General features: G+C 34.1%; 4 protein-coding genes across 4 annotated transcripts; 1 reads left to right on the forward strand and 3 right to left on the reverse strand.

Annotated features, from left to right (window-relative positions):
• The first annotated feature begins 3557 nt into the window (after window positions 1-3557).
• On the forward strand, window positions 3558-13657 carry LOC132609064 (cullin-1-like). Its single transcript, XM_060322894.1, has 20 exons — window positions 3558-3789; window positions 5319-5465; window positions 5697-5796; window positions 6956-7141; window positions 7265-7312; window positions 7428-7631; window positions 7731-7808; window positions 9533-9622; window positions 9744-9824; window positions 9915-9974; window positions 10238-10264; window positions 10345-10431; window positions 10526-10675; window positions 10764-10819; window positions 10917-11037; window positions 11124-11285; window positions 11377-11520; window positions 11603-11821; window positions 11920-12087; window positions 13268-13657. Exons 2-20 carry the CDS (start codon window positions 5335-5337, stop codon window positions 13367-13369), a joined length of 2214 nt encoding a protein of 737 aa, XP_060178877.1. The 5' UTR covers window positions 3558-3789; window positions 5319-5334; the 3' UTR covers window positions 13370-13657.
• Window positions 13658-16897: 3240 nt separating this feature from the next.
• Window positions 16898-29422, reverse strand: LOC132609065 (cysteine-tryptophan domain-containing zinc finger protein 3). Its single transcript, XM_060322895.1, has 14 exons — window positions 28918-29422; window positions 26396-26468; window positions 26182-26312; window positions 25673-26056; window positions 24249-25570; window positions 23558-24024; window positions 21766-23468; window positions 21491-21645; window positions 20389-20549; window positions 19286-19446; window positions 17867-18472; window positions 17583-17754; window positions 17407-17496; window positions 16898-17320 (listed from the first exon to the last, which is right to left on the reverse strand). The coding sequence occupies exons 1-11, from the start codon at window positions 29071-29073 to the stop codon at window positions 18278-18280; spliced, it is 4908 nt and encodes a 1635-aa protein (XP_060178878.1). The 5' UTR covers window positions 29074-29422; the 3' UTR covers window positions 16898-17320; window positions 17407-17496; window positions 17583-17754; window positions 17867-18277.
• Window positions 29423-49036: 19614 nt separating this feature from the next.
• LOC132609070 (uncharacterized) lies at window positions 49037-57125 on the reverse strand. Its single transcript, XM_060322902.1, has 15 exons — window positions 56772-57125; window positions 55978-56050; window positions 55779-55800; window positions 55612-55690; window positions 55471-55503; window positions 53878-54026; window positions 53568-53724; window positions 52986-53226; window positions 52652-52893; window positions 51515-51778; window positions 51323-51433; window positions 50727-50951; window positions 50217-50420; window positions 49649-49825; window positions 49037-49563 (listed from the first exon to the last, which is right to left on the reverse strand). The coding sequence occupies exons 1-15, from the start codon at window positions 57117-57119 to the stop codon at window positions 49378-49380; spliced, it is 2511 nt and encodes an 836-aa protein (XP_060178885.1). The 5' UTR covers window positions 57120-57125; the 3' UTR covers window positions 49037-49377.
• A 1863-nt stretch (window positions 57126-58988) lies between these two features.
• On the reverse strand, window positions 58989-66960 carry LOC132610457 (peptide chain release factor APG3, chloroplastic). The gene is made up of 15 exons (XM_060324749.1): window positions 66759-66960; window positions 66360-66416; window positions 65142-65222; window positions 64992-65049; window positions 64733-64836; window positions 64555-64606; window positions 63522-63571; window positions 62944-63009; window positions 62682-62846; window positions 62298-62370; window positions 62074-62206; window positions 60488-60545; window positions 59859-59906; window positions 59455-59538; window positions 58989-59356 (listed from the first exon to the last, which is right to left on the reverse strand). The coding sequence occupies exons 1-15, from the start codon at window positions 66906-66908 to the stop codon at window positions 59288-59290; spliced, it is 1248 nt and encodes a 415-aa protein (XP_060180732.1). The 5' UTR covers window positions 66909-66960; the 3' UTR covers window positions 58989-59287.
• Window positions 66961-72089: the final 5129 nt, after the last annotated feature.

Genomic DNA, 72089 nt, shown 5'->3' on the forward strand with positions numbered 1-72089 from the left:
GAGTATACGATGTTTTTATAAGTAAGAAAGGTTGTTTAACGATTATAATTAAGATTCCAAAGACGTTGGAAGTAAGAGGAGAAAGTTCCTTAAGGAAGGCAAAGCGTATGTTGTGTTTTGGAAGAGTTCCGTAAAGTACCGAGCTAATGTTTACTTAATGATGTCTTAAGGAAGAGTTATAACGCTCCTTAGATTGGTAATGAAGTGTTAAACGAGTGTCAAGAAGGTTCCATAAGGATTGGAGATCAAACGAACGACGGAAACAATTTCAGGGAAATGGGGTTATACTACCGCTTATACGGTCCGTATAACACCCAACAGGAGGATGTTTTCCCTGATGGTGAACCACGGACACTTATACGGACCGTACAATGTTATACAGACCGTATAAGTAGTCTGTATAATACCCGACGGGTTGAATAAGTTGCAAGTATAAATACATGTTCCTACTCTTATTTTCTCATTCTTTCCACTTTTCCATCTCTCTCAAGACTTCTAGAGGGTTCTACACATCTCATCTTCAAGAATACAAAGGAAATCAAAGATCAATATCATAAATTCAAGTGAATCAAGTGTAAGAAGCTCACTAGGGTTCATCCAAGACAAGGAATCTCTTTAGAAGTGGAGCTAGGGTTTTGCTCAAGTGAAGTGTTTCCACTCAAAGCTCATTCCTACTCAATCAAAGGTAAGTTTTATGATCATTCCATATTGTTTAAAGTATTGAGAGGTTGAAAGACTTGGATTATGGAAGGAAATAGAAAATGGGTTACAAACATGAGAATCGTGACATTGTTGAGTAGTAGATTAATATGAATCACGATTCTTGATATGTTGTGATTATAATTATGTTATGAATGATGTTAAGAACATGGGAGAAACATTAGATGAGGATGAATGTAATGTTGTACTATGACCATGATTATGGATGATTTGAAGTGGAATTGGGAGATTCGGATAATGTAGGTGAATGAAGATTGTTGCTTATGATATTATGAATGTTATTATTGGCTTTTGGGAGTTGATATATGATATGGAGAAAGTTGAATAAACAAAGGAAGTGCTGCCCAATTTTCTCTAGCTTTAGTCAAGTATGCTTAAGCTACCGATTATCTAATGTTAGTACAACTCTCTTGAAGGTAGAAATGTGAATATTGGAGGAGAACCTTCAAGCGATAGAGTAGCTAAACGAAAAGGTATGTAAGGCTAGTCCCTTCCTTCTAAGGCATGATTCTTATGATATGACTATCCTTATTCTCCATGACTTCCTTACGTTCCATGAACTACGAGTCAATGTTGATAAAAAGCTTTTTACGATCTAAATATGAGATATACGTCAAGAATATGATAATGATGATGATGGGTTTAAAGCCTAGAGATCCTAAAGCTTATGATACGATACTCTTATGAACTAATGATCCTTATACTATACTTTAATGTTATTCATTTATTGCTAGACACACCTTATGATACTAGTTCCTTCAAGGTGAAGTATGATGATTATGATTTTCCCATAATAGAATCGAGGGTTCTCGACCTTACGTCACCCCGATATGGTTATAGATTATCTTGAGACTCCAATGTATGCTTTATGATGAGTTCATGATAAATATGTGATGATACGATTCGAACGTGCCTAAATGGTCGGACATGTCACCGCGAAGGCGGGCTGCATACGATTCCACTGTGCCTAGGAGGCCGGACATGTCACCGCAACGACGGGCTGCTTATAATTACACCGTGCCCAGAGGGACGAACATGACACCACTAGTGGGCGGCGTATGATGGTTACCCGGACGCGGGTTAACGACGATGGTACATGTGATATGTTGATATATGTGATAAGTATAAAATGCATTTACTCTTAAAGGTTAAGCAGGTTATATCTTCACCTCATGTTCATGATTTCTTTATTATGCCAGCTTCTTTTTCATGCCTTACATACTCAGTACAATGTTCGTACTGACGTCCTTTTCCTTTGGACGCTGTGTTCATGCCCACAGGTAGGCAGGGAGGTGATCCAGATTCATAGGAGCTATCAACGGATTTACGAGAGCACTCCATTATTCCGGAGGTGCTATTTGATTTATTATTTTGTGTACATATTTGGGCACGGCGGGGTCCTGTCCCTTCCTCATGTCTAGTACTCTAGTAGAGGCTCGTAGATGTGTATGTGTGGGTATGATGGTCTCATGATGTTCTCCTCATTATGTGTAAGTATTATTTTGATAGCCGAAGGGCTTGTGTATATAAATGCAGCTATGCTTGAGATTAAAGATGGCTTTCCTTATGACTAGCAGTATGAGTGGTGCTCGGTAGTCAGCTCGGGGTACCCGTCATGGCCCCCTAGTCGGGTTGTGACACGTTCATCCTAAAACGTGCATAAAATTTGAATACAAGTTGAAATTCGATAAGACCAGTTCCTACAAGTCAAAAAATATAATAAACACTTATGTGAAGCTTCAAATCATATCGTGGCTCACAAATACACAAACAAGGGGGTCGAGTTCCTCAATTTAGCTTTTAAGCCTTCTAAAATAAGATTGCGTGAAAGAGCCTTTCCGAACCCTTCGGGTCTCAACCCGGACTATCCTACTAAGTCAAAGAAAATATGATACGGAGCTATCCGAAACATCAATTTACAAAAACGAGTACAAATGCTCAAAATAGGTGTTTGGGTTGTTACAAGTAAAGATCAAGAAAAGGGATTAAGCTCGACAACACAATAGGGTTGGACCGCAAGACAAGATGGGTTGATTTGCTTCCTCCCCTGCGCGCGATATAGACGCTTGGCTTGATCCAAGACACATTTTTTTTTTTTTGAAGAAATTGTTAATACAGAACTTAATATTTTTCTAAACTACGGGTTTAAACATTAGCCTATTTATTAGATGGTAATTTGGAAGAATAAGACACAAAATTTATGATTTCTTTTATTTCTTTTGTTGAGTTGTTCTCTCAATTTTTTGTTTTAGTTCATAGTGCTTGTTGAAAAGGGGGACACTTTGTATTTCACTTAGTTTTTGACATAATTGAGCAAAAGACTCACCTATTTATTGGAGAAAAACTTCTGGCACCAAGTAACTAAACTAGTTGGTTTAGTTTTAACAAAAAAATTCTTATCTTAACTAGTCTTGCAACCAGTTCTTGCCCTAAAAATAGAAACTCATATATTTAATATATTTTATTAGACTCCCCTATGTTCATTAATAGATAATGTGGCTCGTTAAAATCTTACTAAGAAAAAATCCTCTAAAAAAATCCCAGTAACAAAAAAAGTACGCATATCTAGTAATACACTTTTCTAGCTGCCTTTTATTGATTAGATTATCTGATTAATATATTTAAAAATTGATAACTTATAAGTCGAACCGTTAAACGCAAATCACTCCTAATCTCAAGTTAAAAATGATAGCAAATGCCCGCAAGCTGATCCGGATATCATTATTACTATAAAAATATTCTACTTATCACTTGTGAGTTTTTTTTTAGTTTTCCTCCCTACGCAATTAATATACGTCTAATATGATTGACCTTATATTCTAAACTCAAATCAAATAAAAAGAAAAATAGAAAAGCCACATGGTCTCCAATAGAATTGTGGACTACTCTTTAAGAGTGGAATTTTGTTAAAATTCAACCGCCTCAATCTTTACCAATTTTTTTCTCTATAAAAATACTGATTCCTTAAGGATTTAAAGGCCTTATCTCTTATTTTTCATCGCATTATTTTTTTTTAAAAAAAAATCTCTTGAAAACAAAATCGTTTCATCAATCGATCCTTTTTCTCTGGTAAGCGCTTTAGAGATTATAACGATTTAGCTTTAATTTTACTGATTAGTAAGCTTGTTAATTTTTCTAGGGTTTGATTAAGATCGTGCTAACACCTTGTTTGGATAGCCGATACACATCATAATTTATTGTGTTTGACTGTGTTTTAGTATATAAAATAGTAACTATTAAGTTTTATATCATGATTTCATAATTTTGTTAACCTTTCTAGGGTTTAAGATCGTGCTAACAGCTAATGTATCGTATATTCTTATTGTTGTGTTTTTGACTGTGTGTTAGTATATGTAATACTAGTTACTAAGTTTATATTTTTGTAATTTCATAATTTTGTTAACTTTTCTAGGGTTTAAGATCGTGATAACAGCTGATGTATCGTATATTCGAATTGATTGTATCGTTCGTTGTGGTTTAGTGACATTTAGTACTATATAATAACTAGTACTAAGTTATATTTTCATAATTTATTACCAATTATGCCTCCGGTAGGAGATTATGATTTAGATGTTTTGCTGATTCTTAAGCTTGTTATCTTTTCTAGGGTCTAAGATTGTGCTAACAGCTAATGTATCGTATGTTCGAATATATTGTATGTTTATTTTGGTTTAGAAACATTTTTATTATTTGGTTTGACTGAATTTTATATATAAGTAACTACTAGGTTTATATTTTCTTAATTTGTTACCAATTATGTCTTGTAAATTTTAAGCTAGTAAATTCATGTTAACTTCTAATGAAATTAACCAAAAACAAAATGGTCAACCAAAATTGGCAGAATTTTTTTAGCATTAATAAATACTTAGATGGAGAATGATAAAAGGGATAGGAAGAAAAAGGCAGTGGGAAATGATCGAGAAATCTAAGGTTGGGATGTTCAATAGGGTACAGGATGGAGTTTAATAGAAAAATAGGGTAAATTAAAAAATAAAATTATGAAATAATAAGGACATAATGAGAAAGAGAATGATTCCACCACATCAAATCGGATGGGTCTTTCCCGTTGTTACATAATGGCTTTAACTATACAGTAGATGTTGGAGAATTATTGAACTTTGAATTGAGTTTGAATTATGCTAAATGTGTCTGATTTAATTATCTACTGGTAGTTGTATTATGCATACACGCATTAGGTTATCACTTACTACATGCGAGCTTATGATTTTGGTGTTCTGAAAATGACCTATCAAAAAAAAAAAAAAAAAAATTTCTATCTGAAAATGCTAGAGTGCTGAATTGTTTTTTGTGAACCTAAAGCTAACTGTAAAAGTTGATGGCTTTTGCTGACATCTATATACATTGATGATGAACAACTCTTATCATTGAAACTTAAAAGTGGACTTGGCATTGTATTTTTAATTGATTATTAATTGAGAAGTTGCTTCTTGTTGCTGTCACCTGAGAATACTTTTTTCTCTTAATCGACATTGTTTTGCTAATGATTATTTGTTCGGTTGCGATTGGCTTTTTCGTTATGATGCTTTATATGGTGTAGTATTGTGATTACATGTGGGTTTTCAATTGTTCATATTCAGGTGGCCCTAAAATACAATGAGCCAGCTCAAGATTATTGAGTTGGAGGATGGATGGGAGTTTATGCAGACGGGAATCGCAAAATTGAAGACAATTTTAGAAGGACAAGAACATTCTTTCAGCTCCGAAGAGTACATGATGCTCTACACGTATCCTTAGCATTCTTTGGCACCTGAAGTTTGTGTTTATATGTCATATATATATATATATATATATATATATATATATATATATATATATACATACATATATATATATATATATATATTATTTTACTTTTTTAATCTTCAAAATATGGTAAACCCTACCCTGCAACCACTTTGCTATCATGGTGTCTTAAACTCCTAACATCTGAAGTTTTTCCTTAATTTGAAATATAGAACTATATATAACATGTGTACACAGAAGCCTCCAAATGACTACTCACAGCAGTTGTATGAGAAGTACAAGGAAGCATTTGAAGAATACATCAATTCTACTGTAAGAAGCATTGGCTTTATTTCTCACGATAATTAGGTGTTGAAAAGTTATTAGCTGATGGTTTACCGTGTGATGGGCAAACATATATACTCTTCATTCAATTACCAGGCTTGTTGGCCAAGTTGTACTTTTAATTAGGCAATTAATGAATGGAACTTGTGTTTGGTCAGGAAAATTTGGTGTTATTGTACTGGTATAGCTAATACATGCTTGATTTAAGCCTTAATGGTGGGTGTTTGTTCATCTGTGTTGGTTTTTTATTTTTTTTGGTAAGTAAACTTTTTTTTAATTCAGAAACCAAGTAAGAGTTTATGTACATGTATCAAAACCAAGGTAGGGACAGCAGCCCCATGACCCTGGTACTACTCCCTACTCAAACTACCAATTAGCTATAAAAAGTTATGCTAACAAAACTGTTGGTGATCCCAAAGTTCTAGTATGAACATCTGTCTGATGCTGCATCTGGCCCATTAGCTTCCTTTGCATAGCTCCCCTACAATATACCTCTTGCAGAATTGTAGCAGTCAGTGTAGAGATGCTGTTGCTTTTATGCTGAAAGTGCCTTAGGTTCCTCCCCTTCCATATTACATGAACACCAGCTGCCAGGCTAATCCTATAAATGTGTCCGCCAACTGAGTTCCCATTTGCATTGATTATAACCCAGTTTACTTCATCACACCAAGCTGGTTGGACTCCTCATAATCCCTTGCCAATGTAGTACTCTTCTCCAAATGTCACCTGACACTGGACAGAGAAAAAACAAATGCTCCAGTGTGTCAGATTGGCTAGCACATAATGGACAGGATAGACCTTGGATTTCATTCCATCTGGCCACTTTATGTTTGGTTTGTAATCTACCATGGATTGCCAAGTACAATATAAAAATTCATGTAGGAGCACCATGGTTATTGCAAACAAGTTTCCTCCAGGCTGATTTTGGAAAGTCACCTTTGAGCTGGTTGTACATCCGCTTTATGGAGAACTGTTCGATTTGCATAAGATCATGTGCCTGCATTCCTAACTGATCCCAGTTAACATTACTTCAATCTAATTTGAAAATAGTATGCATGGATAAATTGGAGTTCCACTATCTTGTGAAATTTGTTCTGCTTGCTTGCTATTGTTGTTCAATTTTGCAATTTTTATTTTTCTTTGTTAGGTTCTGCCTGCTTTAAGAGAGAAACACGACGAGTTTATGTTGAGGGAGTTTGTGAAAAGATGGGCAAATCATAAACTTATGGTCAGGTGGCTCTCACGGTTCTTCCATTATCTCGACCGATATTTTATTGCCCGAAGGTCGCTACCTGCACTTAACGAAGTTGGTCTGACATGCTTCCGTGATCTGGTTTGTTTCTTGCATCTCCTATGTAATTATTGGCAACATACTTCTGTTCTTTTTTTTTTTCCTTTCTGGATATATGAAATCTTTGTTGTGTGGGAGACTTATTTCTGTTTTCGTTGACAATAGGTTTATCAGGAGTTGAACGGTAAAGCCAGAGATGCAGTTATTGTGTTGGCAAGTATCATAGCCTCTTATTTTTGTTTTTTGTTTCTTCCTACTGTCAGTTGATCCCAACTCTTGCAATACTATTTGTGAGTTATGTGGGTCTGATTAAGAGTCCTTGTATCAGATTGATCAAGAACGCGAGGGTGAGCAGATTGACAGAGCTTTATTGAAGAATGTGCTTGATATCTTTGTTGGAATTGGAATGGGAGAAATGGAGTATTATGAGAATGACTTTGAAGATGCGATGCTTAAAGATACTGCAGCTTATTATTCTCGGAAAGCTTCAAGTTGGATCGTGGAAGATTCTTGTCCAGATTATATGTTGAAGGTACAATTCATTTTTACAATTTTCTCGAGTTCATAGATGATTTGATTATTGCTTTAAGTTGCCACAGTAAATTGTGATACCTGTGCTTTGCTAACACAGGCCGAGGAGTGCTTGAAGAAAGAGAAGGATAGAGTGTCTCACTATCTCCATGTTAGTAGTGAGACAAAACTTCTAGAGGTCAGCACTGGAATTCCCTTAGCAACTTGAAATCTTAAACTTCCGATTCCCAAGAACAGTTTTTAAGAATTTGAGCATAAAAAGATACTGTGTGATTTTGTGTTATGCGGGTTTCATATTGTTGATTTAACTGTTACATGTCTGTGGTCTCTGTGTAACTGATACTTTTTTAAGTTTCAATTTTTTTTTTCCTAAAACGTTTAGAACGGAAGCTTAGAGGGGTTACCTCCTAGGATAATGCATTTCTATTTCTGGCTGTCCTATCGTTGATCATATACAGGTTTATTTCTATTGTTTGCTCTCTTATAATAATTTGTTCAACTAGTTAAAAAGGTCGTTTACAGTTTATTTTCTTTCGAGGGGAAAGAGTTAAATGCTCTCCATTTTGGTTGACTACCTGCTTTTCTTTTTGGATTAGAGTGGAGTTCCAAATATTGACAGGGAGAGGTTGCTTCTTGTTATGTGATATTAGTCTCTGGGTATGATGGGGTTTCTGCATGTATCCCTTATCCATGAGTGCACAATTCTAAAAAAATCCCATATAGATTAGCATTACAAAGGCTTAATACCTAGATGGACCCTTAAACTTGACATGTTTTGTAAGATAGGCATATAAACTTATAAGGTGACCAGATAGACACTTAAACTTACTCAAAGTGTATTTTTCAAGTTTTTCAGTTGTTTTGAAAACAAAAACTATATTTTTCAAACACTCACAATTTTCATGGCCAAACAAGCCCTAAATATATCACAAAATATTTTTTTTTAAAATGCAAAAATAAGGCAAACGCATATATATGAGACTATAAATGTGCACTTAAACCAATAAATACTCGCTAATCGCAATTTTGCAGCTTTCAATTAACTCGGTTTTTTTTTTACACTTGAATAATTAAAAAACAATAACTTTAACCAATAAAAATCCTTAAAAAAAGAAATTTCTAAGTTCAGTATTTCAAGTGTAAAAGAAATTTCAAATTAAGAAAACTGTAAAGCCGAGAAGAAAATCCTTAAAAAAAGAAATTTCTTAATTTGAAATTTCTTTTTTTAAGGATTTTTATTGGTTAAAGTTATTGTTTTTTAATTATTCAAGTGTAAAAAAAAAAACCGAGTTAATTGAAAGCTGCAAAATTGCGATTAGCGAGTATTTATTGGTTTAAGTGCACATTTATAGTCTCATGTATATGCGTTTGCCTTATTTTTGCATTTTAAAAAAAATATTTTGTGATATATTTAGGGCTTGTTTGGCCATGAAAATTATGAGTGTTTGAAAAATATAGTTTTTGTTTTCAAAACAACTGAAAAACTTGAAAAATACACTTTGAGTAAGTTTAAGTGTCTATCTGGTCACCTTATAAGTTTATATGCCTATCTTACAAAACATGCCAAGTTTAAGGGTCCATCTGGGTATTAAGCCCATTACAAATGTTTTTGAGTTATAAAATTAAAATTAAGTGTTATATTACCTAAAACGTATCTTTTCCTCAAGTGAAAACATACCGAGTAGATGGTCCGGTCATTTTTGGATTTTGTTCAGGGAAATAAAACATGAAAAGCAAATTCGACAATTTCATATTTCTAAGGTGCATTTATTATCTATGCCATTACTTTAAAGTATTCGCCTGATATATACTTGGGATATTGAAAATTCAGACTTTCTACATGTTGAAAATATTCCTTTAGTTGGATTTGTTTCCAATGCTGAGACCATACTTATGCTGCAGAAAGTGCAAAATGAATTATTGGTTGTATATACCAATCAGTTACTTGAGAAGGAGCATTCTGGATGCCGAGCATTGCTCAGAGATGATAAGGTATTGATTCCTTGTTTTGCTTTTCATTATTAGTTTTTGTTGGTTTCAATATATTTTACATGCTATTTGATGTTGTGTTCTCTTTTGCCCTTACCTGACCTACTCTCATTTCTACACTCAGGTAGACGATTTATCTCGAATGTATAGGCTATTCCACAGAATTCCCAAGGGATTGGAACCTGTATCAAATATGTTTAAACAGGTATTTTTGTTTTCTGTGCCAATTACTGAGCGACAAAAGAATTATTTATTAAGGTTGGCTAAACATCTGCTGACAATACATCTTTTGCAGCATGTCATTGCTGAAGGCATGGTCTTGGTGCAACAGGCTGAAGATACAACAAGTAACAAGGTGAATTGTCCATTTTGTTTCGTATTTTTGATGGTTTTACACTTAAAAACGATGATTATCCAGTTCTTTTAGATTGTGACTAGGAAAGAACAGTGGGGGGAAGGGGAATGGAGAACAAAAGTTTTGAGTGGAGTTGAAATCATTTGTAGAAATAAGTACATACATATGTGAAGTTTCATTGCGCCTTTGCTGTCCCTGTGGTTTCAAGATTTGTTGTTCGTGATAATAAATTTTCTAGTGTTGATATGTGTGTTCTTGCACAGGCTGAAAGTTCGGGCTCAGGAGAGCAGGTAAAACTATATTCCTCTTTTTTTGTTTCACTTTTATGTAGTGTTAATTTATCTAACCGTGGATTCATCCCTTTCCACAGGTCTTTGTCAGAAAGTTGATTGAGCTTCACGATAAGTATATGGCTTATGTTACGGACTGTTTTGCTAATAACTCTCTCTTTCATAAGGTATATTTTGCTATTAACAGTTGTCTGTTGATCTCTTTTACTTCAAATTAGTTGTCGTGTTTCTGATGTCTAAAGTTTAACATAACATATATAGGCTCTCAAGGAGGCATTTGAGGTCTTCTGTAACAAGATTGTGTCTGGTTGTTCAAGTGCGGAGCTCCTTGCTTCTTATTGTGATAATATTCTTAAGAAAGGTGGGAGTGAAAAACTCAGTGATGACGCTATCGAGGAGACGTTGGATAAGGTATAGGTTGAACTTTAAATCACTCCACTTCCTGGAAAGTCCACCTTTCGGCCAAATGAGATCATAATAATGGTTTGAATTTTTGTAGGTGGTCAAGCTTCTCGCATACATTAGTGACAAAGACCTTTTTGCGGAGTTCTACAGGTAGGGTAGACAGTCCAACGATTTCTTGATATAGTTACCTTTAGTTAGGTTGGATACTCATTTAACATTTGAAATGTCCATTGTCTTGGTGTGATAGGAAAAAGCTTTCTCGTCGATTGCTCTTTGATAAAAGTGCCAATGATGACCATGAAAGACTTATCTTAACAAAACTGAAGCAACAGTGTGGTGGGCAGTTTACATCAAAGATGGAGGGAATGGTGAGGAAACACAATATCTTTTCATAGTTTATCCCATCCCCATTCAAATATCTTATTAAAACTTGTGGTTGGGAACTTGAAAACAGGTGACAGACTTGACATTGGCTAGGGAAAATCAGAACCATTTTCAGGAATATCTCAGCAACAACCCTGCAGCGAGTCCTGGAATTGATTTAACTGTCACAGTTCTTACAACTGGGTTCTGGCCTAGTTATAAATCTTCTGATTTGAGTCTCCCGGTGGAAATGGTAATAGGTGCTTTTCTTGATAATTTGAAAATCCACTTTCTGTTGTCTGAACTAATGAATGACGTAGCCCTTTTTTGTGCCATTGCCTCAGGTAAAGTGTGTGGAAGTCTTCAAGGAATTCTATCAGACAAAAACAAAACACAGGAAATTGACATGGATTTATTCATTGGGTACATGTAATATCAATGGGAAGTTTGAGACTAAAACCATTGAACTGATTCTGGGAACTTATCAGGTGACTACTCTGTCTAACGTCTCCATTAAAATATTCGTGTTGGTTCAATGCAGTTTTGCATTTATGATTGCGTCTTTTTCAGGCTGCTGCTCTACTATTGTTTAATGCGTCAGATAGATTGAGTTACTCAGAAATCAAGAGTCAGTTAAATTTGGCTGATGATGACTTGATCAGATTGCTTCAATCCCTTTCATGTGCCAAGTATAAAATTCTGACTAAGGAGCCTAGCAATAGGACTGTTTCGTCATCTGATCATTTTGCGTTCAATTCCAAGTTCACAGACAGGATGAGGCGAATTAGGGTATAGATAAAGAACTCTGTATTTTTCAATGATGCTTCCTTCATGAGCGCACACTAGAGACTGATTCCTAATGGCATGTTTCATTTGTAATCATCCAGGTACCATTACCTCCTGTGGATGAAAGGAAAAAGGTGGTTGAGGATGTAGACAAAGATAGACGTTATGCAATTGATGCCTGTATCGTGCGCATTATGAAGAGTCGGAAAGTTCTTCCTCATCAACAACTAGTGCTGGAGTGTGTTGAGCAGTTGAGCAAAATGTTTAAGGTATGCACCACTTTTTCAACCATTTGGATTTTTATGAGATAAACACTTTTGGAAGGTCGATATGATTTGCATGCCCTAGTAACCATGACATTCAATTTGATGTTTGAGGGCTATTTATGACCTTATATTGGACATACATCACCTTCTAGGATCGTAGCAACCGATTACTTAACAGTTTTTTCCTTGTTTTGACAAGAAGTTAATAACTTAGATTACACTATCGCCTCTCAACTTTCTGTCAGGATCACGGTCTTTGGGGGTCATGGTGTTGAAAGTATTCTTAAAGATTTAAATACTGGGAGTTGTGTTGGTAAAATAGTTGAAGGGTTTCCTTTAGTTTTAGGTTTACGATGCATAGTCTTATAATTTTAAACATACTCTTATTTAACTTGGGCCAAATTGTTGGTTTTCTTTCCCAACGAATATAACTTGGCAGAATGACAGAATTACCAATTTTACCTTTTCCCTCGATAGTTTTGCTTTCTGGAGCAAAACTCACTTGGATTTTTCTAACCTTGACATTATTATAGGTACTGTTGAAACATAATTTTTAAGTTGAGATATCTTTCGATAGTGTTTCCAAACCTCTAAATATATCACAGCCGGTGACAATCTTCCACTTCCAATTTCATTATGTAAATTGGTCAAATTGGACACTAATTTGTATAGATAGTTCGTTTTCTTCTTTGCATTTGTTTCTCTTTCCTTTTTTATTTTCTTCTGAATGTTACACAAGAAAATGAAAGGAGGAGCGGAACCTCCTTTTTGTCTGTAGTGTCTTTTGAGAACAAATATCTGTTGTTTCATACTTCCTCAATGGTTAAGTTATGTTGGTCATAAAAGAAGTGGTATCACTTAAGGGGAAATAAGTTTTTAGAGTGACGTGCTTATAGTCTAATTCATAACTTTGAGGATTCGTATTTTGTCGAAAAGCTAGAATTTTCCCCATAAAAACTATGCGAGATGAACAAGGACCAAATACGATTGCGCTTTGTGATTAAAATTTTAATGATCTTGATGTGCCATCCAATCCAAGAATCTCACATTCTGATAATTTATGGGCTCTTGCAAGTGTCTATTGTATCTTAAACTTAGTTTTACCCTGAAGATCAGTTATGGCCTGTAGTTATTGACTTTGAAACTTGTATATGAATATCATTAATTTTGCGTTTTTGTGTAGCCTGATTTCAAAGCCATCAAGAAGCGAATTGAAGATCTCATCACTAGAGATTACTTGGAAAGAGACAAGGAGAATCCGAATTTGTTCAAGTATTTAGCCTGAATCTATGATCTGGTACTCGGCTGAGAATTTTTTGTTCTTTGCACATTGAATCTAGTACAGCTGGTTTTTCCTTGTAACGTGATATAGGACATTGTAGCAGACGAATTCTTTGACCTTTACCTATAAGTAGGCAACTGTGCAGTTCTTAGATTTCACATAGCCTCTTTCTGTCAAGAAGTTGGTGAAGGTTAATACAGGTACTTCTTGCAAGCATAGTCGAGCAAATGCGTCTCCATTTTTTCCCTTGTGTTCGGATCTATTACTTAAACGAATATCTTTGTGATTCTAGTTGCGCCAAAACTTCCCCGTTATTGCTCTGGTGTCCTTTTGCTTTTTTCCTTAATAGGTTGTAAGGTAAAATAATGGGCCTGTGCTCCCGCTGAACCACCCCCCTCGTCGAAGTGTTTGTTACTGTTTTCTGTGTTTCTAGACATAAAATGAAAATGATATTATTTTCATTGAAGTAATTGACGATGAATTGAAGTTAATTGTGAGTGCACGAGCAGAGGCGGATCCACACCATTGGGTGTGGGTTCGCGGGAACCCACAAACTTTTATCCGAACCTTGTATTTATAATGCGAAATCCTTCAAATATGTAAGAAATTTGAGCTGAGAACCCAGTAACAACAGACATTGCTAGTTGGGAATTCACAAGTTTCAATTGGGAATTCACAAGTTTCAAATCCTAGATCTGCCTCTGTGTACGAGTTCGATGAATGTAGAGCTCGAAAAAGCGGAGATACAGGTCCAAGATGATCTGGGTGTAATGCTGTGAGTAGTAGGTCTTTAGTGAATATGTTGACTCGGTAACACGTTCATTGTGCTTCTCTATTTGCATTTTTTAAATCTTTTATTGATTCTTCAACTACTATAGGAACAATTACTTATCTGAACCTCGGTTTTAAACCTTGGTTCTTTAAGATTCCACCTATTACGTCACGCTTCACCTTGTTCTTTAGTTGTAATGAATCACCAGTTTTGGAGATTTTGTTTTCCTTTTCAAAAGTACCGGCAAAACCTGAAAACATTTTATCTCCCAGTGCCTTCTAATAGGTGAAAGTTAATAGAAATAGATTAAAGATTTTTGTTTGATACCAGTTGTATCTCAAAATATTTGGTTGACGAGAAAACAAATTTAACCAACAAGAAAAAACAGGTAAGTGGAGTCATTCGGTCAGAAGCATTCATGAAAAGTATAAGTCATATGACTGAACAGGAAGATTCAGGAGGTAGGAGGAGCATAACATGAGTGATTCGATAGATATGGATTTTTCTATTGTATATAAGCCTCTAAGGAGGACTAAGAGCCTGTTTGGATGGGCTTATGCCTATAAGCTGCAAACAGTTTATAAGCTAAAAAAATAAGTTGGGGTAGTCTAGCTTTTTTTTTTTGGCTTATAAGCTGTTTTCAGCTTATAGGCTGCTTTAGATAAGCTAAGTCAAATGGGCCTAGTTATTTTTTTTGAGCTTATTTTAAGCACAAAATGACTTTAAGTTGGTCAGCCAAACACTCAAAAAAGCTGAAAACAGCTTATAAGCAACTTATAAGCCAATCCAAACGGGCTCTAATACAACATCAAATACTTATACTAAAAGCTTTATAAATTGTACACGCAATGAATGCTTGTACCATAAGCTATATAATTTATACATTTTACCCAACTATTTTTTTATCCCACGTGGTCACATGTCATATTACTTAATATTTATTCCCTTCTCATGTATAGACATATGCACTTCAATTTTAATTCTCCGACACATTTATTTCTTCCGTGCACTTTTACTTGTTCACTTTTGACTTTTCACGTTCTTGCTGAATATTTATTCTTTTCTCATGTATAAACGTTTGTAGTTCAATTTTAATTCTCCTACACAAATTTATTTCCTCCGTGCACTTTTACTTGTTAACTTTTGACTTTTCACGTTCTTTAAGAATTAATAAATCCCACGTGGATATATGTCATAATACTGAATATTTATTCTCTTCTCATGTATACACGTATGCACTTCAATTTTAATTCTCCGACACATATTTATTCCTCCGTGCACTTTTACTTATTCACCTTTGACTTTTCACCTTCTTGATGAATATTTATTCTCTTCTCATGTATATATGCATGCATTTTAATTTTAATTCTCTGACACATATTTGTTTCCTCCGTGCACTTTTACTTGTTCACTTTTGACTTTTCACGTTCTTTAAGAATTAATAAATGAAGTACTTCCTCCCTCTCATATTACTTGGCCACATTACTTGACTTTTCACATTCTTTAAGAATTAATAAATGAAGTACTCTCTTCGTCCCATATTACTTGACCACATTACTATACTTGACTTTTCACGTTCTTTAATAATTAATAAATGAAGTACTCCATTCGTCTCATATTACTTGGCCACATTATTAATAATATACGTCTATTTTTCTATTCTATATTTTTCTTCTTCTTATATATAAACGCCCAAGGTGAACGAACACAACAATAATAAGTTGTACAAAAAACAACTGAAATTGTACTCTAAGCAGGAACTAACATGTGTACATTTCAGAAGTTGAACATTAATTCTACCTCTTGTGTGTTTACTTTTTAAGTCCCCACAGGTCCACACTGTCTTAATTGTCTTTTCATTTTCTTCATTTGGCATATATTCCCTCTGTTTCAATTTAAGTGTCTGCGTTTGACTAGACATGGAGTTTAAAAAATAAAGAGACTTTCAAATCTTGTGGTTCTAAATTAAAAATGTGTATAATATAATAAAATATCATTTGAATCTTGTGATTATATTTGAATTGTCAACTTACTAAATATAAAAAGAGGCGGACATAACCAAAATAAGACAATATTTTTTTATTTTTTAACAACAAACCCCCAAGTGGACGAACACAGCAACAATAAGTTGTACAAAAAGCAACTGAAATTGTACTCTAAGTCAGGACTAACATGTGTATATTTCAGAAGTTTAACATTAATACTACCTCTTGTGTGTTTACTTTTTAAGTCCGCACGTGTCCACAGTGTCTCAATTATCCTTTCATTTGGTATCTACTCCCTCTGTCTCAATTTAAGTGTCTACATTTGACTAGACACGGAGTTTAAGAAATAAAGATAAACTATCTTGTGGTTCTAAATTAAAAATGTGTATAATATAATAAAATATCCTTTGAATCTTGTGATTATAAACTTGACGTGTAAGATATTTGAATTATCAACTTACTAAATATGAAAAGAGACGAACATAACCAAAATAAGACAAATTTTAACAACAATTGAAAAATTAAGGGAAAAAATAAGACAAAAAGAAAAAAAATATGAAAACTCACTAAGGAGAATCGTGATATCCTTTGCAAAATATACAAATCATAAAGATTAACTAAATTGAGTAACCAAATTAATCATATTGAGCCCCGTACATCGCACGGGCATAATTTGCTAGTATGTATATATCCATCCATGTGGTACTTCACTCTACAACATATAAAAGCTTGTAATAGAAAAATTTACAAGGAAAAGACCCATAAAGAAAAGTGTTCTAGCATCAATGGTGTAATTTTATTATGACCAAAAAATACATCTAAACTCGGCCCCTCTTACATAGCGGACTAGTTTGCTTGTACGTAAGAGACAAGTTCCTCAACCTATGCCAACTGAGTTAAACCTTGGAGGCAGGTGTAAAATTTATTTACAGAGTCCAGTTACTTATAAGGTGATTACTATTTACATCTTATAATAAATAACATTTAGTAACTTGGTAAAAATGGTAATTAACCTATAGGCTACTATCAGAATTCAAAGGACAACATCAAAGTACACTGATAGTGAAAAGTTTTTAACACTGTCAGTAATGACGTAGAACAAAGCCAACTGTGGAAAAGAAGAGCAAATGGCTCTGGTAGGATACTAGCGGGTAGTAAGCAACTCTGGTTGCTGCTGCCATTGCAGTTCTCAATTCCCTGTAAGATGAAATCCAATTGAGTGAAAAAGAGTAGTAGGTTATATGTAGATACCAATGGCAAAAAATAAAGCATTAGATTCTTACATGGGCTTCTTTCTCATCAAGAAGAAATTAACAAATGCAGAACTGCTTGCAACAACTGCATATCTCATCTTATGACTCCCCTAAGCTGACCTGCAACACAAAATTCCGATTCTTATAGATGGGAATAATCTTTTATCATTTTGTACATGATAAATTTGATGATTCTCTCAACATACAGGGAGAATAGATATATCTCCGAGTCTCGTCAATTTTAACAACTCATCAATCAACTCGAACCATATATACTAATCACGCTACTCTTATGTGCTGTTGTGGAAGTGTATTCTTTGAATTTTTTCCGTCTACAAGTCGAAAGCTAACAATAAGCCGTCTCGATTGCAAATGTATCTGTAGTTGCCATCAAGGAAAAGAAAGTAATAAAGATCAGATAACGACTCGCAAAGAAAACTAAATAAACTAATTGAGATATGGAAAAAGTACATTACTCGTGCAGTTTTACCTTCGATCTGGGAGAGGCAACGAGCATTGCAATTTTATGAATTTACGACAGCATCACCAAGTTTCCTTATTTCTGTCAGATTGTGACTGGCTGTATTGAGAATATCTTACCAACTATAGTATTTACCTATGTACAGATTTACAAGGGCATTGGGAGCGGAACTCATAACATGATAGGTATATATGATTCCTCCACCAAGAGATTGTGACTGGCTGTATTGAGAATATCTTACCAACTATAGTATTTACCTATGTACAGATTTACAAGGGCATTGGGAGCGGAACTCATAACATGATAGGTATATATGATTCCTCCACCAAGAGATTCTCTTTCTGACATCTGCTCAATTGACAGCAAATGGAGGAACGGGTTCAAGATGTGTCCCATGGTTTCAGCGCTATAACTTAAATTTCAACGGCTGATAGCTTCCATGGCGATTCGCACTAAGAGTAATAAGCCGTCAACATCCTGGAAGTTGAAATCGAGGGCCTTCTTTACGGATAATGCAGGCTCTTTACACTGTGTATCACCGGGTCCAGGATAAGCAGCTGCAAAAGCAACACGTGATTTCCTGGAGGCGTCCATTGCTAAATTAACTTCCTGTGCCTGTAAATTTATCAAACTTAAGATACTAGAAAAAGGAACATCGCCAGATCAAAATTAAGATTCAGAACATGAGTTCTCAAGTAATGATGCATGTAAAAGGTTTGGACTTATTTAGAGATAAGCATTTTTGCAATTATGCCCTTTGCCCAAACAACCTGGTGGATGACAATCAAGGGAATAGAAAAATAAATATTCCATCCCTTGGAAGAGAAGTCATCAAACTTCAGTTCTGTTGGGAACATTGCGGATAAAATATGGTGTTCTTTACTTTAACTGGTCTGATGCTGTCATTCACTCAATTAAACCAGACGAATAAAAGAGTTAGACAACATTATATAGTTCTCTACTTTATCTGGTCTAATGATTCTCTCCTTCGAAAATATGTTAGATTAGAGATCTCATTCACTCAAGAAGACTAATAGCCTGTTTGGCCAAGATTCCAAAATCTGCTTATTTTGAAACGTGTTTTTTTTTTTTTGAGACTTATTTTGAAACGTGCTTTTTGTTAGAAGTGTTTTTTGAAAAAATACTTCTGGAAAGTAACAGTTTGTGTTTAGCTAATCAATTTGAAAACATTTTTTTCCAATATTAGAATAGTACTTTGTGCTTGGCCAATGTTCTAATAGTGCTTCAGAGACAAAGCTACTTTTTTTAGCTTCTAAAAAAGGCTTCTGCTACTACTCAAAAGCTTACTTTTTACTTGAAAGGTTGGCCAAACACACCAACTTTCTAAAATAAGCACTTTTGGCTTCCTAGAAGCTTGGCCATGCAGGCTATAGCTCATTAATGGAGCTGAAATTTATGAATACTTACAAAGTTAAATAGCCTCGTGAAGCTGGCACGGTTTCTGGCCGAGACAACATGAGTTCCGGCAACCTGGGGAGAAGCAACACCTTTCGCCAAGGCAACCTTGTCTACCATAGTTGGATTGTTCAAATTGTCGACATCCGAGGCAGAAGAGGAGGGGGATTCACCTAGTGTATGATGATAAGAAATCCAGTAAGTGTAACCCTTAAAAAGAGGTCCACTCCATTAATAAGAGAGTCCAAGACACTTCATCAATACTAATCAGATATAACTGTTTTGTTTAAAGTAAAAGAAAAAAAAAATGTTATTTGCCCTTGTTAAACTTTTATTCCTGATAAAAAAGAGTTAAATCACTAATTAAACTACTTTTGGTAAGCTGATTCATAATAATGCTATGGTTCCTCTTAGCTATTATTTCTTTAAAAAGATGGACAGTACTAATTTCCAGTCAACTCTTTAATCTTCAATATTCCGAAAGTTAATACTACTTTTTCTAATAAAAAACCCAAGGGATCAATTGTTTACAACTGTCAAAACATATATACTACTAATACCCAATAATTGATAATTCTTGAAGAAAATCCCTTTGCAGCATTGATCATCAGAGATAAATGTTATTTATGTCAATTGTAATGATGATTTAGGAATAATTTAAATCCTTCTACAATGTTGCGTCCACTGCACAACTTAACATTCCGTATTTTCATCTTTCTCTTGGAATTAAAATGGAATAAAATTGTAATAGACATCCTTTTTTGGGGGGCAAAAGCCAGTATAGTAACAAACTTTATAACCAATTATTTATAAAGAAATATTTTATTTTTCAGTCTCCTCAGAAAAATTCTGGAGTTATCTAGCCATGACCGACTCATCTTTTATCTTCGACAATTCACAGGTACAGGAAAGCATTACACAAATGGTTTAATGTAGTACGAATAAAAAGTTGAGAACATCTTGTCAACCCATATAAAGCACCACGCCACTTGAGTAACATCAAAGGTTAAACTAGCAGTCTAAAGGGGCGTGTCGGTCCAAGTGGAAGTGTCTACAATAAAATTGGTATCATGATGTAAGATATATATTTTACAGGTGAATCTCTAGCAAATTACCTGGAGGAAAAATTTGCAGGGCTGTTTGTAGTTCATTTCTATATCTGTTTGCATTGAAATGAGAGGAATAGATTACTCGCATGTACGCGACCTCCATGCATTTATAGGCTAGTGAAACAGCAGCCATGTCTTTCAATCTCTCATATTCATGGGCAACAAACCTATAAATATAACAAGATTTAAGTCCCAGAATCAGCATTACTTGGTATTTGGAATTTCTATAGTACTTCAGGATCTCCTTTGGCATTATAACAACTAATTTCTCCGGAACAAGAGACTCTTAGGATTATACACTACGAGAATAGAATATAAATAAGATGTGTGAAAAGGCATCCAACAAAAGAAGTTTTTCTTACATATCACAAAGTAGTATTATCAATTATGTTATCCCAAAGTGCATATCTCTCTTTGTGAGTGGAAAATTAAAAGCTCCCAGTAATCACAGGACAATATGTCAAGAAAATAGTTTAGGTCAACAAAGATTTCAAAAATGCGTGGCATGGTAAGGAACCTATTTCCAATGATTATATGAACTAATATATCACTAACTGGTATTATTTCAGATTAGACCATTAATAGCACCAAAATTATACAGTTATATCTGCTACTGTTACAACTGATGGTCGGTTCTCCAACAAGGACAGTATCCTAACAAGTTAATAAGGTTACATTCAAAAATTACAACTGACAAATCTGTTGGTACAATACAAAGCCGGATAGTAACAAAAATTCTCCAGTGACATTTTAAAAAGTCCAAATCCTTAACCAAAAAATGCTACTATTGTAAAGAACAGAAAACATAGTATTGAGTAGGGTTCCCATAAAGTTCGTGATAACGAATGAAGATTGTAAGAGAACAGAGAATCGAATTTAAGCTTCATTCTAGCAAGAGGGTTCTTGTTTCTCAATCATTCTTGAGCAACTTTATACTCCCTTTACTGAATCTGTAAGCAAAAGCTTATTCTCGTAACTAGTTCATTAAAGAATACAGCTTAGATATCTCAGCCCTGCACTTCGACGTAGTACGAAAGTAAAATCCACTTATGAATTTGTGCAATTAGGGTAACAATGAATGAACTGATGCAACGACTAGACAACTCACTCGCACAGTTTTGCAGTGCTGCTATAAATTTGCCTTGACTGGTTCATTTCACTGTGCTTGGTGTTGTCGTTGCATGATTCTAACAAGGATGCTCCATGGAGAAACTTTAGGGTTGCTTGAAAATAGAGACCTGTACTTTCACTTGACCCAGTGTTCTGAAACAAGAGGTCAAGTTATGCCAACACAAATGAGTAAAAAATAAACAAAAGAGAGCAAATGATAAAGCATATCATCGCCCCCCCTCTTTTTCTTGTATGAAGGAAAATTATGTAAACCTTGAGGCGATCTGCCAGATGTTTAAGGTTTGTGGCTTCTTTAATAGCATTCGCAGCAGCTTGACTTGCAGAATCCTTCCGAGCAGGGCTATCCCGAACCTTATGTGCAGGCGGAGTAGAGTGTCGCAAACTATTAGGCGTGTTTCCAGGGTGGCTTTCAGACTTTTTACCCTGTTTTGAAGCATTCAACATCTCTCCTTCAAAAGCAGGAACTGGTTGTGAAGATGGAACTGTCTCATTCTGACCTCTTATTGAAGGAGATGTTAAGTGTGACTTCCCTTTCTCAAGTACTTCAATTTTCTCTGCTTTGTCAGCAATCTTCCTAAACGATCTCCCATCATCCCGATCAGTTAGACGAGCCTGCCTTTTATCCAGACTGGACGTAACATCTACTTTAACTTCAGCACCATCATGATCGCCAAATTTCGATCGATTATCTCCTTTAGCATTCTCATTCAACAATTTTCCAAAACAATCTTTCTTGGAACCTTGTTGTAATCTATCAGGACCGGCACCAGATTTATCCTCAATCTTGTTTCTTCCGGATGTCAATTTCCCCTCATCTGTTCTTCGATCTGAAGATTCATTTGAAATATCAGGATCCTTAGTCTTGCATTTGCCAGAATCAGATCTGACAGTACGATTCTTTTCTTTATGCTGAGACAACAAAGCCTTCTCATCCCCATTATTATGTAACTGACTGTTGTTCCTTCTTTCATTATTTAGGCCTTGGTCCGGGTTCTCTGTCATGCAAGCATATTGATTAGCTTGACCTAATGGATCACCCGTTACATCAGTGTCCTGAGGAGTAGCAAAATCAGAACCTGTAATCTTTGCTTTGATTTTAGCACCTGATACATCATGGACATCTTTCTCCTGGTAATCAAGTCCAGACGACTCCATTCCATGATCCTTGCCATTGGAAAACCTTCTTGGTGTAGAACTGGGAACGGAACTAGCATTCTTGTGATCGTCTTTTCTCTTGGTGTTCCTTTTAGTTGATGAACAGTTATCTGTATTTGAAATCCTGAAAGGAGATGAAGATACCGATTCTACTGGTGAACCCTTCAGTTCCTGAAGACTAGCTCTGTTCTTATGTGAACCAGACACTTTAGAAGAGCTCGAAGTGGCTGCAACAGAAGGCTGCAAAGCAGACAAATCCCTTTTTGAAGAATCTCCAGCATCAGCACTTCGCTGAGATAGAGTGCTATCTAGATCTTGTCCGACTCGCTCTTCCTTACCTCTACCTTTTCCATCAGTTCCTCCACTAGCTCTGCTTCTGCTGGAGTCTTTTCCCTCAGACTTAGAGACCCTTGCTTTCTTTTCTTTCCTACGTCCGTTATCACGTGTCTCTTCTATAATTTCTCGGGGAGGTTGTGTCTCGGGATCCTGGGATTCACTCCGTTTTCTCTTCTTAAGGGAGTCTTTACTGTCACATTTATTGACTGAACCATCCAAAGTATGGCTTTCTGGATTTGTTGCTAAAGCCAAATTTTTAAATGAATCAGCCTTTGACTTCTTGTATTTATATTTATCCCTAACCTTTTCCGATCCACTGTTCGACAAACCAGTGCTTGAGCTATGTCCCAGTTTTGCCCCAATGGGGTCGTCATCATAATGTACATCATCTCTCCTGAACTTTTTAGCTGTAGAACCATCCAAATCTGTCTCACTTGTGTTCCTCATCTTCGAATTTTTTATACCTGCAAAACATGTCACATAGAGTAAAGAGAAGTTCCAGAAATTCAAGGATTTCATCAAGTTCAAAATATGACAGCTTCAGACAATATACCCCCATCAGAATGGTTCTCAAGTGATCTTCTCTTCTCTTTTTGTTTAAGTCTCAGCTTCTCTATGTTTGAGCTACTTGGCAGGCCCACCAGTTGATGCCCATTTTCATCAGCGGGAGAATTAGTAGTTCCGTTCGAGCTTCTGCTATTTGGGGTCCCCTTATGGTTTCTTTTGACACCGTTTGATGACAGTGAACCTTCCTGTTTTGTTGCACTTGACACACCTTTTGATCCATAAATTTTCTTCCCAACAGCATCAGCAGCTTGTATACCTGCTTTTTGGTGGTCTTGGCTGGCATGCAACGTGTCAATAGAAGTTACTCCTGAGAGGGCCACACCAGGATATTCATGCTGACTATATATTTTGTCAGAAGCATGGGTGGTAGCACCACTCATCGGCACCTGGTAAAGAGCTCTTAGAGCCTTCGTCGTTTCTTCTTCACTGATACCACAGCGATTCATTCCAGGCCTAGAAGATGAAGATAATTAATTAGCATTAAAAAAAACATCTTAAATAGCAGATATTGTTTTCTGTCGTAACGATTTAGTATAAACATGATAAACTTTCAACGTAACATCTATTGTTATACGTCTTTACTTTAAAGAATATGACTTCTCCTGATAGAGAAAAATTACTTATACAAGACAGATAATCATGATAAACAGATGAATGCAAGGTTAGAGAAAACTTACAGCCAGGTTTGCAATCTACAAACCCACTTCTTGGGGAGACTATCAGGATCAGTGCCAAGTGGCAGTAGACGCCAAGTCTGACACTTGTCACACTCTACCCAATCTTCTTTAACTACAGGAGCCCCAGCTCCTGGAGGTGCAGCGGGATTGGATTCACAGACGGTGTGAGGAGCCCCAGTTGAAGCCAACTTAGGATACTCCGCGGAAGCAAACGGCTTCTCAGTTTTCCTACCATTAACTCTTTCCTTCATCGAGCTATTACGTTCAAGTCTCTTCTTACTGATTGCATCAGAACCCTTGAGCATTTCCTTTGAATGAATTTGCTCCAAACCAGTTTCAGCATCATCTAGTTCGAGTTCTACGTCACCAAAGAATTCTTTGTATTTATCCCTGGCTAGGTTCTTTTTCAAGTCCTCTGAATCACTAAGGTTTGTGCTAGAAGAGGTTTTCTTTCCCTTAGACGCTATGGACAAATCAGCAACAGAACTTTCTTTTAATACCTCTGTACTTTGGGCATTATGACATTGATTTCCTATGGGTTTCATTGTGTCTGCAGATGCGAAAAGTTCCTTTTCAAGAGCCAGTTTCATTCCATCCTCATTGTTGGAGGAGCTTTTCTGACGAGATGACTGCTTGAGGGGACTAACAGCATCTACATTTGGTACATTCCCGTCTTTAGCCTGCCCATTGTTGGATGAATCATCAGCTTCCTCCTCTTCATTGTTGCCTTCTTTCTTCAAGTATCCTGAGCTGTGATCATTACAATATGTCCCTTTAATTTCCATAGTTCTCCTAGATGAGGAAACCTTTCCACCAGACCCTTCAACAGAATTTGTGTCCATTGCAGCGACCGGCAGCAATGATTTCTTGGATACCCGCTCAGAGGATGCTTCTTTGGTCTTACTCTTAGAGGCTGTTTTTGAACTGTCAGCTGTCTTCTCTGCATCTTTTGGAGGATCAGCAAAATTAGGGTTTCGATTAGATAAAAGAGGGAGTTTCAAAGCCTTCGAAACAAGTTCTTCACAGGCAAGACCATCAATATCGATCTCCTTTTTTGATGACAAGGCACTACCATTTTGATTATCATAGCCTTTGCCCTTTGCCAAGGCATCTTTGTCATAAGTTTTCAATTTTCTTGCCTCTGAAACTTCTCCATTTGCATAATGAGTACCGTTCGCTAATGTCAAAGTTTCAAGGCTTGCCTTTTTCTTCCCTTCATATTCACATTTTCCCCAAATCTTTTCATTTTCAGTCAGGTTAATCAACTCGTCTGAGAGGGGGGATAACAATAAGATATCACGCATTGGATGTGAGGTCATAATCTGCTCCAATGGGTTGATTAAGAAAATTGCAGAAGCTAAGGTTAGCTTAAACCAGAAAGAAGAAAAACAAAGCAAAAACTTAATGCTTGTGGGAAGATTCACCTGAAGTATACTAGTAGGGGATTCATCTGGGGAAACCTGAACGTCACGGGATACCCCTTCACTGTCCATGGGGCTACCATCCAGCGAAGATGATGGAGAGTCATCAAGCCCAAGCCCACTGTAGATTTCTGCATTCTTTCGGGTCGACAAATTATTGGTGCCAACTTTGATACGCACCTTAAGCGTTTTCAGGTCAGAGGCCTTTCTTGGCTTCTTCACTTTTTCACTTTTTGAATTGGAGTCTGCAGCTTGAGTAGTTGGTTGGGCAGAATTTCTTTCCCCCTTGAATTGTGGAGCCCTAAGTGCAGGTAAACGGGCAGAAGATGCTACAGGTCTTCCTGACAGAGAAGTGCATGATGATCCTAACGAGGTTTGTCGACCACCCTGTATAATTGAAAGATGCATATTGCTAGGTAAAAGTAGAATATCAACATGAAAACATATTACCTCTCCATTGCAGTAAACTAGCATATAAGAAAATCATTTGGATTCATTCAAAAGTTACGTACCTCAGGGAGCAGATTGTGTGGTGTTATTTGTCTGTTATTGTTGTTGGCTTCTGGTGAAGTCCTTGGCTGAGACCAAGAGGGAGAACGCTGATAAGTAGGTAAAAATGAACCATACCCGCCAAATCTTGACCCTGTCAACAAATGCAAAATCAACAATCATCAGCTCATGGCATAAGCCTCGTCACTGCAAACTTGTGCTTCTGGTATTACATACCCAGATTCTCAGCTGAAACTCCACCTTCAAAATCCTTTTGATAATGTCCCAAAACATTGTGGAGTTTCTCATCCTTGACAGAATGAAAGAATAGATACATGAGAAACTGGAAGAGTGTTGCCATCAGAGGTGCGTAATGCAGTTATAAACACTAATACACAACACTTACCAGAAAATTTCCATCAACTCACTAACTAGCCCCTAAACCAACTCTAGATAGAGAAGTCATGAAGCAAAAAATAGAATGAGCAAATGCTGGGTTTTTCCGACATCACAGTACTTGGACAGAGTCAATGCATTCTTGCTTAAAATCATGATAAATCACATCAAAGGAGTACTATAATTTCCGAATTAGAGAAAAATTCTAACACAATTTTATATCAATGTTGGAATGATATTAATCACTTCTCTCTAAATGCAATAGAATTACAAACTTAATCCTATCACATTCTTCTGTATCTTTTAGTCTAGCTAAATATATATATCAGTGTAGGGTTAAGTTGAGATTTAACGAACTTCCAGTTTTAGAGAACCCCTTTGCCTTAAAAGAGATTTTTTTTTAATACTGCAATGAATAGAACGGAAGTATTACACATAAATCCCCGATCCCAATTAGTTTGGGTTGACGCATAGTTGATTGATATGTTGTGATGTGGCTGCCACAGCTAGCTGCGTTTTAGCTTTCAAAGAACACAACAGTAACCATATTGAAGCATATAAGTATATTTACAATTTAACCGGGAGAATCAGGAGCACCTCCAACACAAAGCCAACTGCCCCTTACTATTGAGGTTTTTGTTGGCTTGTCAATTTTCGAACACAGATCTATGATATCGTTTAATCGCACAAGATTTACAAAGATGTTTATATGGCTTGAGAAAAGTTGATTTAGACACTGGTGAATCAACATTTTCTGCTGTTGGTGAATTCTTGAATTTAATCTCACCTAATTTTACTTAAATGTATTTGGCAGTAGTCAACTTCATGGTAGTGTTGGACTAGACACAGACTTTAAGGAAAGACAGACTTTTGACACATACCAAAAGTACCCTAAGAACTTATTGTCTTAAACATGCCACGACATTTCCATGACAATTAGAGTATGTCATAAAGATAAGATGGGAAGTTTAAAGTTAAACATTTTCTAAACATGGAAAGTTATTACTCTTTGTGGAACATACTAAAATGAAAAGAGTGTCATATAAAAAGGAACAGAGGAGATACATTATAATTAATGCTAAGGAGATTCTTTTCAACTATCTTCCGCCGCCCGCCACAAATTATAAACCACAAGGTGCCAAATTTTACGCTACTTTCTTGGATTTGGTTGAGGATTTGAAGTAATTAAGGTAAAATTCTTTCTCAATATAAGCTAATTACTTTCCCGTTTCAATTGAAATTTTTTTGCTAATTTTTCTTAAGGTTTAAGGACATTCCTTTCCCATTTGGTAAGGCCTCTTATTAAAGTTTGTCTTTAGGCCGTCAATTATACAACAGTAGGTAGATTGATCAAGACATGACCTAAAACGAACAAATTACAATGTAAAACTAAAAATGCTTGGATCTCAATTATATATCCATAACTATGATCAATACTATACGGAAGAAAATAAAGAAGAAACTCACAAGGTAAGATAGAGAAACATCGGGGTCAATATAAAATGGAACAGAGGAAATACATTATTATTAACGCCACGGAGATTCTTTTCAACTATCTTCCACCTGCCTGCCACAAAATTATAAACCAAAACGTTCCAAATTTTATGCTACTTTCTTGGATTTGGTTGAGTTAATTGTTATTTTTGTATTTTGGTAATGGAATTTGGTTAACAATTAAGCTAAATTTCTTTCTCAATATAAGCTAATTACCTTCCCGTTTCTATCAGAATTATTTTGCTCATTTTTCTTAAGGTTTAGCAACATTCCTTTCCCATTTCCTTATTAAGTTTCCTTAGACATCAGAAGGCCTCTTATTAAAGTATGGCTTTAGGCCGACAATTAAACCGAGCAACAGACAGCAATATGTAGATTAATCAAGACATGAGCTAAAATGAACCAATTACAATTAAATAGTGTATGGGGCAGAATCTGAAAACTAATATGCTTCAATCTAAAGACATCAAGCCTCTTTATTCCCGAGGTTTAATAACATTCCTTTTCCATTTCCTTATCAAGCCTCTGATTAAAATTTGGTTTTAGGCCACTAATTATATTGAGCAGCCGTTGCCGGAGCTGGAGTTGCAACAGATAGACAACAGTATATAGATTGATCAAGACATGAGCTAAAATGAACCAATTACAATTAAATAGAGTATACAACAGAATCTAAAAACTAATAATGCTTCGATCTCAAATTATAAGTCCAAAACTACAATCATCATCAACAACAACATACTCAGAGTGATCAACAACAACAACAACAACAAGAACAACAACATACTCAGAGTGATCAACACTAACAACAACAAAAACATAGCAAGAGTGGTCAACAGTAAATGCAAAAGAATAAAGAAGAAACTCACAAGGTAAGAGAAAGAAACATCAGGGTCAATGTTTGAATCATTATTATTGTTATCATAACAGTAAGCCTCTCCTTCTTCAAGCTCGGTTTCTTCCATCATTACATCAAACCCTAAACCTATCCTCTTTCTTCCATCTCTACTCCCAACAGAAATCATTCAAATAAATAATTCCAAGATTTTTCACTTTTTACACACCCAAAGGCCTTAAACTTCAACTACAACACACAAAATTCAAAACCCATTTATTCAAAACTCAAAACTTTTCAGCTCAACTAATCAAGATCCTTAAAAAAAACCAGCAAATTTTACCAACCCCAGCTGACTTTTAATTCATGAAAAATTAAATAAATCAAAACCCAACAATAAAAATGATTAAATAAATAAAAAAAAAACTGATATGGATTTTAAGAAGAAAAAAAAAACTGTTTTTTTTAAAGCTTGGATCGATCTTTGTAAAGCTCAAACTCAAAAACTATGAGCAGAGAGAGAGAGAGAGAGAGAGAGAAATGAAGAAAGAGAAAGGAAAATGCTTTTGGTGTATTACCAGCCGCGTTTATTTTTCCTTTTTTTTTTTCTTTTTTCTTTGTAAGAATTATTATTATTATTATTAAGTTAATGGAGTAATATCTACACTTATGACAGATAGAAGCACAAACCGATGACCTAACAAGCTACATTACATACATCTTCCACTTTGTTTTCTTATAAGGTAAATTAATAAATAGTTCATATTATTAAAACAACAGCAATAATGTATCCAGTATAATTCTACGAACTTGGAAATAATAGAATTATATGCTGATCTTATCTTATTTTGGGAGATAGAGAGGTTGTAATGTTCATAATATTACTTGTTTGAGTTTTGTAACAACTTACTATTTACCAATGTTAAACTCTATGAGCTTGTCCTTTCTTTTTAATTTATTACGTAAAAAGAAAAATCTCATAGAAGATTTCAATCCATAATTAATTTAGGTTGATGATATGATTCTATGTATCCTTATTTTATTTTGTTTAAGTTTGTTTCAATTTTAAGTAAATTTCTTACTTGATAATATGATCGTTTATCTAAACTACACTGCTTTAATCGACATTTATAATAAAGTAACGTTTTATTATTCGTATTCGATGTGTAATATGTTGCGAATTAAATCTAGATTTTAAAAATTCTGAATACATTTAACGACTGAGCAATATGATCGTATTATCTAAAAGGCACTTGCTTTAATTAACATTTATCATAAGATATCGTTTTATTCAGTGTATAATTTGTCGCAAATTGAATCTAGGTTTTAGAAATCCCAAATAAATTCAACGAGCGAGTAAAATAACCGTATTATCCAAAAGACAATATTTTAATTAACATTTATAATAAGATAATGTTTTATTATTTGTATTCAGATGTATAATCTATTGCAAATTGAATCTAGAATTTAGTAATCTTGAATAAATTTAACGAGCAGGAATGTTTTATTTTTGTGAACCATAAATTCAGCTTGAACCGTCATGTTAGCACTAAATTGTGTTGGTTAGTACCAAGTGCAACTTATTAGAGTATACAATAAATGTGATGTAAAGCAGTTACACTCATAAAAATCTTTCTAAATAAATGACGCTTTAATTGATATATTTACAATAAGATAAAATATTTTGTCGGCTTTCCATGATATAATCAAATTTATCTTTATAATACTCTATTGTAACTCGAATTTTGGTTCACAAACTTTAAATTATTGTAACTAATACGAGTAGGGAGACTTTATTTTCCGTGAAATTAGAGATTTGGCTTAGTGTCTTCATGTTTTTTTAAGCTTTGTGTCTTCATGTTAGTATACTAAGCACATATTAATTTAATAGATTATAAATAAATGAAAAGCAAAATATTACTTGATAAAACAATAATGGATTTTACTATTTAAATGAAATTGTTTTTAAATATTTCTAATAAAATAACGTTTTATTGCCTTATTTTGTTATTGCAAGATGCGTACAAAATTAAAATATCTCGTTATATAATCTAAGGTTGTTATAAAAATCTAGCTTACTTTACCTAATTGAGTTTAGGCATTTTCCATTTTAAGCTTAATGTCTTTATGTTAGTTCTCATCAAAAGTGATGGTTAGTACTTGATCTAGAATTATTCACTATGGAAATAAGAGTACAGTTAAAGCTCTCTACAAAAGGCAAAAAGAGAACTTATATTTATTTAGTAAATTTCTTAGATATATTATTTGATATTTATTTTTATACTTCTTAAAACAAAAGGTAGTTAATTATATATTTTAATTGATAATATAGTTAATTTATGGAATTTTGAGGACATATTGTTGATTTTTGGTACAATTTCATGATTCAATTTTGAAAAAAAATTCCAACTGAAATAATTATTATAATAAAAAAAAATTATTAAATTATGTTAGTACTACTTGTCAAAAGTGATGGTTAGTACTTGATTTAGAAATATCCGGTATGGAGATAAGTACTTAGATGGGAGGTGTCAGATTGTTGTCAAATTCTCACTTTGGTGCATGTTACATTTCATTATCATTTTCATTTTCATTTTCTTAATGCAGCGGTAGGTCTTTTGAGGAGCACCTTTTTTTGACCGACTTATTAGAGTTTTGATTGCAAAAGCAATCGAGTCAAAATACTTTCTTTTTGGGAGTTGAAAATTGAGACTTGGTGGTCAGGTCAACTATGACTATTCATAGGCATCACAAAGTTATGGGGTGTGTTTCAAAGGAAGGAAAATATTTTTGGATGGTTTTAATATTTTAAAAAATATTGCTATTTGCTAAGATTTCTTTTTTATAAACTAAGTTCTTAAAAATAATTTCATTGATGAGAGTACAAAAAGTAAGTCCGTGGATTATTTTCTTCCCCACTCTGTGGGTTATTTTCTTCCCCACCTCACTCCTAACACACCACCACCCTACCCCGGCCCACCTCTCATCATCATACCTCCATAGTATTTGACTAGATTATATACAATATTTTTCGAAAAATATTTTATATGTATCAAATATAAAAAAAAATAAGTAAGAAAAGGCTTATTTTCCAAGAACGATTTACTTCTATAAGTGTTTTTTAGCATTTTAATATTACAAATTAATATATTAAAGTGCTGCTTTTAATGTGTCTTTGAAATGGTCCATGTTCATGGCAGAATGTGAAGTTTAATGCCTTTGAAACTCCTTTATCCATTTATCACATTTACTTCTTTCATTTAGTGTCATATAGGCAGAAGTGGCCTCTCCGTTTTTGGCCTAAATTTTCCTTTAAACCACATCAGTTAGTGGTAAGAATATGGCCACAATTTTTCCTTTATAACTAATGTAACCTCCATATAATAATTCTTCCATTATCTACCTATTTTACTACCCCATTCATGTCCTATTCAATTCTAGGATGATTTTCTAAACTATAAATAGAAGTCTTCCTTAGCTTTTGGGGGTAGAGAGAAAAATATATACTTTAGAGAGTTTTTGAAAAGTAAGAAAAAAAAAGAGTTTGTTAGTTGAAGGAAGGTGTTCTTCTTTTTGGTGGAGCTTTGGACTCAACATCTTGTCCAGAGTTTGTTGAGTTGTACGACGTGATTGGGCTATTGTATCCTGGAGGGGACAAGTCAGAAAGATTACTGCTGGACCGGTAGATTTGCTGCAGTGGGCTTGAATCTCTATAAAGAGAGCGAGATATTCGCGCCTCAGCCGAAGATATTTTTATTTTTTCATTTTATTTTTCAATTGTAATTGTAATTTCATTGTATTATCATCAACAATTTTAAGGAGATTCAAATGGCTACAATTGAAAAATCCGTGGATATCAAAGTGGGAGATCTTAACAAGCCATTTCGGTTCAACGGTACTCATTTTAAGAGATGGAAGGGTAAAGTACTATTCTACTTAAGTCTTCTCAATGTTTCTTATGTGTTAGTTGAGAAGAATCCAAATAAAGTAGATAACTCTTCCATGAATGATGAAGAACTTATTTCTCTTTACGAAAAAATTGAAAAGTATGACGAGGATTCTTACAAGTGTCAGTATTATCTTCTAAATTGTCTATCAGATAATTTTTATGATTATTATGATAGAACTTACTCTACTGCAAAGAAAATTTGAAAAACATTGCAGAGTAAATATGATACCGAGGAGGCTGGAGTGAAAAAATATGTTGCTAGTAGATTTTTTTGTTTTCAAATGGTGGACAACCAATCAGTGGTAGACCAAGCTCAAGACTTCATAATGATCGTTGGAGAGCTAAGGTCCGAGGAGATAAAATTTGGAGATAACCTTATTGTTTGTGGCATAATAGATAAACTTCCACCTTCATGGAAGGAATTTCAAAAAACTATGCTCCACAAATAAAAGGAAACTTCACTTGAGACGTTGATTATGCGAATCCGCATGGAAGAAGAGGCAAGGGGCCAAGATGCACTTTTGCAAACGGAAGAAAGCAACTTACAACCCATCACAAACTAGGTAAATTTAATTACTTCAAATAATGTTGTTCCTAATGCTAACAAAAATACCTCTATGAAGCCTAAGAAGAAAATATTCAAGAAAAATAATGGTAGACCTCCCAAGAAAAATAATGGTTGGTAATAATCAAGCACAAAATCAACAAGCACAAAATGGAGGACCATGCTTTGTTTGTGACAACAGTGGGCATATTGCTCGATTTTGCAAGTTTCGGAAACGTGGCCCTACACCTCAGGCTAACGTTACCGAAGAGCCACTTGTGGCGGTGATAACAGACATAAATATAGTTGAAAATGTTGATGGATGGTGGGCTGATTCTGGTGCAAACCGTCATGTTTGCTATGACAAAGATTGGTTCAAATTGTATACTCCATTTGAGGAGCCCAAAACCATCATGCTTGGTGATTCACATTCTACTCAAGTGCTTGGAAAGGGAGATGTCGAGTTGAGCTTTACCTCAGGAAGGGTGTTAACATTAAAAGATGTACTTTTTACTCCTTCTATGAGAAAAAAAAATTGATGTCTAGTTTTCTTCTTAATAAGACAGGCTTCAAACAGATTATTGAGTCTGACCAATATGTGATAGTGAAAAAAGGTATTTTTGTGGGAAAGGAGTATGCTTGTGATAGGATGTTCAAGTTGAAGGTTGAGATGAATAAAGTTACTAGTTCTGTTTACATGCTTTCTACTAATTATTGGCATGCTTGTTTGTGTCATATTAATAATCGTTATGTGGGAATCATGAGTAGTTTAGGATTAATCCCAATGATTAAAAAGGATTTTGAAAAATGTGAGGCTTGTAGTAAAGCCAAAATCACAAAAAGGCCTCATTTTCAAGTTGAAAGAAAAACTGAATTGTTAGAGTTAGTCCATACTGATATTTGTGAACTTGGAGGAATTTTAACTTGTGGAGGAAATAGATATTTTATCACTTTTATTGATGATTTTTCTAAGTATACATATGTTTTCTTGATGAAAAATAAAAGTGATGCATTTGAAAATTTTAAAATTTATCTCCATGAGGTTGAAAACCAGTTTGGTAGACAAATAAAAAGAATTAGAAGTGATAGAGGCCGAGAATATGAGTTTAATTCTTTTGTTAGATCATTGGGAATAATTCATGAAACTCCTCCACCTTATTCTCCTGCATCTAAGTAGCGGAGAGAAAAAATAGAACTTTGATTGAGTTAACAAATGTCATGCTTATTGAGTCTAGTGCACCTCTAAATTTTTTAGGTGAAGCTATTTTAACTGCTTGTTATGTGTTGAATCGTGTGCCTCATGAAAAGACGAAATTAACACCATTTGAATTGTGGAAAGGTCACAAGTCAAATTTGGGATATCTAAGAGTTTGGGGTGTCTAGCTTATGTAAGGCTAATGGATCCCAAAATTTCTAAGTTGGGTAAAAAAGCTACTATTTGTGCTTTTCTTGGTTATGCTTCAAATAGTACAACCTATAGATTTTTTAGTCTTGAAGATAATATAATAATAGAATCAGGTGATGCTATTTTTCATGAAAATAAATTTCCATTTGATTCTAAAAATAGTGGGGGTGGTCATAGGACTAACGAAAATATTTTATCACTACCTAGTTCTTCTACTTCTGTTTTGAAAAATAAAAGAAAGTGATGATTTTGAGTTAAGAAGAAGTAAAAGAGCTAGAGTAGAAAAAGTTTTTGGTCCTGATTTTTATGTTTTTAATGTTGGGGATGATCCTCTCAATTTACAAGAAGCTTTATCTTCACATGATGTTATTTTTTGGAAAGAGGCTGTAAATGATGAAATGAAATCACTTATTTCTAATAAAACTTGAAAGTTAGTTGAGTTCCACCGGATTGTAAAACAATTGGGTGTAAATGGGTCCTTAGAAAAAAGTTAAAACTGGATGGTTCTGTTGATAAATATAAGGCTAGACTAGTTGCTAAGGGTTTTAAACAACTAGAAGGCCTAGAATTTTTTGATACTTTTTCTCCGGTAATTAGAATTACATCTATAAGGCTTTTAATTGCAATTGCTGCAATTTTTTATTTGCATATTCACCAAATGGATGTAAAAACTGCTTTTTAAATGGGGACCTAAATGAGGAAATTTATATGGAACAACCCGAAGGTTTTATTGAAGCAGGCGGAGAAAGCAAAGTGTGTAAACTTGCTAAATCCCTATATGGCTCGAAACAGGCACCAAAACAATGTCATGAGAAATTTGATTCCTGCATGATAGAGAATGATTTTAGAATGACCGAGTGTGATAAGTGCATCTATCATAAGTCTTGGAATAATTCACATGTAATTGTTTGCCTCTATGTTGATGATTTATTGATCTTTGGCTCTAACATGAATGTTATTGGTGAAACTAAAAATATTCTTAGAAGCCATTTTGACATGAAAGATCTTGGTGAGGCAAATTTTATTCTTGGAATAAAAATAACTAAAACATGTGATGGAATTTTCCTTGACCAGTCACATTATGTTGAGAAATTTTTGAGAAAGTATAACTTTCTTGATTGCAAGCATGTTGTACCTCCTTTTGATTCAAGTGTTCACTTGTTTCCTGTTCAAAGTGAAAATGATGTGATAAATCAAAAGGAATATGCTAACTTAATTGGAAGTTTGAGATATGTGATTGATTGCACTAGACCTGATATTGCGTATGCAGTTGGAGTGCTTAGCAGGTTTACAAGCAAGCCAGGTAATGAACATTGGCATGCCATAACGAGAGTTATGAAATATTTAGTGGGTAGAAAAAATCGTGGCTTGTCTTATAAAAACTATCTTGTTGTACTTGAAGGCTTTTCTGATGCAGATTGGAACACTTTATTTGGTGATTCCTGTTCTACCACTGGTTATATTTTTACGTTGGCAGGTGGTGCTATTTGTTGGAAATCAAAAAAACAAACTATTATTGCTAACTCTACCATGAAGGCTGAACTAATTGCTTTAGCTTCAGCTAGTGAAGAAGCGAATTGGTTAAGAGATTTATTATTTCAAATTTCTTATTTTGAAAAACCAATTCCTCCTATTTTAATTCATTGTGATAGCACCGCTGCAATTGGTAGAGTTCAAAACCGTTATTACAACGGTAAATCCAGACCTACAGTACAGTGAGATCATATTTGACAAGTGGTACCATTAACGTTGATTATGTCAAATCTTGCAGATCCACTAACCAAGGTCTTGACAAGAGAAAGGGTCTGGAGCATTTTGAGGGGGATGGGATTGAAGCCCATAAATTCATGAGTCGTATATGAGGAAACCCAACCTGGGGACTAGAGATCCGATAACCAGGTTCAATAGGAAAAACGAATCATATGATGACTTATTGAGAAAAATGCACTATTTTATTTATTCTCTCCTTATGGTGTGAGTGCATTATTCTGTAACAGGCTTGTAAATGTTTTTTAGCATTTTAATATTACAAATTAATATATTAAAGTGCTGCTTTTAAAGTGTCTTTGAAATGGTCCATGACCACGTTCAGTTCATGGCAGAATGTGGAGTTTAATGCCTTTGAAACTCCTTTATCCATTTATCACATTTACTCCTTTCAGTTAGTGTCATATAGGCAGAAGTGGACTCTCCGTTTTTGGCCTTAATTTTCCTTTAAACCACATCAGTTAGTGGTAAGAATATGGCCACTATTCTTCCTTTGTAACTCACGTAACCTCCATATAATAATTCTTCAATTATCTACCTATTTTACTATCTCATTCATGTCCTATTCAATTCTAGGATGATTTTCTAAACTATAAATAGAAGTCTTCCTTAGCTTTTGGTGGTAGAGAGAAAAATATATACTTTGGAGAGTTCTTGAAAAATAAGAAAAAAAGAGAGTTTGTTAGTTGAAGGAAGGTGTTCTTCTTTTTGGTGGAGCTTTGGACTCAACATCTTGTCCAGAGTTTGTTGAGTTGTACGACGTGATCGGGCTATTGTATCCTAGAGGGGACAAGTCAGAAAGATTCCTGCTGGACCGGTAGATTTGCTGCAGTGGGCTTGAATCTCCTTAAAGAGAGCGAGATATCCGCGCCTCAGCCGAAGATATTTTATTTCTTCATTTTATTTTTCAATTGTAATTGTAATTTCATTGTATTATCATCAACAACTTCATCCCGAACACACCCATAGCATGCTATTTTAATTCTAATGAATTTCAAATTCGGCCATTTAATAACCCAGTTTCTAGTCTAAACATTAGAATGTGATTTTAACGAGCCCGACAGATAATGGAATTAGCCTGAACCTTTTTTAACAATTGGGAGAGAGAAAATATTTATTTGTGCGCAATGTCTGCATCCCATTAAAAATTCGTGAATCATGACATATGTTATTTATTCATAAATTTATATTACTTGGTATGGCTGGTTAATATATGTTCTTATCTCAATTTATTACTTAATTAAAATAAAATAATGTGATTTATTGAAATTCCAATATATCTAAGTTTTTACGGAGAGTACAAAATTAAACGCCATTCAATATTAGATGCGTTTGATATTATTATTATTATTATTATTTTATTTTTTTTGGTTTCCCACCCTGTACATGTCTAGTACCCGCATTGGAGCCTGACTATATCCGTATTCACCCCACTTAGGGTCCCATTTGGAGGGAAGCGCTCTTTACTAAAGATTTTTTCATTCCCGAGGCTCAAATCCGAAACCTATGATTAAAGGTGGAGCAGCCTCATCCGATGTATCACATCCTTTAGTGCGTTTGCTATTATTGTGATACCGAGCATCTAAAAAAGGCCACAAAGTCATTATTTTTAATTATTTAAGACTACTTTTGCCAGCATTTTTCAGAAGATGCTGAGATCCGAGAAGTCATAATTTTTTTTATTGTTTTCTGTTTTTTTTTTTCTGTCCCTATAGTTTTAGTTAGTCCATTGATAAAGATCACATCCTAACAAGGACTAAGGATTGATAAAGATCACATCCTAACAAGGACTAAGGAATAATAATATAGTAGAAATCTTCGAAAAGTTCCTGCAAACTGGGAATAGAGTGATTAGGTTATTGCAGGCACCACCCGACTGCTGTTTATTATTTATATACAAATTTAAAAAGATGTTTGAAACTGAAATCTGAAACTAAATTTAAAGGCTAAGTCTTGGATAGAAATTTCTTATACGTCTAATATTACTAGTAGGATACATAATTGCCTTGTTCCTTTGAATCTAAAAAAAAGTGTGTTATCAATACTTCCTCTATTTCAATTAACTTTTCAAGTATAAAGTACGATGATTAAATTACTTAATCTTCGGTGGTGAATGTGGATATCGGATTTTCATGTTTTTTGAAGTATAATTGTGATACTTAAAAATTAAAATTAAAATATTTTAAGTCACAATAATAAGTTATTAATACAGAAAAATTGAAAAATCACAATGAAAAAAAATCTTTTTGACTCTCCAGTAATAGTGCAACATAAAGTGAAACATAAAATACAATTTTAATGAACACAATCAGTTATCTATTACTTACTGTATTTCAGGACTTTATTAACTGTATATTTATAAAACCAAAACCTCAAAATTTAAAAATTATTTTCAATGAGAAAGAAAAAACATTGTTACACTGTTAGAACTTTGTAATTCAATTGGGATTTCTCTAATAAAAGCACGTTTAAATTTTAATCTCATCCAACATGTTAGGCCATCTCCAACCTTGCACCATTTTTTGCACCAAATGCTATTTTGGTGCAAAAAATGATGTTTTGGAACTCCAACCTTGCACTATTTTTTGCATCATTTTGGAGCATGAATAGTGTTGCACCAATACTATTCATCTACACCATTACTATTCATTAATATTTTTTATTATATAGCACTTTTAATTTAACATATTATAAATTTTAATTTTTACATTTAAATTCCTAATATACCTATCCATCTACACCATTACTATTCATTAATATTTTTTTTATTATATAACACTTTTAATTTAACATATTATAAATTTTAATTTTTCCATTTAGATTCCTGATATACCTAATTATTTTTTATGTAATATCTTATAATATTAATTTTACATCTTAATTTTGGAGTGTAAGTTTTATAAATTAATTTTCGTATGTATTATTTTTATATAAAATCGTGAGTTAATTTTATTATAAGTTATAATTGTACAAAAAAAAATATAACCATCGCAAAAATGAGAAGTGCAAATATAAAATATAATATGCAGTCGCGTTTTTGGAGAAAAGAAGTGCTACATGATATATTAACTACATGTATTATACTGCACAACATGATAATCGAGGATGAGTGTGATTTTAATGCACCAATTCAAGATGCTTGGGAAGGTCCAACTCCAACAGTAGAAATGGTAGTTGATGAAAATTACCGATTTGAACAATTTTTAGCTCGACACGAAAAAATTAAGAACAAAGATGCTCATTTTGCACTTCATAATGCATTAATAGAGCATTTATGGGAGCAACGTACTAATCATGGAAGTTGAATATATATGTAGAAATTAAAATAAACTCTACCTTAATGTAATATTTATTTAATTATATTTTATCAATAGTTGCTTACAATTTATATTATTTAAAAATTTAAGGTATAAAATAATTTTATATTAAATGATTATATAACAAAGGATTATGAATTACATGGGATGGATATGTAAAAAAGAAAGAAAAAAGGATTTTTTTTATGAAATTAAAAAATAAAATTTAAGTAAAAGAAAATAATATAATATAGAAGAGAGAAGAATATAAAAGAAATATTTTTTTTTGGTGTAAAAAATAATACAATGAGTTGGAGTTAATTTACACCATTTTGGTGTTTGCGCCATTTTTTGGGTTGGAAATGCCCTTACGCGTCTCATTGCATGACGTATTTCTTGTGGCTGCAATATGCTCACGTGACTTCTCTTCTTATACTATTAAATTATTATTGGAAGTATATGCTAGAATTTGGCAGCCACCCATAACAATCTTAAAAGACTTTATACTTCGTTAGTTTGACGGCATTTAATCACAGTTTGAGCTTCAAACTAATATTACGAAGTTTTATTACTTATTATCATATCTGTCTTTAACCGTTTTTCGAACTTTTAACTTAGTGTTCGATAATTGCTCTGAGACTCGACTAACTTGAGTTAGCGTCGGTAATTTTATCTTAGGGATAAAACACTTTCTACTAAAGCGACTCTACATTAAAGATTCAAATCTGAAACCTCAAATTATGAACGGAGATTTTACTACTATACCATAATCGTTAATAATTTTGTCGTTATTGTTTAAATAACTTAATAGTGTACTTTCTCAACAAAAAAGAAAACCCTACTCTCTCCGGTTCATAATAAATGTTCATTTCAACCTTTTTATTTTCGTTCAAAATAAGTGTCCACCTACGTAATAAATAAAAAATTGATTATTTTCTTTTAAATTTACCCCTATTTAGATAAGTGAATTTTTATGTAATCAAGAAACTATATTAACTAGAAATAGTATTTAATTAAGGACAATTTACTTTAAATACCCATTATTTTTAGAAATTTATAAATTTTTAAGAGGTGTTTTGAAGGTTAAGTATACACTTATTTTGAATCAGCGGTAATAATAGTGGGGTAGTTTTTCTTCCCCTTCATTCAAAAAGGCGTTACAACTGGGGCCTGGCTGGCCCCTTCCAATTAATTCTGCGTGTTATAAATAATTTATAATTACATTCGTGTGGGTGTGGCCAATTGGGCAAGAAAGTATCAAGTATTGCACATCTAGTTATATACATTCTTAATGTTGTCACTTTTTAAATTAGCCAATGTGATCCTTCATATAGTAAATCAGTAAAAGACCTTCAATTTGAAGCTGATAGCATTAATCCCAGGGGATAACCAAATTTTGCACAAGCGACCTATTATCAAAATTTAACTTGTAAGCTAGTTCAGTTATGAAATTCTAAGACTTTACGTTGTTGTCCAAAATTAATATTTCCTTTGAGTTTAAAGCGTATATTCCAATTATATATATATATACCAAATAATATTCTATGATCCAGCATAAACAATCTTTGATTTCTTTATATAAAAGTGTTTGATTGTACTTTTCATCTAGATATTCTTTTTAACTAGTATGTTTGATTGGAAACTTCAAGACAACTATCTTTTTTTTTCGGATGGTAACAAACTTAAGGGAAGCTCTATTGTACTTCTTTTGTTCTCTTTTATTTGATCAGTTTGTATGTTGTACTTTAAAAAAAGTATTAATTAGATATTTATTTTATTTAATGATATTTTAAATTTCAAATTTAATTACTAATACTCTAATTAGTTTAGAAAATAATTACTTGATGATATAAGTAAAATTAGATAAATAAATAATACTCTCTTAATTTGTTAAAATACATGTACTGTATATATTTTTAATATAAGTGCTTGATAAGCAAAAGGGAGGGAAAGAAGTACATTTAGATAATGGTTTTAAGACAAGCAGCATTCAGGTACATACAAGTACCATATGAAAGAGATTCTCACCTACTCCTATTTTTTAACATACATGTTTTCTGTTTTAAAATATTATGTCTGCTGAAATCAGCATAATCATCTCACCCATTTACCGATCCATCCAGACAGGCAAAGCACTGAAGGGAGAATATTAAACAGTCACCCCAAAATGGGAAAAAGACAAAACGAAGAAATCATCATAGCACATAAACTGCAATATGATAAAGTAAATCAATAATATTCGGTTTTTCTAATCATAAGCCCTATTTGGACATGATTTGAAACATGTTTTGAAATCTGAGTTGATTTGAATTTGAAGTTTTATTTGAACATGCAATTTGAATCTCTTAAGTTTGTATTTTTTCTCATAAACATAAAAATCCCACAAATTGTGAAAACTATCAAAATTCCCCAATTCTTATAATCTTACTAAATGAGCAAACCATAGTTCATAACAAAGTAAATACGCTACTAGAAGACAGTTCTAAAAGTACAACATCTATTGATCGACTTTAGTTTAATAAAAAGAAAAATTGAACATGAGTTGTAGTGTAACCACTCTTTAATATAATCTTCCACATGATACGAACAATCTCTTCACGCCGATGCATTTCCGATCAGATGACCGAAAAGACGAACCAATATTGTTACTTTTGAGTCAAGTTTTACATTTAAAAAAAAGGAAGAGATTCTTCATCAACTGGCCAAACCGGAGACCATCCAGGAACAAAGAAGATTGACCGATGATGAACTATTGCAAAAGACTAATCTTGCTATGAACTATGAGGAAGTGGCCAGAAATGAAGAGATAGGGTGGAGACAAAGATCCAGTATACAGTGGCTGAAGCAGGGAGATAAAAATACTAAATATTTCCACAGGATAGCAACATCACATAAGAGGTTTAACTCCATAGACATGCTGAATGTGGAAGGGTGCAATATCACTGATCCTAATGCTATGAAGGGAGCAATTCAAAGTTTCTACCAGAACTTATACAAGGAGACAGAATTGTGTAGGCCAGAACTACAACTAGAAGGGGTTACTTGTATTAATGAAGAAGAGCAGGAAGAGTTACAAAAACAAATTGAGAAGAAGGAGATTCTGGAAAGCATTAAACTTTGTGCTATGGAGAAGGCACCCGAGCCTGATGGATTTCCTATGTCTTTCTACCTCTCTTTCTGGGAATTATTGAAAGAAGATATAAAGTGTGTTGTCCAGGAGTTCTATGCTAACCAAAGAACTGAGAAAAGCTTCAAGCAACTTTTGTGGCTCTCATCCCCAAGAAAGCAGGTGCTTCTGAGTTGAAAGACTTCAGACCAATAAGTCTAATCACATGCATATATAAGGTGATAGCAAAATACTTGCTGAAAGGTTGAAAGAAGGTGGTGGATAAGTTGGTCAACAAGCATCAAATGATATTTATAAAAGGGAGACAAATAATGGATGCCACACTTATTGCAAGTGAATGTGTGGATTCAAAACTGAAAGGTGCTGAACCAGGTATAATGTGCAAGCTGGACATTGAAAAGGCATATGATCATGTAAACTGGAAGTTCTTACTGAATACTTTAAAACAAATGGGTTTTGGAGAAAGATGGCTCGGGTGGATTAATTATTGTATCAGCACTATTAGGTTTTCTATTTTAGTGAATGGTGAACCAGTGGGCATCTTTCCCTCAGAAAAGGGACTTAGACAGGGTGACCCCCTCCCCCTCTTCCTGTTTATCTTAGCAATGGAAGGTTTTGATAGCTTGACGAGGAGAACAATCCAAAACAGATGGATTAAAGGCTTTCAGATGGGGGGAAACAATGATCAAGTCAAAGAAATTTGTCATCTGCTTTATGCAGATGACACTGTTATTTTCTGTGAACCTCAGGAGGAACAAATAAGATTCATCAAAATAATCTTACTGCTTTTTGAAGCTTTTTCAGGTTTGAAAGTGAATTGGGGGAAAAGCAATTTGTTCCCAATCAAGGAGGTGGCTAATATTCAAAGTTTTGCAGATATTCTGGGATGTAAAGTGGATAACATGCCTACAATCTATTTGGGCATGCCATTAGGTAATAAACACAAGGATACAGAGATGTGGCATGACATTGTGGAGAAGACAAAAAAAGAGATTGGCAAGATGTAAGACTCAATACTTGTCTTTAGGGGGTAGACATATCCTTATAAATTCAGTGTTAGATTACCTTCCTACTTATGTAATGTCACTATTTCCAATACCCTCTGAAGTTTTGAAGAAACTGGACAAATTAAGGAGGGATTTCCTGTTACACCTCGAAAAAATTTCCGTTGAGGCACAGTGAATAGACTAACGAAGGGCACGAAGTATACAACGTTTCAATAAGTAAGAAATAGCGTTTGATGATCCTAATTGAGATTTCAAAGACATTCGAGGTAAGAGAAGAAAGTTTGCCAAGAAAGGCAAGGTATACGTTATGTATCGGAAGAGATTTATGAGTAACAAGAAATGGTGACTTAATGATGTCCTGGAGAAGAGTTATAACGTCCTTTAGATTTTTAATGAGGTGTTAAAGAAGTTTTAAGAAGGTTCCATAAGGATTGGAGATCAAACGAATCGACGAGAACGAATTTCGGAAAGCTGGGCATTATACGATCCAACATACGAACCGTATAAAACATACTGGCCGTATGTTAGGCCGTATGTTCTGCCCAGAATGGGGACTTTCACTGGACTGAATATACGGTCAGACATATGGTCCATATAAAAGATACGGACCGTATGTTGGTCCGTAGCACTGAGTTGGGACAGATTTTAAGATTTATATAAAGGACCCAACTTCATTCAATTTATTTCATTCTCTCACTCTACACTTCAAGAACTCTCTAGAAAGCTCTCGACACTTCTTCCACAAGAACTCAAGAGAAATTTATGATCAACTTTATCAAACTAAGAAAATCAAGTGTAAGAAACTCACTAGGGTTCATCCAAGGCAAGAAATCCCATTGGAAGTGAACTAGGGTTTTGGCTCAAGTGAAGTATTTCCACTCAAGTCTCATTCCCACACTATCTAAGGTAAGTTTTATGATCATTCCATGTTGTTTAAGGTATTGAGAGGTTGAAAGACTTGGATTGTAGAAGGAGATAGAAAATGGGTCATGAATGTGAGAATAGTGGCATTTTCGAATAGTAGTTTGGAATGAGTCATGATTCTTGATATGTTGTGATTATGATTATGTCATAAATGATGTTAGGAACATGGGATAAACATTATATGTGAGTAAACGTAGTAGTGTACTATGACCATAATTATGGATTAATTGAAGTGAAATTTGGGAAATGTGGATAATGTAGATGTATGAAGATTGTTGCTTATGATGTTGTGAATGTTATTATAGACGTTTGGGAGTTGATATATGATATGAGGAAAGTTGTATAAACAAAGGAAATGCTGCCCAAATTTTCTCTAGCTTTAGTTGAGCATGTTCATGTGATCGATTAACTAATGTTAATACGAATTCTCTTGAAGGTAGAAACGTGAGCATTGAAGGAGAACGATCAAGCGATAGAATAGTTAAACGAAAAGGTATGTAAGGCTAGTCCCTTCCTTCTAAGGCATGACTCCTATGGCATGAATTCTCCTATTTTCCCATGACTTTCTTACATCCCGGAAATTATGAGTCTATGATTATAAAGAGCTTCACATGAGATAGAGAAACGGGAGATGTTATGAGCATGATAGTGATGATGATAAGTTAAGCCTAAAGATTCTAAATCTAATGATTCTAACTATGATCCATTGATGTTGTTTATTGTATACACTCATGTTATGTGTCAATTCCTTCAAGGTGAGGCAGAATTCTTATGAATGCTCCATAATGGAATCAGGGGTTCACGACCTTATGTCACCCCGATAAAGTATAGTTGTCTTTGAGTTTCTATGCATGCATTATGATGAGTACATGATGATGATATTACACTGCGCCTATATGGCCGGGCGGACACCGCTAAGGTGGGCAGCGTATACACCATGTCTAGATGGCATGGGCAAACACCACTAGTGGGCGACATGAGATGGTTACCCCGGACGCAAGAGGCCTGGACGCAAGCTAATGATGATCACACTGTACCTATATGGTCGGGCAGCTTATATAGATATGCATACATGATATGATGATGTTTATGAAGTGAGTTAGCATGCTTTATTTCTATCAAAATTGACAGTCAGTTACAGGTTGTCCTTCACTTGATGTCTCCTTATTTCATCGATGTATTGTTGTTGTTTATGCCTTACATACTCAGTACAATACTCGTACTGACGTCCTTTTCTTTGGACGCTGTGTTCATGCCCACAGGTAGACAGGGAGGTGATCTAGATTCATAGGAGCTATCAGCAGATTTTCAGAGCACTCCACTATTCCGGAGGTGCCATTGCTTATTATTTTGTGTATATATATTTTGAGCACGACGGGATCCTGTCTCGTCCATATGTCTAGTACTCTAGTAGAGACTCGTAGATACGTATATGTGGGTAGTATGGTCTCACGATGTTCTTATTGTATGTATATTATTTTGACAGCCGAAGGGCTTATGTATATAAAGGTAAATATGTTTCAGAATGAAAAATGTTTTTCCTTATGATTATAAGCATGAGAATAATGAATGAACGCAGGATGAGTACGATGAGTAATAGAATGAGTGGTGCTCGATGGTTAGCCCCGGATACCTGTCATAGGCGCGGGTCGTGACATTTCCTTTGGCATGGTTGCAAAGTGATTAAAAGTTATAATCTGGTTAAATGGGAGATTACTTTGAAAAGCAGAGACAGTAGAGGCTTAGGCATCAGAGATTTGAGAAAGCAGAATAATAGTTTATTGGAGAAATGGCTTTGGAGATATAATGAAGAGGGGCAATCTCTATGGAAGGATGTTATCAAATGCAAATATGGTACATACAATCCTTGGTGCAGTAAGGCCAGCATTGATACCTGTAGGGTTGGGGTCTGGAGAACTACCAGAAACTTATGGCCAAAGCTTGAAGGCAATTTATATATAAAAGTGGGAGATGGTAGGAGAACAAAATTCTGGGGAGATGCCTGGAATAATCAGACCCCTCTGAGAGATTCCTTTCCAGATATTTTCATTCTTTGCAACAATCCAGAGGCTAATGTCAGTGATTGTTGGACACCACAGGGTTGAGATTTATCTTTTAGGAGACTACTAAATGATTGAGAAGTGGAGAGAGTGGCCAACTTGCTAGAAGAAAGAGGGATGTTTCTTGGCACCAATAATGCACCTGACTCATAGAAATTGAAGCATGGTGAAGATAGGGCTTTCACTGTTAGCAGGGCTTACAAAATGGAAAACAACCAGCAAAACAACCAGCAAAACAACAGACGTAAAGCTTTTGGAGAAACTTAGCACCAACCAAAGTAAAATGCTTTACATGGCTAGGAGGGCTTGCTTGACACATGAAGTTCTGAAGAAAAAAGGAATGACTGTAGTATCTGGGTGTTCATTATGTGGGAAAACACAAGAGACCAACAACCATTTATTTTTGCATTACAGCTTCACAACACAAATTTGGGCCATCTTTCTTAGTCTCACAGAAACAAAGTGGATCATGCCTGAACATACTGCAGATCTGCCAGGTTGTTGGATTAGAAGAGGGGAAGTAAGAGTCATAAGGCATGGTGAAGGATAATCCCACACTGCATATGGTGGATAGTGTGGAAAGAAAGAAATAGTAGAAATTTTGAAGATAGGTCCAATTCCATTCAGAAGGTTAAACGGAATTGTATTGTATCTTTTATTTTTGGTGTAAAGAAAAAGATATAGAGGAAACAGAACAGTTGGTAGAATTATTAGGATCTCTGTAAGTATTTCTCTCTTTGTTTTTCTTTTAAAGGTCCCCAACATCTCCATAATGCTGAAGAATGCAAATTACCATTTTCCAAAAAAAATAAAAAATATATAGTAACCAACTTATGAATTTCTTTTTACAAAATATAAACTTATGGGTCAAGTTTTACATTTTAAAAAAATGAACTCATGATTTGGAATCCCAAAATTATACTTTTTGGAGAATTTAAGATTTAAAAGCATGATATGAAGTTGAAGTTAAAATTTTATACAAATTTCATAAACAAACGATGATTTAAAATCAAAATATGAAATCATGATTCCAACTCGCATGGTCAAACATCTGCATATTCCCCCTTTATATTTACTTGTCCAAATGACTTGAGGGTACGCTATATATTTATAGCCTGTTTGGCCAAGCTTATTTTCCCCCCAAAAGTACTTATTTTTTCAATAAGTGCTTATTTGAAAAAAAGTGAAGTGTTTGACCAAGCTTTTTGGAGAAAATAAGTGCTTCCGGGGAGTAGCAGAAGCAGTTTTTCAGAAGCTAAAAAAATAATTTTTGCCAAAAGCACTTTTTTGAAAAGTACTTTTGAGAAAAATACACATAGAAGCACTTTTTAAAAGCTTGACCAAACACTAATTGCTGTTCAAAAGTGTTTTTTAAATTAATTGGCCAAACACAAATTGCTTTTCGTCACTTTTTTGAAAAGTACTTTTAAAAAAAAGTACTTTTTAAAATAAACTAATTTTAGAAGCTTGGCCAAACAGGCTATTATACTGGCTCATGAATGGCTTGATACACCCCCTTAAAAAAATGATAATTTCACCATATCACAATTATTTAAATACTGAGAGAAATAATTAATAGTCCCTCTGCTCACTTTTACTTGTCCACTTTAGACTTTTCACGCTGTTTAAGAGATAATAAATGAAGTGTATAATTTACCAATGTACCCATATTAATTGGTACATATTTTTATTGGATTTGAAAAATGAATTGAAGTGAGTAATTAATACTATAGGTAAAACAAAAAAAAAAAAAAAACTTTTCTTTATATGTTAAAAGTGACAAGTAAAAGTGAAAATCTATTTTTAGAATACTGGACAAGTAAAAATAAACGGAAGGTGTACTTAATAATAAGAGTAAAATAGAATAATAAATCATCTCTTAATTTTTCAAACTAAGAAAGTAAAAGTAAACAGTTCTTTTAGTTATTTTAATTATAGTAGACAAATAAAACTATAAAAGTGAGCAAGAAAGTATGAAAAGACCATTTAGCTCGCCAATTAGGAAGTCCGCTCGTTAAAGCTATTGCATTAATTCATTACCAAAAGACAAAAGAGCAATTTTCGTACTTTTAGCTGATCACAAAGTGAAACTATTTAATAAACATAACCTTTGCGTTTACTCCAATTGTTGAGAAGTGAGGAACTTAATATTCTCCAACACCAGGATTGACCTTACATTAAACATTTCATTAAACTCAAAAGTGGCCTATATATCTAGCTTTTTATGTACATTCCTTTGAACTACTCTTGTCCAAAGATAATAAACTGTAGTATAGTCGATCAGTTGATTCACAAGAACACACCAACCACCATTGCAGAACCTTATTGTAAACACATGAAAGAGACCAACAACCGATCTCTGTCTCTCTAGCTTTTCGCCACTCTATAAACATTCTCTTGAACTACTACTGGTATTTACTGCGACAGCAACAATTCGAGAGCTTTCGGATCACTGACTGCAGGACTACACGTGAAGTTTTGGCAAACAAGGGCTATCACTCTGTCCGCAGCAGCATTATTCTTCGCCATCAGAGCAATATTTCCATTAGTTTCTTCCCAAAATGCCATATCTTCCGCATCGGTGGGATCAATGTGAATCACCTATTCAGAATCAGTACAGTAAGAAGCAAAATTCACCATTGTAGAACATGATATGAACAGTTTGGCTACTCCACAAAGTACTTACTGTTTTGTTAGGATCATATGCTGCATGAGCAGCAGTAACCATGTTTTCAAACTCCTCAGCAGACTTTACTCCAACTAGAACTACTTGCTTCCTGGATGGAAAAGCCAGCATATCTGCTGCACAGCACATCAGTGGCACAGCAACAGCTGCATCTTTCAACCGCTTCTCAAAAACCGCCTATTAAATGCAAGGGTTACAAATTTTGGCAACAACACATGGACTACATAAGAAATCAAACTATTTTGGCCTCTCTCATATCTCATAAACCAATCCAAAAGGGGGTTGATAAGAAAATTATGACAACTTATTGATTGGATTGCCTGGATCATGAGTCTTATTATAATGTGTTACGTCACCTCACATTGATAGAAAATCCAGAGAACATTTTTTTTATGAAAATAAAGAAAGAAGAGCAGGTGTTTCAGGAGACGGTATAAAAGTGGGTCCGGTCCAGAAAGATAACTCCCAACAAAAAATACGAAGCTAGAACTAACCAAGATCAATAGGAAGCCAGGAATTTATTGACAAAGTTACATAAGATGCACAGACTTCAAGGCAAAATGCGCACCAGAACATGTTCTGCAGTCTCTTTGTAAAGTTTGGATTTGTCACCAGCAACCACAGAGGCCAATCTCACTAGATTAATCACTGAAACAGAATTTCCTGAAGGCTCCGCCCCATCATGATCTTCTTTCACACGGAGAAGAACTGAAGGATCTTCACCAGTTGTGCTAAAGTAACCTCCTCCGGCTTTGTCGAGAAATAATTCGTCCTGCAAGTAATAGTTCCGGATAAATACATTTTTAGACCGCTCAAAAGAATAATAGTCAGCAAATGTATAGGTATTGTATATTAAGTATAAATATACATATAATATACATGTTATATACATGTTATATACACAAAATATACATATAAATATTATATATAATATAGATAAATCAGTATATAGGTTTTGCATATTTTGGCTAGTGCCCGTATTAATTTCGGCAGAAGGTCCAAAAATGAAAAAATCCCTAATAGTTCAAAAGTAATAAGAACTTGCTCCATTCACCAGAAGATCCTAAATTTTCCTTACTTGGGTCTCCTGGAGTTCGAGCGCCCAAACCAACCAGAAGACTGAACCACCAAACTCATAAATATCCAGCAGACCTGATATCAGAAATGCATAATCATCTAGAAATCCAGGTGCTTTGGAGGGACCATTCCTGAAGCTATGCTGCAACCTGCGCGTCTGTTGATCATAAAGGTGTTTCCTGATAAAATGTGCGGCTCTCTCAGCGACATCCATGTACTCCTTGGGCTGAATATGACAAGCAAAAACAATTAAGCAAACAACAGAAAAAGCAACTGCCACCAACAATATCAAATCAGAGACGTACAGTTGACTAAACGTGTAGCCAAAAAACTCATCAAGAATTCGAATTTGAAACAAACAAAAGTTAACTAATGGACTAAGATAAATCCAGCGATGCAGCTCTTGGTTTTAAGACACATAGAGTTGGAGGACAATGAGGATCTAGATTTCATTCAACATACTGAAATTGAGAGCTTAACAAAAAATTTACCATCACCAGTCTACAATTTTCCACATGTCTGCTGAGACTATACAAGTGTCACGCATTTATCAGACTAACCTATCTCTTAAATTTAAATATGGTTCTCAAATCTTACATTGGTGCCAGCCACTGGAAAGTAGAATTTTGTTCCCTCTGGTTCTCCCTTCAGAATTTTTGACGCCCTAGCGAGAGATGAAATCACTAGTCCATTCCACGATACAATAACCTATAACAATAATGATAGATCACTCATTACACTAAACATAATGAAAAATAAAATAAAGACGCTTGCGTAAAAATAACATGCCTTATCATCCAGATGGGGTCGGGGACGTTTTGACCTCACATCAAAAAGTTTTCGGCGAGCGCTCCCCAGGATATCAAGATACTCCTCAACAGGCAAAGCATGTTTTGATGCCATTGCAGATGTACTAATCCTTTCTATTAGCACGTTTTTGTCCTCGAATTCATTATGTGGATCACTCCTCCTTGAAAGATCACAATTACCTGAAGGTTTTATATAGTAGTGATCCTTGACAAGCGTTGCATGCTCGCCTACTATGTTGTCAACCTTCAGAAGATGGAACCAAGTCAAAGCAAGCATTCAAGCTGAACGATGGCAGGAAATTATGGCACACAAATAGTTTCTCACGGTAGGTATTATTCTGTTTACTTTTCTTACTTTTTTAAATGCATTGAACCATGACTTACAATGCTATATCTCTGTTAAAACTGTCTTTCTATATGTGGAATAGGCAAAGCATTGAATCCAACTGTTTTAGCATGTTTAACGACTGGACTGTTTTTGAAGTAATGACGCCTTCCATAACAGCAGCTGAGATAAACAGAATTTATGCAACCTATTTGGCGAGAAGAGCTACTTGGTGGGATTAATTAATTAGTAAACTAATTCAGAAACAGGATTAGTGCAAATCTAGATATAGCTGACCTTGGCATCAAAATTGGATGTGCCTAATCTTGAACTAGTAGGCTGGGCTATTGACCTTCCAAGCCATTCTATTTTAGACACTTCCCATGGATAACCTACCATAGATGCGTATAAATAAATTTACATAGAATACTAATTAGTCTTAACTTAGTTGAGTAATCAAATTCATTGAACCACTCAGATTCTACGTTACAATTTAATGTTCCAATTTCACGAGTATAGCTGACTCGTACATTGATATACCATATCAACCATATTGTCTTTTTCTAAAGCCATATCAGAGCTTTCTCCAAACTATAAAGATTTGCAAAATATGGAGCCAAATATCATCATGATACTTTATATAAGCTGGGAGGCCAATTATTCCATATATATCAAGAAGATGTATAGCCAACAATGGCTAATTTACACGTGCGAATACCCGAAGTTTAAACAACCAAACAAGGAGTGGTACTTCATCAAATTCGACGGTAAAAATAATCAAGTCATAAGTACCTCAGTACTTGTCCAGACATAGAAAGCACCCTCCTTTTTCCGTGAGGCACCTTCAGATTCATAACTATCAGCATCTTCAGCCGAAAATATTTCACCACTTGGACCAATCATATCCCTTCTCAGGTAGTCAAGTATATCACGAGACAAACTTGAATAGAGCACATCTTTTGTGATACAAAAAGCATCCAGATAGACATTAACAAGTTGACCTTGATCATATAACATTTTCTCGAAATGTGGAACTGCAAGAAGCAGGAAAGGAACACTCATTAATTGAGCAGCAAAATTGGATATAAAATTAATATCAGAAGACATACATAATAATTTAGCTCACCATGCCAGCATTCATCCACACTGTATCTGTGAAAACCACCGCCAACATGATCATGGATACCACCCCTCGCCATGCATTCTAAAGTGAACAAGACCATTTTTAGTGCATTCTTGGCTTCACCTGTTTTTCCAGTCTCCCCAGACCTCTTTGAGTTGTAAAACATCAGTTGCATCTCAACTGGCCTAGGAAATTTGGGTGCAGAACCAAATCCACCATATTTTGAATCATAGCTTTCTGCTAGCTGCAGCAAATGTAGGGGACATGCAGAAGTTGGACCACATCATTAACTACAACACAGATATTGAGAACCGAGATATCTAATCCTTAAGACTAACATCAGATAGTCAAACCCTGAGGTTTGCAGATCAATTACCACAGAGAAAGGGGGCAATATGTATCATGAAAAAGCTGAAGAATTCTAAAGTACTTCAAATAATAGGGATAGCAGCGGTAGAGAAGAGATAGGAGAAAGTAAGAGGTCTCTCTCAGGCATCAACTGTGGTTTTTCTCATAACTAACTCCAAAACAGCCAGGTTGCCACCACATACAAAGCAACTCAAAAATAGATTTGCAAAAACTTACATGATCAGCACATTTACGCATTGCAGCTTGCGAAACCTCATCTGATAGCTTATTTGATGTTGAAGTTGCCGCCAAAGCTTCTGATAATTGTTCTATTGCAAAGGCTCCACTCTGGACAAGCATATCTCTCTTGCTATTCCATGCTTCCTTCACCTTCCTAAGCATGATGATAAGGAATATTCTCAGAAGTTTGAATTGGACATTGATGATGCTCGACAGCATTTGAGCTTAGGAAAAACGCCATGCATACTTATAGTGCAGCAGAAGTTTATGCTGAACCACTTAATGCAAAAGTACAAAATGAGCACACCTAAGTATCGTTTTAAATCCTGGTCTTCCATATTTGTCTTCTGGAGGAAAATAAGTCCCACCCATCAAGGGCTTCAAATCAGGTGAAAGAAAGGCGCTTAGTGGCCAACCGCCACCACCATATAAAGCTTGCACATATGTCATGTACACCTGAGAGAGAAAAAAATTGAGCTAGTCAAAGCAGATAGCATCACTATTGGCAAATTGAAATCTAATCATGTTGAAAGCCTCATGCTTTCAGCATTTCCACATCAGATAACCAAGAAAGTGATGACAGCATGCTATTTGCAAAGAGCAAGTTCCTATCAATGAAGATTACCGAAAGACACCAAGAGCAACACTGAGCATAAGTGAATAAACACACGTGTAATCACATAGGACCAAGAGCCATATGTCGTTACTGTTTCCATTTGGTTGTTTCTTCATTGTTGATACCGGCAAGGGCCACCAAGCTAATGTCTGCTGGTTGGTAGTGAGAGGACTCTTAGTACCTGAGAATCCATTTTGACCGACCCGCCTAGTTTGCTTTGTTTATTGGTTTATTGTAGGGCACATCTCATTGCAGGATTCATAGACTGGAATCCAATTTCATGTCCATTGTACTTATTTCCATTTTATTTAGTTAATAGAACCTTCTATCTACATTTACTCTTCTACGAATTCTCTTGTTTTTTTGTCTAAAGACTGGGAATTTTAAATTAATTACTTATTTTGTTTCCTCTTTAATTAGAAATTCTTTTAAGATTTCTATTTTTTCTATAAATAGAATGAGGAGGTCTTTTTAACCTGTTGCTTTACCACTTGGCCATGCCCCATTTAGACTCCTATAAGATACTAATAGAGTATGTTGCCGATTTTGTTTGTTTGTCAACTCTAGTCCAAATCTCTATAGAATAGATTAGATTGGTACTAGGATTTTGCTATGTTTTGGTATGTGTAGATATATAATTCAACTTCATTTACTGATCATTACATATAATTCAATTAAGATATTGTATGAAATTATGACTTCTTTCGATTCTATTCTAATAGAGGGGTAGGTGTTTGTTGTTGAGAACTCCAAAACCGAAAAGGAATTTGATTTTTTTTTCTGGTATGGTCGTATGGAATTATAGTCTATATAATAGAATTATGATTTAAGAGAGGTCTTAGCTACCTGTGTGGATACACTGAAGCAAGTTGACAGTACCACTTTTTTTTGGCCACTAGAGGGATTTTATTTGTTTAGTCATTCAAATAGTGACTGGCTTGCTTTAGCTATGCACTATGCATCTCATATGGATCTAGCTTTCAACAGCCTAAACAAAAGAGAAGATTAGCCAAAAGAACATCGAAGAAAGTAAATCCAAAAAAAATAGAAAAAGAAAGAGATGAAAAATATTACTGTAGGAATGTAAAATAGTTTAAAAAGCTATTCCTACAAGGAACGGCGTCCTTTTTATCATCTAAAAGCTGGTTGGTCTCTTCTCATATTCAAGAAAGGAAGATAAGATAGTAATGCAAGTTCAACCGGAATGATTTTAATCCAATAAACCAATTCAGAAGAGAATCATCTAAAAATGCGATTTGAGCATAGTACACCAAGACTTTATACCTTATCAACATCTGGACGCTCCTCTCTATCAACCTGTCCACGTACAAGTAAAGGTACCAAAATGTCTATTAGTCCAAATATTATAGATAACTATCTAAATGTAGCTCAAAATGTTAGCTTCAACAAAGCTTTCAGATTCACCTTGATGCTAACGAATGAATCATTTAGCATTTTGGCGACCTCTTCATCTTCAAAAGATTCAACTTCCATGACATGACACCTTATCAATGAATAAAAACATTAGTCATCCACAGTCCAATACATTAAATTTCTAGCACCTTTCCAAGTAAAAAAATACAAAAACTTACCAATGACAAGTACTGTAACCAACTTCAAATGTGACATGACAAGCACCACAGGATTCATGACCAAATAGAACATGACGATAAAGTGCCAATATTAGTGTTTAGGAAATCAATATAGAATCATTTGTAATACCTCCAATAGAGTTAAAGGGGAGCAAGAAGAAATTACAAGTAATATAATGAAACACAAAAAGTTACTGACTTGATAAAAAGATTGGCACATCTCTTTTGCGAGCTTCAGAAAAGGCCTCCTCACCCCATGGATACCAGTCAACCTTCCAATCATGAACAAAGTAAAAAAGTTGCTAGTGTACATAAATAAAAGGCATAAACTTATTTCTTCTTTTAGTAATCAGAGTTGAATACAAAATGAAGTTTCCATCAAATAGGACTATCACTATCAACTAAACCTCAATCCCACATCCCAAATTAATTGGGGCATTCCAGTATTTCTATAAAGTAGTATTATGATTTTTTGGAGAGATGCAAGCATCAAGGTTAAAAACTATACGGATGAAAAATATGAAAATAGTAGACTACTCCTCCAACTAAACTGTTGGGGGTCGTTTGGTAGATGATTAGAGTTATGCAGGTATTACTGATACGTGAATAAGTTATGAGGGAATCTATGCATCATCTATGCAGGATTTAGTTATACATGTATTAGTTATTCCATCATCTACCCTACATAAAATAATACAAAAATTCCATGATAACTTATACGAGTTTCTAAATTGCTAACCAAACAGTGTGTTGAATTTTATACAAGAATGCTAACAAAACATGGTATTACTAAGGCATGATTTAATACATGAATAAGTTAGCTCCTAAATCAGCTATCAAACGACCCCTTAGGCTCTTACTACAACTATATAAGAAACTGAATATTCTATCAAATCACATATTAAACTCCTCTTAAAAACTAAAGAACTAATTATTCTAGAAAAAGTATAGAAGTAACGGATGCAACATCCAACAAGTAGTAATATTTAATACCGGATTATGAGCGTGCTGAAGAAGGTAAGGACTATGTTCAGATGCAAGACGATTAGTATATTTATGTGTCTCCGAAGAACTACTACTGTATGATGACTTTTCAGCCATAGCAACAACACTCAAAGAGTATATGGGCTGACGAAAAAAAATGGAAAAAGGCCCACTAGATTTGGCTAAGGGAGTAGACGTGTTACAAAAGTGTAATTTATTTGGTTTTTTGGGGAAGTAGTTGTAACGAGATGAGGAAGAAATGAGGAGTCTCTTAAGCATAGAAGAATTTGGAGAAACAAATAAATTTGGGTTTATTATTATAGGGAGTTGAAGAGGTAGTGTGAATCGCCATGCCATTTGGAAGATTTGAGGAGTGTGTGGGTTACACTGCTGTGTGATGATTGACCAGAGTGTTAGACACGTGGCGGCTTGTGAAGAAACATGCGGCTGCGGCTAAATGGTGTAAACGCCAGTTTCCAAAATGCTTTTCTCTTTTGTCATTTTCGGCTCGGTATACTTTGACACAAAATTTAAGAAAAAATTTTTAAAAAAAAATTTAAAAATTTATGTGAATATAAATCATTTCATAAAACATAAGAAAAATTAAGTTATTTCTAATTATAAAAATATGACGTTTTTTAAAATAAATTAAAAAGAAAAAGGTACCACATAAATTTAGAAGGAGAAAGTATGTAAATTTCAATTGATTTGGATTTTTGCAGTGTAAAATGCATTACGCTTTCTATCAAAGGCTTTTCACACATAAAATTTAAATTTGAAATGTTGGATTAAAAAAAACGTATCCATTCTATTACAATCTTGATGACTCCGAAGTGCATCTGGTACCATGAGTAACTGTACGACTCTTTCCTGTCTTTTTTTAAAAAAAAAAAAAAATAATAATCATTTCATCAGAATATGACTGTGAGACACAATACCACCGTTACTAAATTGTAAGCTTTCATGGTGAATATAGGCACTTTTCCATTACGAAAATTTGTATGATCTTAGATACGATTTCCAATGATAAAAATATGTTCCATTTGAAATAAAGGTTAAAATTAAAGTACAAAAATCAATAATAATTTTTTAAGATTCATAATGTAACGGTCAATACATCTTATTTTTTGTTTGAGTTCAGAAACTGGTTTTTAACTATATTGGTATAAAAATTACTCCACATACTTAGAAACTAAACAAAATGAAATAAGTCACATTGTCAATAAGAAAAACTTTTACTAAAAACTGGTTAATTCACCAAATAATAATAATGTAATTTTTAAAGACGGGAAATATAATTAATCATTAAAATGTTACAGGTAGAAATAATTAAGAAACCCTTTACAACATTGTAGTCAAATCAGTAGCAAAAGATGGTGAAAGTTCATACGCCTTCTATAAGTTTCTAAACAATCAAATCAAATTAAATGTGATAACCTCTTTTAAACTTTGTAGTTAAAGCCGTTTGGACATGATTTGAAATTATAAGATGAAATCATATTTGGACATTCAATTTAAATTTCTTAAGTTGTGATTTTTTTTATAGACATAAAAATCCACAAGTTGTGAAAACTATCAAAATATTCTCAATTCTTATACAATCTTATCAAATGAGTAAGTCATAGTTCATAACAAAATTAATACGCTACTAGAAAGCCTTTCTAAATAATACAACATCAATTGATCAAACTTTAGTTCAACAAAAAAGAAAATTTAACATGAATAGTAACGTAACTACTTTTTAATATAATTCTCACATTGTAGACATAAATAAAGATTGATAAATAATTAGTGAAAGTAATTATTAAAAAAATCTACCAACTTATGAATCTTTTTTTATAAAATATAAACTTATAGATCAAATTTTATATTTAAAAATTTTAAAATCATGATTTGAAACCCCAAATCATGTCTTTTTGGATGATTTGGAATCTGAAACCATGCTTTGAAATCATGAGATAAAATTCATGTCCAAACGCTAATTTTCCAAACCATGATTTCAAAGCACATGTTCAAACGCCTACTTAGGTTGATCTTTTACTGCGACCCATATATAATACATCAATCAATTTAATATCATTTGGTTTGTACCTAATCAAATTGTGTCATAAATCAGACGGGGAAAAAAAGTCAAAAAGAAGAAATCAGGAAACAGATCCGTAAAATATCAGCGTTATGCACAAGCAAGATATTGGTTTTCAAATAATGAACTCGATGAGGGCAATATGCACAAGCAATTATATTGATTTTCAAATTGATGAGGGGCATATGCACAAGCAATACATTAATGTTCAATAATGAACTCCTCGTCGAAGTGTTCTGTAACATTTAGAAGCTAAGTTCCTAAATGGCGATCTGACAGAGCTCCCGGTTAGCACTAGATTTCCTCATTCGTTTGTACTAATCCTAGATTGACAACAATTGTAACAAGAATGATATACTTATGGTACATTTAAACACTGCTGATCCGAGGACCTATCAGGGATTTGTGCAACAAGTGTTCCACGAAGGAAGGTCTCAAATTGTTAAGCAGGTGCACTGGCAGATTCAGCAAGTTCTTGCAGTAACTCTTGTTGCTCCAAAGTAGAACAAGACTGCACAAAGACAAAATTGGCATGACAGTCTTAATGGAAATTCTTACCATCCCCTCCCCTGAGGGGTTTCGAATAGCTACTCTGCAAAAGTAACATACCTGCACAGCCATCTCAATGTCACCCTCAAGAAACGACATAAGAGAAAAGTTCATTTTTAGCCGATGATCAGTCACTCTATTGTCCTGTGAACATCAGAGAAAAGAGATCAGAATGATGGAAAGATGGCGTGCAGGGGCGGGTAATCCAAAAGAAAACTTTAGGAACCAGTCAGAATATTTCCAGAATGCAGAAACAGGAGCATGCTTCATTTGTACTATCACTTCTTAAACATAATCAGGAAAAACACAACAAACATTCGGAGTTTCCATATTCGGTAAAACTACTTGATTCTATGAACCAAAATTGCAGTTCGAGAGAGTGGTAGGATATTACACCATTATAAAATTGGATGCCAAAAGTTTCTTTTGGGGAAAAACATATTTTCCAGTTCAAGGCTAATTACCTTGTAGTTGTATGTCCGAATTTTTTCTGACCGAGCACCAGTACCTACCTGTCATTGTAAATATAAATAGTCTAATCAGGAAAATTGGCAAGATATCTTGTGCTCGTGCTCTTTAATCTAATACGATAATTTAAGAGATCATAAGGCTTAAAATTGACTGTATCATAAATATTGTATCAACTTGACAACTTGTTCATGCTATGTTAACCCAGGAAACAACTACAACATTTAGGATTCAATTGGTTTTGCGGCTCATTACAATTTTTATTTTTTTTAGTTTTATGTCAAATCTCCCAAGATATCTTTATTTTTACACCCAACAGATCTTGCAGGATCATTTTCTTCCATTCAAATTGTAAAGAGTTGTGTAAAACCATTTCCTCGACATTTATCTATCACAGACACCATATCAATATGAAAGGTTTGTAGTAGTGAAGGTTTATATATTAGATGATCAGCAGGTAGACATATGTAAGCTACTTGAACTTCGGAACATATAGGTATGGTCTGTATGGATTTCAGATTAGATCATTTTAAAGAAAATCAAGAAAATATGTTATCAAGCATGTTGATTTGAGTTTGCACCTTCCTATGCTTAGTTCAACGATGTGAAGGCTTAGTCATCTTACCTGCAATTTTCTCTGGTTTCTTATTGACTCCTGCTGTTCCCTTAACTTGATCTCATACCTGGAAGAACGTCACAAGTCATACTTCATGCACAGATAATAGTAATTCCAGAAGTTATGAACATAGTAAATATTTACATAAACATCACCTCATGTTAGTATAAAGAAAAAGAATGTGCAGGAGTGAAATAACAAGAATGGACCAATTATAAAGAGGATGCATATATAGGACATAGAATGTCCATGGCTCTTCAGCCTAGACAGTTATTCCGAGGACCAACAAGATTTTGGTTCTAGTTCACTAGCAGATAACTAATGACATATTTCCTTGCAAGTAAGATTACGTAGAGATTCATCTATGCATATGACCACCATAGAAATTGTAAAATGGTGAAGATCGACTAGAAAAGGGATGACACAGAGGTGTAGTTCTTGGACAATTTTCCTTCCAGTGATTGTCTTGATTTATCGATCACCGCCCCTATACGCCAGTGACCAAAATTTTGACAACCCCAAATCACATAGCCTTGTGGACTTCCAGAAAAGCGATTGAAGTATCAAACCACATGATGTGTAAAAAAAGTAGTCACAAAATGAATTTAAGTATAAAACACACCTAAAAGATAAAAGGCAAACTATAATAGACCTTTATGGTCATCTGAAACTTTGTTGATCCACATCACTAATAAATATGTGTTTGTTTGATGCATGGGAGACTTAAAAGTTCGTCTATGTCAGAGTGTGAAACATTTTAACCTGGAGCAGCCATGTGCATATCATTGTCATAGAACATAGCCAATACTAAACAGATTCTTCTTTAATCATGCAGGTTTCTCTAGTTCATGCTGTTATATATGGCAAGGTTATCTAGATATGAAGAACATATATCACATGCTTAATGAAAAGCATATCTGACATGGGGGTGGATTTAGGTGGGTTTGAGGGTGTTCACCCGAACACCCTCGGCAAAAATTACACTGTATATATAGGGTAGATTTTTTGTATTTATGTACATATATAAGTTTTGAATACCCTAAACAAATGCAAAAGGTTAGCTCAAATGGTCCAGTGTGTTCAAAATTCACCCCAGCATCCAAGGTTCGATTACAGAGACAACATTATTTTTTATGTTTAGCTTTTGTTATTTTTTTCAAACCCCCCGAGTGAAAATCCTGAATCCGCCACTGAATTCTGACACAGGCAATCATTTAAAGTTATGATTTCACTCTCAAACTAGCTAGCAAAAGGTGTTCTAAGCAGTGAATTTCTTTGACATGCAAACAAAACAATTCCGCAGAATTGAAGTAAAGATCCATCAGACGTAGTGGTAAGCTCAAACACCAGAAACTTTCTTTATAGGATCTATAAAGCAGTACTTCAGGTTCATATCAGTAAGTTTCTTAAGTAAACATATCTAGTTGCTTTCAGAAAAGGTCAACTATACAAGCAAGGGCTTCTCACCTAATCCATAGGAGTAATCTCATTCAGATCTAAGTTGAGCAATTCTGTTTTTTATCTTTTATTTTTATATAATAAAGTTCATTAACTCCATTACGGGAAATTCTGATATGTGAATCAATGTCACTTACAATTTTGCTCTCAATAGTTGGAAAGCACGATTCTTGTTTTTAAGCTGACTCCTTTCTTCAGTACAAAATATTCGAATTCCGGTTGGTTTATGGTAAAGATCTACTGCAGTCTCCACCTTGTTAACATTTTGCCCTGCATAGCATAATCATGCATTAATATGTGCATGTCGAAAAGTTCATGTTTAGGGAAATGTAATAGAACATGAAGTTGAATCATCATCTACCTCCAGCACCACCAGAACGTGCTGTTGTTAGTTCTATATCCTTCGGGTCGATTTCCACATCAACTTCATCGGCCTGAAACCAGATAATATACCAAGGATGAAACCAAAAGAAATAATAAGTGCAGAACAACAGGGAACTCAAAAGACCTACGGATACCTGGGGAAAAGCAATAAAAAAGAACATCATAAAAACACTAGGAAAAATTGGAAGTCTGGTGACCGACGGAAACTCGGGCATGCATGGTGATTTAAATGATGCAGCAAGCTATGTGATTGCTACAACATCTGGGGATGAACTTGCAGATAGTACAATTACATAAAAAAGATGGCCATATTGAGATGGACTAAATAGCAGAGAATTTTGAGTGAACATGTGTAACTAACCTCAGGCATGATAGCAACTGTTGCCGTAGAAGTGTGAACACGGCCTTGAGTTTCTGTTAGCGGTACACGTTGAACTCGATGAACACCAGATTCATATTTCAATTTACTATAGACTCGGTTGCCTTTGATCTCCATCACATATGTTTTATATCCTCCTTTTTCAGCCTTGACAAAAGATGATGTTAAATAGATCAGAGGAAGAAACTATTTCTTTCTAGAAAATGAATATGTATGTGTCAATTAGAATTTAGTCCATATTTACCTCGGAGCAAGAGATCGGAGCAAACTTCCAAGAGTTTCGTTCGCTGTATTTCTCATACATACGCACCTAAATGATGTCAAAGCGAAGAAGAAATAAGTGTGCCATGCCATGAGATCTGAGTTCTTCATTTCACGGTATTTGGAAAAGCAATAACCACTTCCTTCATAACTCAGTGGATGAAATAACACTTTAAAGACTCTATATTGGTTGATAATGTAACGGTGACCAAGATATTTAAAGTCACATTTATTTATTTCTTAGCTGTCAGCAAGCTATTGCACTTTGGACCCATAAAAGCCAATATGTTGTAAGGCAACATATACTGTCTAACGCATGTCACTGTTACAAGAGTTGAATAAAGGGCAGCCCGGTGCACTAAGCTCCCGCTATGCGCGGGGTCCGGGGAAGGGCCGGACCACAAGGGTCTATTGTACGCAGCCTTACCTTGCATTTCTGCAAGAGGCTGTTACAAGAGTTGAATGAACAGATAAATTAAAGTTCTTCTTTTTTTGCAATATCTCAAAAAGTATCACAACTATATAAAAGAATCCAGAAGGACTAAGGGAACATGTACCTACAAGATCACCAGCCCAAATTCCAGCCTCATCCCCGCCAGCACCCGCCCTGACTGCAACACATAAGAGTTAAAGACCTTTACCCAGAAATAAAGCTTTTTGTGAAAAAAAAAAACTTAAATAAACATATAAGAGCGAGAGTATTCAAAATTAAACAGCATACAGGGGCGCACATCACACATGCCGATTAACCCTTAAATTTCAATATTTGTAGCTACTGATGTGCTAGAATCTAAAGTGGTAATCATGCCACATCCAAGGATTTATAAGCGGGACAACTATTAGAGGACTTGCAAACAACGAGATGCTATCAGCGTGAGTTGTTCTCGATTTCATCAAATCTGCAATAACATAAAGGTAAAACTCAATGTGTCCATTTAAAGGGACACACGATGATAGCATGTACTCTCCCAGTCATCAATTGACTTACTTCTGTTTTATCCCGTCCATAAAATATGAGCTATCTCCTATATTCGAAAAGATTTTTCCTCCAACAATTTAAGAAAATATAAGATAGTACTAATTTATATCAACTCAAATTTGATAATAGTACTAATTTATATCAACTCAAATTTGATGTGAGTCTTTTGATTAACTTTTCCAGTTTCTCACATTCGACACATTTTTTTTTATTTTTTATTTTTTGAAACTGAATCACATTCGAAACATTTTCCTCTTAAACTCTGTGAAAACCAGTCAAGGCATATTGATTTTAGTTCGATGGAATAAAAGAGTCTGTAAAGACATTTAATAGTCTCGTGCAATCAAAAAGCGTATTTTTCTAAACTACCCTACATGTTGTGTTTAACGTCTTAATTAACTCGCCACTAACCTTATCTTTTGTTCCACTTCTAAATATCTCAAGAAAAGCCTCATGGTTTTTACATCTGCTCATTAAGTTCCTACAAATATTCTACTTTATTATCAACTGGATCACTTAATTGTTGTTTGAAGTTCATGAATCTGAAACTAAGACGCAGAGCAGAAAACTCTACGAACAAATCAAGACAATAAGGCAAAGTAAGAGAATATATACCTTCAAGCATAATATTCCTAGCATCAAGAGGGTCACTTGGAAGGAGCATTAACTACAATCATGAGGAATATCGTCATAATCCCACAAAAATTCCGTAAAAAAAGTAAATACGAGAACTATCTGGGAACTGAAATAAGAAAGGTAAATAAAAATACTTTAATAGAAGAACTGTAACAACCTTAAACTTCTCCTCTAGCTCTTTGATTTGTTCTGTCAACGATTGAATTTCAGAGGCTACCATCTCAGCCATGTCCTCGTCAGTGCCAGCTTCTTTAGCTAAAGCTGCCAGGAATAGAAGAGATTGTCACATATATGTATAAAGTATAAACTGCTACAAACAGCAGCAGTCTAATGAAAGCATGGAGGGAGAGCTAGCAAGTGGCAATAAAAATTCTTTTCAGGAAAATGTTAGGAGTATCACAAAAGTGGAAGATAACCTTTTGCTTCTTCCAGTTGCTTCTCACAATCCTTGAATTTCTTGTATGTTAACACGACCTAGCTCAAAACCAGGCAACAAAAGTGTGAATAAAATAGAGTGTATCTTGTCAAGGGTGAGAAGGAGATAAAATGACAGTTAAGTGAGGTACTTCATCTAGCTCTGCCATTGACTGCGCCAGCTTCTGATATTCACTTGGATTTGAGACAACATCTGGATCAGCAAGCTTAACCTGAAAGTTATTCAGTAGTTTTAAATGTAATTCCTGGGCTTTCCACATTATAAAGGAAATATGAGAAATTTGACCACATTTTATATAGGCTTAGACATTGAACCAGCCAAATAGGAGACCTGTCTCCAATTATATGTTGCAAAAACCTAATTCACCATATCTTTCTGTCATAACTGCTTGAATAAATTAACATAAGTATTCAAATAATACCGAAACACTGCTAACAGAGTCTTAAATGCAAACTTAGAGCCTGTTTGGATGGGCTTATGCCTATAAGCTGCAAACAGCTTATAAGCTAAAAAAAATAAGTTGGGGTAGTCTAACTTATTTTTTTTGGCTTATAAGTTGTTTTCAGCTTATAAGCTGCTTTAGATAAGCTAAGTCAAATGGGCCCAATTATTTTTTTGAGCTTATTTTAAGCACAAAATGACTTTAAGCTGGCCAGCCAAACACTCAAAAAAACTGAAAACAGCTTATAAGCAACTTATAAGCCAATCCAAACGGGCTCTTAAGGTCCAGATCACTCATCTGCTGTATGTAGCATAACTTTTTAACTAACCATGTTATGGTCAGGCTGAGCCTAAGTCTTCCAGAGCGTACATATTTGAGAAGACATTCACATGAATAAATCTACTACAACGCTTATTGAATTAATTCGTCTAAACCAGTTTTTCAAGAAATTTTAACTCAATACCGGACTAATATGAATCCTCTATATCCTTCCGCTCAATTCAGACCCAATATTTTATTTCAAAGACTAATCTTCGTGTCCATATATGATTTTTGTTTATCTCCTTTAAACAAAGTGTTAGGTTCATTCCATCGACCTATCACACCCCTCTTCTTTTAAGGGGAACTATTTTCACTAAAGGGGTTGTTTGGTAGCTGGTTTGGAGGTGAGTTATGCAGGGTAGAAAATGCAATAACTAAAACCTGCATAATCAATCCCTATATAAAATAATACATAGATTCCCTCATAACTAATCCTTGTATTATTAATACCAGCATAACTCGAACCAACTACCAAACGAGTAATTTGCAAATCCAGAAAGGAGTGTAAACAAAACAGGAAATTCAAATGAAGACAACAAATTCTTGGAAGTTCAAAAAGCATAACAGATTCAGAAAGAAGCATACCGACAATTCTTTCCACCTTTTCTCAGCTGATTCAAGTTTTGTTATTAGATAAGGTTCCTGCAATATTCCACAACAACAAGTATTAAAAATGATTACATCAGAAAAAGCTTAACATAACAATATCCAATTACCTGAATTCCTAAAATTCACATCCATTACCACACATCGCATTACTGATTAATCAAAATTTGGAAACTAGGTAAAAAGTTTAAAAAATTCATGAAAAATTGCTGTCAGTAAAACTCATTTGACTGCTCTCGAAATCCAAAAGGTACCACGTAAATTGAAAGAGAGGGAGTATATTTATATTTTTTGTTCAGTCTTCACTCTAATTATTCAAAATTATGGTTATATGTAGTAATTTTATGGGGTAAAAGAGATGGATAAAATAGTACGGACCGCCATGCAAATGATTCTTCTTGTAGAAGGAGTAGTAGGGTTAGGCGGAGCTGGAGTGAAAGGTGTTCGTCCATTAGAGGAACGGCGTCGTATTGGCCATTGAATAGAAGATATTCCGGCAACGAAGCCTGTGTTAGATAGAGTATTCATATGGTTCTTTGTTGCAGCTCTGTAAGACTGAATGAATGGATAACTAAATATTTACGGGAATATATATATATAGTGAGGAGGTGAAGGATTTGTGGGTCATTTGCACTTTTATCCCTATTTTGTGCTGGTCTCTAGTTTTTGCTCTCTAGATAAATAAATAAATAATTTTTTTTTTTTGCTGTGCATAAATTTATATTTTTGTTCACCATCATATTTCGTGCTCTCAAAAATTTATTATGCTAGATATAAATTTGATTTTAAAGGAAAAAATTAAACAAAGATCAGTCCATTCGGAAGGATAACAATTAAAAAAGGGCATTTAGCAGGAATGTCCTTATTTCGAGGCGGTCTTTAATTTTTGTCTCTTAAATTGATGGTCTTTAATTTTTGCTCTCGGCTAAAAAAGTGTCCGAAAATCGACATTCTGCACCAAAGTCAAAAACAGAAAATATCGCAAGGCAAGATTTCATAGCAAAAAAGAATAAAAATCGCAAGGCAAAATTTCATAGCAAATTATGCCTATTCAGGGTAAAGCTATGCCTCAAGGCATAGTTCTGTAGAAATTAAGTTTAAGGCATAGTTCTGTAGAAATTAAGTTATCCTACAGAATTGTGCCTTCACGCAGAGTTCCTACGTAGAAGTTATACCCCCCCCCCCCCCCCCATGTCCGACATAGCTCTATAGGATACTACAAAATAGGCATAATTTGCTATGAAAAATTTTATCTTGCGAAATTGTCTTTTTACTCTGCTTGGTTCGAACCCAAATTTCTAATTTTGTATAAACGCAAATAAAGATACTTTGGGTCACAAATTTTCATTAATTGGAAGATTGGGACAAAAATTAAATACCACCGATTTAAGAGACAAAAACTAAAGACCAGTCCACATGAAAGACAATCCGCGCAATTTTTTTAATTTACTAAACGGTGTATGCCCGTGCTGCGCACGAGCCCAACACTTTAGATTATAGTGTATGTATGTGTATGTAGTTGTGTTTGAGTAGTGATAATATATATATATATATATATATATATTATATTTCTAATAAACATACATAAGTTTGCACTGTTTTTATGCGCGCGCACACACACACACACACATATATATATATATATATATATACTATGTTCAAAACACGACTAATATAACATTGTAGTTTGTGCTCCGTATCCAAAACTTTATTATATTAGTGTTTGCTACGAATACAAAATTGACAAAAAATTATTAATACTTTTTAAAAGAGAAGACTTGTTTAAAAGGAAACTATTTTCTTGAGATAAAACAATAACAATATTTAAGCATCAATTGATACTTTGAATTTTAATTTGATTAATTTAAAGGTGTAAAATATTCTATTGTTAATGTATGTAGATTGGACCTAAACAATACTTATTATTTTTTTTATCAAATTTTGATTTGGATAATTCAAATTATTAAATTAATTTTACATGTTTAAAACGAAACAAAGTAGAAATTTGATTTTCTATTTAAACGAAGAACTACTATTTTTTAATTTTTAGTAAATATTCTTCGTTTAGCTCATTTTACTTGTCATGTTGTCTTTTGCACGATTTTTTAAGGAAACGTCAATTACAATTATAATTTGACTAATTTACCTTATTAATTATTGGATCTTCATTTAATATTATTTTTTCTTTTATGACATCAATCTCTTTTCACATTTATTAGAGTAAGAATAAAAATGAAAAAGTAATTAAATTCTATCTTATTTTAAAATATAAATATTTTAAGTATATTTATTTAGTAAACATAAACATAACAAATAAATGACATGGCGGAATAGCAAATACAACAGTTAAATATCTAGATTAGATTTTAGGCTAATATAAGAAAAGAAAGGAAATTGTATAGTTTGACTACTTAACCTTTTGAAGAAAAACAATAATAGGGAGTTCATATTTTTTGGTGTACAATAATTTCATTTGCTCCCACTAATGGATTGATACGCATGTGACAATGAATCCATCATTATTGACTTAATGGAGATACTTTGGGAATTACATGAATATTGTATGATTTTTTAATATGGGGTCCAAATTATTTTTTTAATATTGTTTGATTTTTTTAATGTGAGATTCATTCTTTTTTTTACATGTGCTTAGAGATGGTGGGGTTCACTTTTTTTCCTTGTTTTTTAGGAGATGGTGGGGTTCACGTTTTTTTTAATATTATTTGATGTTTTTAGTATGAGATCCATTTTATTATTATTATTTTTGAAGAGCACTGACGACGAAGCATGGGGAATAAATAGTAGTAAAGTAATATAAAAACCAACCAATTTGTTGGACAAACCGTGCAATTTTCAATGGAAATTGGACATTTCGACCTGTAGACACTTCTAGTGAGTAAGCCCAGAGCCCAAGGATGGATTGTGGGCATGGGCTCAAAGATGAACCACCTGTGTCTGTCCATGTGCCACGTCAAGTAACCCAGATGCCTTCTTTTGGGGTTGTCTTTAATTTCCGCCCCTCAAATTACTAGTCTTTAATTTTCATTCTTCGCTTAAAAAAATTGGCTGAAAATATTTTAAGGTTCTGGATTTGAATTTCTGCTCAATAAAAAAAAAATTGCAAGGCAAGACTTTTGCAAAAAGTCAATTATGCCTTAAGACAAAATCTGCCGTCTCCGGCATAGATTTTATGTAACTTGGCCCAAATAGGCATAGGTTCACGAAAATATTATTATTTATTATTCATAGAGACTAGCCAGCATTTATTTGTTGATTGTGTGTGTTGTTGCTACTGTGAGAAAGGATCTGATGCAATGGTCAAAATATATACTTGCCTGCTGGTGATTTGAAGACCATAATGGGAATCATCAACAAGAAGCATTGAAAAAAGTTTAAGAAAGATGTGGTGGCTGCCTTATGGGTGCAATGAGTTATCATATATGGAAGACAAGAAACTGGAGACAATTCAAAGGAGGGAGTGTATAGCATACAAATATAGTAAGTAGAATCACAATAGAAATTGTAGAGAGGATAGAATTTTATAGCACAACTAAAAGGGCACACAGATGTAGAGAGTTTTGGCAGAAATTTTGTATGTAGTTTGGATCTTTTCCTGAGGCCTACCTGATCATTACACCATTCGAAAGTGGATGTAGGATAGGTGCTCTTTAATTTTGTAAGTTTTTTGTTGGTTAATGGTAATATTCACATTTCGTTGCCAAAAAAGATATTTCAAAATAATGCACAAGCAATTGAAAAGATTATTTTCTTCTATTCAAAGTTATCATAAAAGCTAACTCTAATAGAAAAACTCAAATTACATGGGGTTTTTATCTAGGAATTTTTTCGGCATGTAATTCCTGCGAAAATCTAAAAATTCCTAATTTCTAAAATATTTTCTTGCAGATACAATTCCCAGGTAAATTCGCAAGTAAATTTAGCGCCAAATTATTAACTGGGAATTTATTTGAAAACATAATCCCCAAATATCATTTTCGTAAGTAATTTTCGCAGGTAAACAACCAAAAATCTAAAAAATATATTTCTTTTGTGAACTCGTAAGAAAATACACTTGTAATGGTACTTGCGGATTTACCTGGAGATTATTTCTTGGGAATTTACCTGCAGATTCTATCACCTAGGGAATTACTTGGGGATTCTGTTCTTGCGAATTTAGCTGGAGATTATTTCTTGGGATTTACCTGGGGATTTTATTACCTAGGGAATTACTTGGGGATTTTGTTTCTGCGAGTTTAGCTGGGGATTATAACTTGGGAATTTACTTGGAGATTTTATTACCTGGGGAATTACTTGAGAATTTAGTTGTTGCGATTTTAGCTGGGGATTATTCATTTGAGGTTTACCTGGGGATTTTATTACATAGAGAATTACTTGAGGATTTTATAGCTGTGAATTTAATTGGGCTATTTATTAGAGATTTAAAGAATTATACATTCTTTACAAGTTCAAAAATTAGTGATTGTATGCAAATTAAATAATTACAATTAACCTCCAAATAACACGAGTTAATATTCGAATAAAGTCCTTCAATATTGATTCTATCAATGATGTGAAATTTGGTTGGATCAAATATTAAATGTCATTAGGCATTGTATGGTTTGTATTAATATCTTTTTGGACATCCTGTACTACTTTTGTTGTTCCATTTTATATGGCACATTTTCCTTTTTTGTATGTCCCAAGAAAAATGTCATATTTCTATATTTTAGAAACTATTTAGTATTGAACTTCTCACTTTACCATTAATGAAATGATTCTTAACAACATAAATTGGGAAGAAAGGAGTAACTCAATAATAAAATAATAGTTTTTCAATAATTAATAATTTTATATGAATGATATAAACTGATATAACAAAGCTAAGAAACCACCACTTCTGGCATTTTTCGGCTAATATGTATCATTAGAAAATGTACTAAATTTTCGACCAATAATTTTCATAATCTTTTTGATAATTAATAATATTATATGATTGATATAAAATGATATAACAAAGCTAAGAAACTATCGCATCTGATGTTTTTCGACTAATATCATTAGAAAATATACTAAATATAGTAGTATACAATATCATTTGTAAATTTCGGAATCCATACTTACTATATTTTACAAAATAATGCATAATGAGTAATTAAGGATAGTTTTTAAGTAGAGAAAATATTCATTTATATTTATTATTAACATTTATTACTAACGTGAAGATTAATTGTCTCCTTCAAATATATATATATATATATATCTTAATTATATATTAATCTATTTTATATATATTAAAAATAATTTAATTTAATTATAATATGTTATTTTTAAAGATTATAAATGAGAATTAAGTATTGAGTTATCTTCTATTTTATTTTGAAACACCTTCGAGATTAATATTATTGAAGTAATTGAACCTTCTATTTGTGGTTAGAGTTGGTGAAATAATTTTGCCAGTTACAATATACTATTAGTTTTCATTTCGGGCAATTATAAAATAAAAAATTTAATGTGTTATTCAAGGTATTTATAAATGCCTCATTATCAATTACTTACTTATTTAAACATCTAATTCCCAAAATCATATTGTTGCTCTTCTTTTTTTTATAAAACACCATTGTATGAACAGTGCACTAATCATTGAAGAACTAGACGCAATTTTATTTACTTGCTTGTATTTGAAGAAAAAATCAATTGTTAATTTTGGAA

This window comes from Lycium barbarum, chromosome 9 (genome assembly GCF_019175385.1).
Source record: "Lycium barbarum isolate Lr01 chromosome 9, ASM1917538v2, whole genome shotgun sequence".
NCBI classification, from domain to species: Eukaryota; Viridiplantae; Streptophyta; class Magnoliopsida; order Solanales; family Solanaceae; genus Lycium; species Lycium barbarum.

Bases quoted from the DNA above. Each gene is read 5' to 3' on its own strand.
- LOC132609064 (XM_060322894.1), top strand. From the start codon at position 5,335: ATGAGCCAGCTCAAGATTATTGAGTTGGAGGATGGATGGGAGTTTATG. The intron at 7,313-7,427 runs GCAAGTATCATA...TCCTTGTATCAG, and splicing joins GAGATGCAGTTATTGTGTTG to ATTGATCAAGAACGCGAGGG. The intron at 11,822-11,919 runs GTATAGATAAAG...GTAATCATCCAG, and splicing joins ACAGGATGAGGCGAATTAGG to GTACCATTACCTCCTGTGGA.
- LOC132609065 (XM_060322895.1), bottom strand. From the start codon at position 29,073: ATGATTTCTGTTGGGAGTAGAGATGGAAGAAAGAGGATAGGTTTAGGG. The intron at 26,469-28,917 runs GTGAGTTTCTTC...CATTCTGTCAAG, and splicing joins ATGTTTCTTTCTCTTACCTT to GATGAGAAACTCCACAATGT. The intron at 24,025-24,248 runs GTAAGTTTTCTC...TTCATCTTCTAG, and splicing joins TGTAGATTGCAAACCTGGCT to GCCTGGAATGAATCGCTGTG.
- LOC132609070 (XM_060322902.1), bottom strand. From the start codon at position 57,119: ATGGCATGGCGATTCACACTACCTCTTCAACTCCCTATAATAATAAAC. The intron at 54,027-55,470 runs GTATAAAGTCTT...TTTCTCTCTCAG, and splicing joins AGCGTCCAGATGTTGATAAG to GTGTACATGACATATGTGCA. The intron at 50,952-51,322 runs GTAAGATTTGAG...TGTCATATTCAG, and splicing joins TTCCAGTGGCTGGCACCAAT to CCCAAGGAGTACATGGATGT.
- LOC132610457 (XM_060324749.1), bottom strand. From the start codon at position 66,908: ATGAATACTCTATCTAACACAGGCTTCGTTGCCGGAATATCTTCTATT. The intron at 62,847-62,943 runs GTAAATATGGAC...TCTTTTGTCAAG, and splicing joins CTCCGATCTCTTGCTCCGAG to GCTGAAAAAGGAGGATATAA. The intron at 59,907-60,487 runs GTAAGATGACTA...TTACAATGACAG, and splicing joins GAAACCAGAGAAAATTGCAG to GTAGGTACTGGTGCTCGGTC.